This window comes from Erigeron canadensis, chromosome 3 (genome assembly GCF_010389155.1).
Source record: "Erigeron canadensis isolate Cc75 chromosome 3, C_canadensis_v1, whole genome shotgun sequence".
Taxonomy (NCBI): Eukaryota; Viridiplantae; Streptophyta; class Magnoliopsida; order Asterales; family Asteraceae; genus Erigeron; species Erigeron canadensis.
Genome location: NC_057763.1, coordinates 6,684,638 through 6,750,167, shown reverse-complemented (window position 1 = coordinate 6,750,167; position 65,530 = coordinate 6,684,638). Strand labels below are relative to the sequence as shown.

General features: G+C 34.2%; 4 protein-coding genes and 2 pseudogenes across 4 annotated transcripts; 2 read left to right on the top strand and 4 right to left on the bottom strand.

The window, feature by feature from the left end:
- Window positions 1-22,704: 22,704 nt before the first annotated feature.
- On the top strand, window positions 22,705-28,835 carry LOC122592876 (probable receptor-like serine/threonine-protein kinase At5g57670). Its single transcript, XM_043765196.1, has 7 exons — window positions 22,705-23,059; window positions 23,332-23,586; window positions 24,762-24,919; window positions 25,087-25,166; window positions 25,276-25,411; window positions 25,560-25,709; window positions 28,428-28,835. The coding sequence occupies exons 1-7, from the start codon at window positions 22,858-22,860 to the stop codon at window positions 28,602-28,604; spliced, it is 1,158 nt and encodes a 385-aa protein (XP_043621131.1). The 5' UTR covers window positions 22,705-22,857; the 3' UTR covers window positions 28,605-28,835.
- Window positions 28,836-31,276: 2,441 nt separating this feature from the next.
- Window positions 31,277-32,390, bottom strand: LOC122590640 (annotated as a pseudogene).
- Window positions 32,391-33,841: 1,451 nt separating this feature from the next.
- LOC122594193 lies at window positions 33,842-35,579 on the bottom strand (annotated as a pseudogene).
- Window positions 35,580-38,901: 3,322 nt separating this feature from the next.
- LOC122594579 (G-type lectin S-receptor-like serine/threonine-protein kinase At1g34300) lies at window positions 38,902-40,173 on the bottom strand. The gene has a single exon (XM_043767016.1). It carries the CDS (start codon window positions 40,158-40,160, stop codon window positions 38,997-38,999), a length of 1,164 nt encoding a protein of 387 aa, XP_043622951.1. The 5' UTR covers window positions 40,161-40,173; the 3' UTR covers window positions 38,902-38,996.
- A 987-nt stretch (window positions 40,174-41,160) lies between these two features.
- Window positions 41,161-43,968, bottom strand: LOC122594152. The gene is made up of 2 exons (XM_043766624.1): window positions 43,882-43,968; window positions 41,161-43,754 (listed from the first exon to the last, which is right to left on the bottom strand). Exons 1-2 carry the CDS (start codon window positions 43,925-43,927, stop codon window positions 41,467-41,469), a joined length of 2,334 nt encoding a protein of 777 aa, XP_043622559.1. The 5' UTR covers window positions 43,928-43,968; the 3' UTR covers window positions 41,161-41,466.
- A 13,410-nt stretch (window positions 43,969-57,378) lies between these two features.
- LOC122591440 lies at window positions 57,379-59,454 on the top strand. The gene has a single exon (XM_043763709.1). The coding sequence runs from the start codon at window positions 57,379-57,381 to the stop codon at window positions 59,452-59,454; it is 2,076 nt and encodes a 691-aa protein (XP_043619644.1).
- The last annotated feature ends 6,076 nt before the right edge of the window (window positions 59,455-65,530 follow it).

Here is a 65,530-nt window from a genome sequence, read left to right as displayed (position 1 = left end):
GCTCTCAATGTTTTTGCTTAATTTAAGCTATTCTTACCCAAAAAAATCTGTATAACTGTCATGTATCGTTTATTCGTTTACTTATCGACATGATTAAATTTGTTTGTGTTTTAGTCTAAGGTAGATTATATGGGAAAAATGGGTATAATAGGTTCATAGTTTATGTTTTGATTGATGATCAATTTCTTCTTATAATGAGTTTGCATTTAATTAAAGTGAAGTATGTTTGTGTTGTTATACGAAAATAGATTTTTTTTTATCGACATGTTTACATTGGTTAAAAATTTATTTATTTGTATTTTGTTGAATTCTATATTATCATGTTTATGAAAGACAAATAGCCAAATATGGCAAATGACCACTTTTGAATAATACTATGTATTTATGTGTTTATATTGTCATCCTTTGCTTCCTCTCACCATTTTTCATTTAGCAAAAGCATAGCGGTTTAGTTTAATATTTATAACCATTATCTATCTTCTATTGTGTACATTGAGGAGGTGTTTATTTTAGTATAAGATTGATAATATATATTGGCTTTGGTAATGAATTGTGTGATTGGGATTAGATACAGGATTGAAAGATAATATTAAAAAATATATATAAATAGAGAGATTAAAAGTAATTATATTAAGGTTTAACGTTATACGAGTAGTTTATATCTAGCTTTGCGCCTCTGTTCTTGATCTGCTTAGTTTTTTACCATGTGTATGTCAAATTTTATTCATAGAGCCATAGAGGTATAAGCTAAACGGATGATATAGTATTGGTGAATGAGGAAATTCTAATATGAGAATGTTGGTAGCAAATTATGAATCGCATGTAGTTAAGTTATTATCATAGATAAGTTTTGTTTTAATCATATATCATCATATATTTTGGCTTAGACTTTAGCTTTCAGTGACATTTACTTTTTCAGGTTTTGGATTTTGACTTTGAAAATTATGTTTAGTCTCTTTATCATATATGAATTCTTCACTCGATAATATTCGACATACTTTGATCCAAGGTTATGTATTGCTCAATCAAATGCTTTTTAGGATAGCCCGTTCTTTTTATTTGTTCCATTACACTTTACACCATCCACCCATTTGTGATTAGTCGGCCTCACATGGACTACATGGATAGTGTGTCAAATGAGTTTGGATCAAAACAAGCCGGTGCTATTCAATGTTGTTTTTAATTTTCTATTTTTATATAGTGATTAAGTTTTCGGATATACGTGATAGTATATTACTATACTATATTTTTGTTAAAGTTATATGTGCAAGGTTATATATATATATATTATATATATTTCATTCTATTTTTCTAAATTATATTTTTTGACTTTTAAGGCTATACCTTTTACATGTTGAACTCTATTTTTTAGAAACATCCCGAACTCCCGAAGGGCATATGGTTGAATGACAAAAAACAGTCTTTCAAGAAAACTATGTTTGCTTTTAATTGTCAAGATGCTAAATATCAAAACATATTCAACAATAGTTACCTGATATATTATTTAACTTTCTTATTTGTAATAACTTCATATTTCTAAACTATATCAAATGAATGACGATTTCAGTGTTGTACTTAAAATAGTATTTCAACATATTGTAACTATGGTTTTACTATATGTTTGTTTCAAGTCAAGATGCAATTTTCGTTTTATTGGGTCATGGACATGAAAACGTTGATATTTGGTGTCACAAGGTGAATTTATTTTTTTTACCCCCTTCGTTATCTTACTGGAAATTAACCTAGGATAACTATATTTTCAAATTGATAAAATAATTTTACTTATATAGATTTCTACAAAATGATAATCAACCGGTTGTTTCTGGATCATATCCGTTTTAATATTGAACGATGATAGCAACTCTATAAATATCATAAAAAAATTATTGTTTTCAAGGAGTTTAAGTCATCTATAATTCATTTGCTTAGTCTCAATTTTACAATTTTTTAAAAATAAATTTTAAATATCTTCCTTTAGTGTACATTTTATTGTCAGATAACAAAATAGATCGTGGAATGGACGAGTTTCACTTGACATTATAATATATTTTTTATTGCATGTCATATACGATAAATTAGTTAGATAACAAAATAGGTCATTGAATGCACGCGTTTCACATTCTATCACCAAGATGATTCTCAAAGGATTATTTTTTTTAGTATATAAAATAGTATATATATGTCAATTTCCATCTTCAACTACTTATTGATGCTTAATTACTTGATAGTTATGTATTTTATCGGTCCATGCAACACATGAGTATAACTTGAAGTAAATAGTTCTACAAGGAAGATGATATCCTATGACATAGATACTAGCGAGTCGTGGAATATATGAGTACTGACCTTGCTATGTTGAAGGACACACCAAACAAAGGGTCTTTTTTTCTGGATGGTGTTATTATTGAATCTATATTATTGTTCAATCCATATGAACATCTATATTATTGTATATTCACTTTTCATGATAACATTATTTTTTTTATGTCATTTACAATGAATTACGTAGAAATAAATTAGACCGGTGTAACGCACGGGTTTCACCTAGTGAATAAATATTTAGCTTGAAAAGTAAACTATTGTCTACCCTTCATATTCATTTACCCAAAAATAAACCTGTAAATAAATTGTTGATACTATAAACAAATTTGCATAAAGACCTGTTATCTCTGGCCAATTATCCATTTCAATGATCAAAGTTCTTTTTAAATTATTTTAACTCAAAAATAATTAAAAAACACTTTTTAAGTAGGATGTTAAAGTAACCATTCATCAACGTTACTAGCAAGTAGCAACCAATGTTTTTATAGACCTAGACACCTAGTGGATTCTTTTTTGTTTCGCCTTGGATTTTTTGTGGGCTAATGTGGGTTGGGCTGGGTCCATTCCCCCTCACTTTAACAATGGATCCGTCGATGACTACTTTGAAATCTGAAACCCACCTCCCCTGGTAGATTTTGTATATGCTTAAACATTTAAACCAAATACATCCAATGGGAATGAAAATGATTCCCTTCTTCCCATTTCTTAAGAACCAAACATATCCCAAGTTGTTTATCTTGTCGATCTTGAACCCATGATTCTTCTTGCTCAGGCTCAGTCTGGGGATCGGGCTATCTAGTACTCTTAAAAGATGAATCGGTCATTGTATATAGGCCATGATGATTGGTCATTGTATATTTGTAACAGTAGTGTGATATGAAGCAATAAGTTGAATTATTTTACAAAGCCCCAAGCTAACAATTTTATTGTGTTATTTCAACTATTTCATTACTTCTTAAAATTTCGTACTTGCTTATCTATCTACAAGGCTGGCAAATCGTGTCTTAACAGGTTTTAACAGGTTCGGTGCGCATAAAATTCTCAACTTTAAAACATGAAAATGACTCATCTAACACTTGTCTTTGATGATTTGAATTTGACAGTTATTCATTTTATGTATCAAAAAAGTTAAATGTTGAACTTTAAAATATTAAAAACAATTATTTTTAAAAATAGAAAAAGTTGCATAGTACATTTTTTGCTTAACAGGTACTTTAACAGGTCTTAACAGGTACCCAATTGCCAGCCTTATCTATCTAAGATACAGATATAAACACACCAGAAAACTTTATAGAGAGTTTAGGCTAGCCTTTTAGCATTTAAGAAAATTAAGTGAGAAAGTAGAAACATGAACAAAGCCCAATGCACCCATTGATTTCGAATGTAGAGGATTTGGCAATTTTAGTGATTTAATGATACATTCATTTACTCTTTACGGCCCCCCTTGCCCAATAAAGCTCACAAGCCCATTACTCCATCCGAAAGCAACCTTCATGCACGCAATTTGCTCATATTTAATGGCATTATCCGTTTCTCTATAAATGACAATAATCATCCGTAGTTTTTTTTTTCACGACAAATTTGCATCTACTCTTAAATATCTCAAATAACTTTACACGCGTGCCAAAAATAAAATACCAAAAAAAAAAAAAAGGAAAAAAACTATGCCATTATGTGTGATGTCGCTTCTATGTTTTCAAAGCAACCACCACCATATGAACATAATTGCTTCCAAAATCCTACAATAACTATTTGGTACCTCGAGTGAGCCAAGCCAATTAATGAGATACGGGGGGCTACCAGAATCCTAACAAATGTAGTTTTTTTTTTAAAGGTGTGGATCATTTGTTTGCAACAAGGGATCTATCTAGCTTACGTTGTCTTAACCGAGTCCGCGCTAGAGAACTCCCTCGCCCTCAAGAGCTAGTACGAAGGAAAAACCTAACAAATGTAGCTGATATGTAAAACTTTCTGTTAATTCTCTAGTTTATGAAAAGTAGAAATAAACATAAACATGCATAATATTAATACTTAGCTTTTTTTAACTTTGATATTTTGAGATGTTATTTGGGTCTTTAAAATTTAGTTTAAGAGTTCTTAAACTTTCTTGTTTGGGCCATTCTTATGCAAATGGCAAATTTGCAACAGTTTTTAATGCATCTTGTATAATTTATAATTTTCGGATTTTAAGTTAATTATTTATCACCCTTATTCCATATTGTTTTTCAGATATGCCATCTATCGAACCACATGAACCATAGCTAACCTAACCCAATCATCTATTGAGATTTTTGTTTGACTGTGAAAGTAAAGTTTGTTGACCCCCTTGAAGCAAAAACATGGATCCTCATCCTCCACTGGTTGAGTCTAGCTAGCAAGGCTCAGGTACGGAATCTTCCACTATCACTGTGGAACGATACTACGCAAAAATGGAACATCATAGAAATTTTGCTGACTTTCTCGCAAAAGTTACCATGTAACTTAACTCTCTACATACCTCTTTAAACATTATCCGCATTGTATTTTCTGTAAAAAGGTATGATGTTTGAATTCTAACATGTCTAAACAAATTCAATGGTATTCAAAGAGAACTATAAAAGTAGTTAGTCAAAAAGAAAATAAAGAAAGATAAAAGAAAGAAGATTAGTCTTTGCATATCGAATCTCGAATATATTAGTCTATTTCAAATCTGAATTTGATATAAAGCAACCCTTTAAGTTAAACGAAAACTCAAATCTGCTAGCCTGCTAATTTAAAGTTTGCATTTAAACAATTTGGAGGCATGAATATGTGATTGTTTTGTCGAAAAAGGAAGTGAATAACTGAATATTACTTAAAACCAATAGTGCTATGGCTATTAAACTTGTTACAATCAAACAAATTAAAATAATCAGTATAATCTACAAAATGATACCAAATACTTATAAAAAGAGAGAAATACAAATTTTAAAGTTCACAAATAACTATGAAAAATACATAGTATACACATCATAATATAAAAATTTAATTTTATATTCTTTTTTTCCAAAGAAACCAGTTAACAGGAAAAAAAAAAACATAAAATCAGAAAATCGGCCGGTTCGAAACACGGAAGATCCATTAAACCCTAAGGCACCCGTAGAAACCCGGTCCATCCGACCAGTTTAAATCGGTTTTTTAAAACATTGGTTAATATTGTTAGATGTTATTGTTGTTAGAACCTAGGAAATAAGTTATAACTTTAACGAAAATATATACATAATTTAGGTATTTCAATTAAGCGATTTGAAACAAAGGTCGAAGGCATTTGGGAGAAGGAATAATAGCTTTCACGTGTAACAAGAAAGACGTGTTTCCTTTAGAACAGGGGATGGCTAACTTTATATGTTGTTTCTCGTGTAATTTTGGGGGGACCTCCTTTTGAACCATACCAATACTCTCCCCAACTCTGCTACTCTCTGTACATGGGTCAAAATCCTACATTTCCTACATTCAAAAGCTTTCATACAAATTAGATATTTATTTTTATGGTCATTATGAGTTGATTTCTCGAGCAACAAAGCATCTAAAATCAATTATTGGTACCCAGATAATATGACATCCAATTAATGATTTGACACAATCAAGTTTGTAGCCGTATATACCAATTCTATATGCTCTAACGGGCAGCCTTACGACTCATCCTCAGGAAGACTAGTCCTAATCACTGCCACATCAGCAAAAAACCATCTAAGGACTAATCCCCTTAAAATTAATCTTATACCAGGACTAGTGTTGGACCCACAATTTATTTTAATATACACTCGCAAACCAAAAAAAAAGCTTTAAACTACTCATCCATGAGGGGACGAGTGACTAAGGATGAGTCCAGCCCTATGGTGTTTCACGTAGGACGAGTCGAGGACTAGTTGATGACGAGTGTATAAGGGAGTCCAGCCCTATGGTGTTTCACGCAGGACGAGTCGAGGACTAGTTGATGACGAGTGTATAAGGCAGCTCCTAAAGTCTAGATACCACAATAGAATTCAATGCATGATATGTCATGCAAAATGATTAATCTTCCTAAAAATCATCTTAAAAATCTTTTTAAAACCTTTAAAATTTGACATGTAGATTTTAATAATTATCCTATCTAATCTTATCTCTTCATCATGCCACATGTCATGATCTTGTAATTAGGAGAATTTTTATATTGATTAGTTAGGAGGATTAATTATTTCCCGTCATATATATATGTTCCGCTCTCTCTTAATTCGATAATAAATTAATTGAAGTAATACCTATTTTTTTAAAAAAAAATCTTTATGGGCAGCTATTCTAATTTAGTTTGTCACAAGAATACGTGCATTTTTACGAGTTTGTGGACTTTGCAAGCAGATTAATCTAAAACATTTTGTTTTCCAAGCCTGGATTCATATCGGGTGAATCGGGGTTTATGTCAAAGATAAAACTTGTCACTTGTAATCTTGGTACGGCTCTCTAATTTAACAACAAATTATTGGCACCGTATGGCGTCATAGTTAAGATTTTATAAAAGAAGATGAAACAGAAAACACTATAGAATCTTAGCTAATTAAACACACAAGTGAATAAGTGAGAAATGAATTGACTTAAACATATTTTTTTTTGCCTTCACTCATTAATTAATTAAGCTGGAAAGGGTTACATGTAGCTAAAAGAGTGGAGATGTTAGAAAGGGACATAATAATTGGAAAATTGTTAACCTACCCCTAAACCTGCTCAACATCGATCACATGGTTGTCAAGTAGTCTAACCCAACTCACCCTCCCTAAGCCTAATTTTATCCAACCTTTTACCAACCAATCCCAATTTATTATAGTAAATTAACCTCTAGCTTTTTCTTGTATCTTTTTTATTTTTAGTTAATATAAATGTGGCAAGTCATGTTTTGGTAAAAGATGCATGCATGAACACACCAACTTGGTTTTTTAAAGATATTCAATAATTAATAAATATATATTTTTTTTATTCTTTTTTTCTTTAGCAAAATGGACGATTTGATGGTAATCTCTTCATCCTAATTTATGAGTCAGGAAATGTAAATAAAAACAAAATCATTTATGTGACACATGTGAGTTATTATTGTCATATATAGCAATAAAAACGTTACATAAAAATGCACATGTTTTGTTGGCCTCACGTACATATACGTGCAATGGTAACACGATGGTTGTATCAATGTCGACGATACTAATTAAATCCTATCATGAACACAATATGACCGGCCCAGAGGCATAAACAATCTTACTCTTAAGTCTTACCTGTGGTAGAGATATCGGTTTCTGGTAATCATGGTCATGAATTTTACACAAATGAATAACAAAGATCTTATACTTATATTGAAAGAAAACTTAATTATCAGTGAGAAATACTGCTCTATCTAATAGAAAATAGATATCGACAGATGCAAACTTATTTTTGGATTGAGATACTCTAAAGTTATTCATAACTTTATTGGTAAAATTGTTAATCCTAACCCTTGAATTAAAATCAAGGGTCAAAATTCAAAAATGATCTTTAAATCTTGATCTTTAATTTCAATCCAAAGATCAAAATAACTTTGAATGATCTTCATCCTTTCAAAAAACCACACGATATTAAGCTTCATGACTTATATACTTGGTAAAATGCCAACATTCATCATATGTCAGTGAAAACGAGTGGGCACGTTCGACAACATTCTGAAATTGCTTGTGAAAAATTGTGTCAACAAATTTCAGTTATACGAGGTATGTAGTTTATGTGATGTAATTACACAGCAGGGCCATTTAGGGGTAGTCCGAAGTCCAAACTACGGATCCGTTAAATCATTCATGTAGTTCAAATATTTCAAAAAACGACGTATTTTTTTTGTACTAAGCGTTAAACAAATATGATATACCGATCAATGTAACGAACTTAAAATTTTTAAAACATTTTTCTATAAATAAAACTTATATGTATGTATCTGTACAAATAAACGATATATAAAAACTACTAGAAGTGCCAAAAATTCTTAAAATCCATTAAAAATTTGCCAAAATCATTAAAAAAATGCTAAAAGTTGTAACAATTTTGTCGTTATTGTTGTTATCGCTACTTTATACCGATACAAGGCTAGTAGAAAAAAAATTATAATACGGGTCACCTTCGATTCTAGTACCGCCGCTGCATGTGATTTGAATTATTCTCATGACCTAAACCCGCATTCTATATATCACTATATATATGTAATAGCCTGTTTAGCTGGGAAAAACACCATTTGTTTTTCATTTTTGTTTTTTATAAAACAAAAAAAAACAGAAAACGCGATTAAATCATATTTTTCGAGAAAATAAAATTATAAGAAAACAGAAGACATTTTTTGTACTTTTAATGGAAAAATAGAAATATTTTTTATTATTATTATTATTTTGCACTTTTCATTTTTCAGTTTTCCAAATTTTAAAACCTCAAACTATTTAACTTTTCACCTACGTCTTTGTCAATCTCTGGTCACCCTTAGTTTCCGCCCACCCTAGCTCATCACTCCATAAATATATTAAAACATATTTTTTAATATGAAATATATATATATATATATATATATATATATAGGGAGTAACAAGTATGCTGCTAGAAACACCATACTTTCATGATTTTGTGAGGGGAGCAAAATTTTGTATGTATACATGTGATTTTCATGGGAGGAGTTTGTAAGGGAGAAATATGTTTCTTCCCTACTGCTAGAAGCATATTGGTTTTCCCCATATATATATACTATTTGTTTTGTTTTGAATGCATTTTTTAAATGTTCATTTGTTTCTTAATTAGAAATTGAAAACTAAAAACAACTTATACAACTAAAGGCGCATAACTATGTTTTTTTTCTTTGACGAAAAACTTAAACGTAATACAGTAGTTAAAGTAGGTTGTTACCATTTCATTCAAATGTGACATAAAAGATTCTTATAGAATTGATAAGAAGGTTATTCTTGGTAGGTATACAAATTCCAATGTCTCAAATATAGTCATCTAAATTTTAGAAAACTTGTGTTAAAGTTTCGAGATTGAGTGGGTAAGACTAGTAGGAGGATGGGGTCTTGAAAGAGTTAATACCTAAAATGGTGTAGTTAGAAAATATATTTATCAAAATAGTATAGTTTCAAAAATATTAATTAAATTGGTGTTTTTTATAATAATATTTATCAAAATGGTGTTTTTATCAAATTTGTAGCATTTTGACTAAAAACTAGATTGTATTGGTTTTATCTATTCTGCTAAACTATTAAAACTTAAAAACTTAAAACCAAAGTTTGAATTATGTAGAGTTTATGTTCCGTATCCTGATCTTCTATTAGGCACCTGTGTTTGTACAAATTTGTACAGATTCTTAAGAGCATGCAATATATCATTAGTACAAATTGGTGTTTAAGGGGATGGTTATTTGCAATGATACCTTTTTTAGTTATCTATCTATTGCTGTATATAATAATTTATAGTCTAATGTAAAAATAATATTATGTAAATGGATAACTTTACAGTTTTAGGAGCGTTTATCAATGGAATGAGGCGACATGACTTTGCTTCTATGTTAACCTTTCTTTTTATGTAGTATTTTGCATTAAAGATTGGGAAAGCTAACAAATGCCCCACGACATCATTTTACAAATATTTATTATCTACAAATTTCCATGTTTCTATCTCGCATTTGCATTTAGTATATATTATCTTTATTTTTAGTTCCCATTTTAACCTTTCCTTAATCAAAAGAATAAATTACAGATTCTAAAACGTTAATTGTTCTTTGATCTTCGTCATGTCCAACTAGTTTTCATTTTGTTTAGTTTGTTCAAATAAGTGTTATTTTGGCACCTTTCATGGTATACTTTTTCAATTAAAGTTTTCCGGGTCTTTTATTAATTGTTTTTGCAAATGCAAGATACAAATTATTATTTTAAAGTATATACTAACTTGAATAAGATTAATTTTTTTTTATATATTTTAAAAGTTATCTATATTACAACAGCACTTTATTTTAAAAATGTTGAAAATATGTAATAATTTTCACTCAACACCTTTTAAAATATTTTCACCTACATTATCTCTTAACATTAATGATTAAATTACATTATCAATCGATTATCTTTTAAAATATTTTTATATTAACTTTTTACATCAATTTTTTACATCAATTATTTACACCAATCGACGTCTCATCTACCACCAACTGTCGCCCCACCACCACATTATTCCCGCTAAGACCACTGACGCATTGCGCGGATAACGTGCTAGTTTTATAATAAGATATAAGACATTTATTATTAAAATATTTCGTTTAGTACAAGGAAGAAACGAAGTTAGAAAAAAAACATTATATGAAATGGAAATAACAAAACAAATTCTATATAAATGAAACAAATATTTGGGAAGTATAAAATGGGAATAATAAAATAAATTTAATATAATTAATACAAGTGAGATATAAATATGGAATATTTAAAATAATAAATGTTGGTAAAATGATGCCCTTAGGGCATTTGTTAGCATTTCCCTTAAAGATTTATGTTCCTCTTTATGGATCAAGCTTCCAATCATTTATCGTATCTTATATTTGATAGATTTGAGTATTTTTGTTTTCAATTTTCTAAACTAATAAAATCTATTTTCTCCGAATAACACATATTGTGTTTTAGTTGTACCTAAATTAATTTAGTTTTTAAGTTTTAATAGTTTAGTAGAGTTGATAAAACAAATACAATCTACTTTTAAGTCAAAATGCTACAAAATTGATAACAACACCATTTTAGTAAATATTATTATAAAAAATACCATTTTGGTAAATACTTTTTAAATTACACCATTTTGATAAATATATTTTTCAACTACACCATTTTGGGTAAAAACTCTTCTTGAAATGGCATTTGTATCCTAAGATAGGGGGACCTTTTCCGATCCTTGGAGCAATGAGTTCTTTTGGAATGAGTTTTTTAATTTTAATTTATTTGTTTTTCTAGTTTGACTTTTATTTCTTTTTTTAATCAAAATTTATAATTATAAATACATGTAAAAACATACAACAACTTAATAAAAACTAAATAATACATACTAAATTAAGTTATTACATAAATAAAGTTCTTAATTAATAATAACATACTAACTTAAGTTCTTAAAAATAACATATTACAACATTATTTAATCAAAAAAACAAACAAGCTATCCATCGTCGGAATTAACGTACTCGTTGAGATCCGGGAGGACCTCGTTATCAGGATCAAAGTCATGTGGTTGGGTTGACCAAAGATGATCAACCAAGTCCGCCGTAAGCATGTTGTGTGTTTCTCGATTTTTAATGGCATGGCGGTTTTAAATTCGTTGTTCGAGTGGAGTAATTTGTTCCCAATAACCCGGTACTAGAGAAGGTTCATCCGGATTGTAGTCTTGACATATGGCCTTGTCCTCGTCCTCCAATATCATGTTATACAAGATGATACAAGCATCAATCACGTCTTGCGTGAGCCTTTTGTCCTAATACTGTGCCGGATGATTAAGAACCTTCCACATCTTTTTTAACACACCAAAAGCTCTTTCTATACCCTTTCGTGCCGACTCTTGTTTTTTTTAAAAAAACCTTTCTCTTTTCGTCAACCAAATCGGTAAAAGTCTTGATGAATGTAGCATACTCGGGGTATATCCCATCGCCCAAGTAGTACCCTCTCTCATAAAAGTTACTGTTTGAATAAAAGGAACCTACATATTAGTAAATAACCATATAAAGATATACATATTAGTAAATAACCATATAAAATTACACATATTAGTAAATAACCATATAAATTAAACATATGCCTGAGGGCGCCAAACCAGATATATAAGATCTCCAGGAACAGGAGACGACTTGAATACGTTGATGTTATTATAAGACCCCTGTGGCCTGAAGAAAGCATTCAAAATCCATAGATCATTTGATGCAACCGCCTGAAGAATCAACGAAGGTCTACCTATGTCACCCCGTGTGTGGGTGCCTCGCCACGCCGTGTGAAACATCTCTCACGGCCAATGCATACAATCAATACCACTAATCATACCGGGAAAACCATGATCTCTTTTATGCACATCATATATACGCTGAAGATCAGTCCATGTTGGTCTATGTAGGTACGTAGGTCCATACAATTGAATACACCTAAAAATATATATAGTTTTTATTGTCTTGTTCCATCAAGGCATATATATATATATATATAAATAAAAGGGGTCTAAATGTATACAAACTAATAATGTAACACATATATAATAACATATACATAAACTAACCTACAAACATATATATATATATATATATATATATATATGTACGTAGGTATGTACGCTGAAGATCAGTCCATGTTGGTCTATGTAGGTATGTAGGTCCATACAATTGAATTACACCTAAAAATATATATAGTTTTTATTGTCTTGTTCCATCAAGGCATATATATATATATATATGGAAAAGTTATTTTGAGTCCATCTTATTTTGAGTCTAAAAAGGGTCCATTGATTTTCTTCATCTCCTCAAATCCCAACCACCTCCTACCACCACCATGATTTTCCGGCGACGGTGACCACCGCCACCACGACTTACACATGCGTAAGTTAACTTACACATGTGTAAGCACCACCACCACCATGATTTTCTGACGACGACGACAACCGCCACCACGACTTACACATGATGTGTAAGTTATATGGACCCTTTTTGGAGTCAAAATAAGCTAGACTCTAAATATATACAAACTAATAATATAACATATACATAAAATGTAACGTAGATAAAAAATGTAAGAAAAATATTTATAAATGAACATATATAAAAATGTGTATAAGGCAACGTACCACTACAAAAATGTCCAAGAGCCTCTCGTGAGGTCCTCTCCGCCATTTGCAAATACTCGTCTAACAACTCGTCTAGCAAGTCGCTCGTCACACCGTATGCTAGTTGCCGAATTGCGGCCGTACACTTTTGAAGTGCGGTAAAACCTAACTTTCCCGCGACGTTCACTCTTTGTTGAAAATATCTATACTCCCTTTCCATGCCGCGCACAATCTTCAAAAACAAACCCTTATGCAGTCTAAACCGACGTCTAAATTGTCTCGGGGTTTAAGTCGGTTGATCCGTGAATTAGTCGCGCATCAAGTTCTCTTGTGCCTTTGCGCGACGACGTACAAGAACCACCCTTCTTGTAAAACGCGGCCGCGATTGGTCTTCTTCTTCCTCCTCCTCTTGCACAACCCTCATGGCCAAAGTAACGGCGACAACAACCGCACTTTCAACGGCATCATCGTAATCGTCCGAACCAAATGAATCAAAAGACGACGTTGATGACGAAGACGACATTATAGTGTTGGAGATGTTAATATGGTTATATTTGGTTTAGTATGAGTATACATGTTGTATGTTGTGTGCGTGTTTTATAAAATGAAAAGGTAGTATACATAGAGAAATAAAGGTAGAAAAAAAAATCTGGTCAAACATTTATGTTGGGGTGGGGTCCAAAAGGATCCGTTGTCTCTTTTTCATAAGAAATTTCATCCTATCTCTTTTCGGCCGGGGTCACCATTGTTTTAACCGAGAACGCCTGCCGTGGCAGTTTGCTTGGCGTCTCTCAGGCGTTCTCATGCGTTTTTTGCCCAAGTAACGCCTTGCTCCTACAGTCTAAGTGACCAATAAAACAAAGAGCAGTGTCATATGTGATTATATTTGTGATTATATTTACTTGCGACAAAAATGCATAATCATTTTGCAAACTACTGTAGTAAGATCATCCATAATAATAATAATAAATAGATGAAAACACCCTAGTCCCATATAATCATATATTATTTTGGTATTTAAAGCACAATAATTGTTCTTAGACAAATCCCCTTAGTCCCAAGAAATTAGCCGTAAGCGTTCTAGGGCAAAGCCTGGTCATACAACTCCAATGAATCAAAATTAGCTTGTCCTTTGAAGATATTTAACCGAAGAAAAACAAATTTTAGAGAAATATACATATACAATATGTTTTAATTAATTACTTGTCAGTGTTTAACTGTTATGGATCTTTAAAAAAAACCAATAACAGATGACTAAGTCGACTCTTTTTTCTTTTGCCTATAAGTGACTCATTGATCCTTATGTGGTTCGCCTTTTGTAATAAGTAGCACTTGACTTCCTTTTCTCCTCCTTGAAATAAAACCTTTAGCTCGATCAATAGAGATAGATGACTCTCTTCGAGCTGCTCCGCCTATCTGTTGCAGATTACCGAAGATTATATTTGGTAAATATTAAAGTTTGTTGCATTAAGACATCTATAATATAACTAAAAGAGGAGGTTGGGGGTACACTTCACAACCCTAATCCCCCTCCTTTAGCCTAATACTCTCTCCTTATTAATCCTCTATTTTTTTAATATTTATTTAATAAAAATGACCGACCTTTAATAAAAAAAACTTATAAAATAACACATGTTAACCATCATCTACGACTCCGTGTTGTGCATGTATGGACTGTTTCAGAGTGGAACAACCCGAAGAAAATCAAAACGTTCAAGATGGTCTTTGTTGAATTGGTATGTATTTTTCAAATTATATACTCTACACTTTTTGTTTCTCTTTTTATTTAACTAAAGTTGAAAAAAAAAAGTAAACTGGAATGAATATTTATATGAAGTTAATTTTCATATCTTTCTTCTTTAGCTTTTGTATTGATTAAGTTGTGATATTGGTTATACACTTTTTGTTTCTCTTTTTATTTAACTAAAGTTGAAAAAAAGGGGGTAAACTGGAATTAATATTTATATAGAGTTAATTTTCATATGTTTCTTCTTTACATTTCGTATTCATTAAGTTGTGATATTGGTCATACACTTTTTGTTTTACAATTGTTATAAGATTTTTATATCTTGAGATTACTCGTCCAATGAACGGGTCTGAATATTAAAATATGCTTAAACAAACATGACATAAACATCTTTTTTCTTTTTTTACTTCAGGAACATTTGATTTTTTTTTAACAACCAAACTATATCAATTATATACCATCTAACAAGTAACTATGTTAAGTAGAGGTTAAACTCATTTGAAACTAGGCATAATATTTTTTACACTATAAGGTTATGCCGTATAATATATATGCGAGTTAATTACAAAAATCGTCCATGTGGTTTGTTAAAAATTGCATGTTTTATCTCTACCTTTCATAAATTACGGTTTTGGTCCCTCACTTTGGAGACCCATCAACAGTTTTGGTCTAAAAATGTTGACTTTTTGACCAATATTTTTTACTTTTGGACCAAAAGTGTGGATGATGGTCAAAAATTTGGGATCGAAATCATAATTTATAAAAAGTAGGAATGCTACCTGTTAATATTAATAAACCACAGGGATGATTCTTATAATTTACTCTATATATCCTCATGTCAGTTTTCAAACCAATGGGCAAATGAGATTCAGTTTGCTTCTATTGTACTTTCAGTTTGTTTTCTCAGTTTATAAGGTGAATTTCTGTAAAGGCAAATCGATAGCAGATTGTAATATGGATCATTTTTAATTTGTTTTTAGTTAATATATTGTGTTTTTCAATTAATATGAATGATGATATAATAAGGTTGCAGATGCTGGTTTGCTTCAACAAATTGATAATACCATTGGCATGGTCTAAGCATGTACCACGTAAGCAAAAAGATCAACGTTACATGCCCAGTCATATTTAAATTACTACGTTAGAAAGCAAAATGTTTTTAATAGTTACGAGTACAATTTTTCAAAATACCTAAAGAAAAGTAAACACCAACTTTCTAATGTCTCTCAAGTGAAAAGAAAAAAAAATGCAAACATCCAGAGACATTTGAAAAAATAAATTGTTAAGCAGGTGATCAATTTTTTTCCTTTCCAATTCTAATTTTAACTCTCACTGTCCACGTTTGACTAACAATTAGTAATCTTTTGAAACCAATTAATGACTCACATATTTCAAATTTTCAAGTATCTATACTCTCTTAATAAGTAAACTACCCCACCCCTTTTAACACCTCTACCTTTAAAATGTCTTTTATGCCCTCCTAATTTACACTACCCTATTTTTTCTCCATCACGCTCATTACACACACATACATTCATCCGATTTCCGATTTTTCTCTCCCTCCCCCCTTCTTTGATTTTCTCCCCCCATAAACACCATCCACCATCGCCCCAAATACCACCATCCACCGCCGCAATCTACCTTTTATGTACGCTATCCCCCATTAACACCATCCACCACCGCCCAAAAAACCACCATCAAAACACCATCCACCGCCGCCGGCTTTTTTTTTTTTTTCTTTTTCATCACCGCCACCCCACAAACCACCATCCCCGCCGCCGCCCCACAAACCACCATCAAACCACCGGTGTTTTTTTCTTATTTCCTGCCGCATCACGCGAGTACAACGCTAGTTTATAACTGAACTGGTCCACTATGAAACGATTGAATAATGCGTCGATATCTCGTTTATGAATATTGCTAGACCAAACATGATAACACATAGTACGATTGTCCCTTATTTATTTTCCTCAGAATATTGGGGAAATAAACTTTATTTACACATACATCATTTATGTGTAACTTTTATCTAAGGGGATGTCACTAAACCAAAATTCACATGTTAAGAACATGATTATTAATTTATGTCAATGATTTATGGCCGGACGTGATATGTTTTGATAGACAATACGAAAGAGTGAATTGATTGTATTATTGATTTTAAGTCATCATTTGCAATGATAATCAAGCCACTATTTATACATAAACTCGTAATCTAAATATAGAAGCTATGGGCTATCTCTTAATCTTAATATGCTGGATGATATGATCAAATTTATGACAACAATCGTTTATTTTGGGAGATGATGATATTTCTGATCCCATGTATCGTTTCCTTTTAACACTCCCCCTCAAGTTGATTGGCGGGATCACCAATATTCAACTTGTTCAGGCACTCATGAAAGGTAGTCGTTCCTACGTCTTTGGTTAGTATATTTGCCAGTTTATCTGATGACTTCACAAATGGGATACGGACAATTCTAGCTTCTAGTTTTTCTTTGATAAAATGTCTGTCAAGTTCAACATGTTTTGTACCATCATGTTGAACAAGATTCTCTGAAATGTGGATAACTGCTTCATTATCACATAGAATCTGGGTGCTTTCTTTTAGTGGAAATCCTACTTCGGACATATGTTTTCTAATCCATATTGCTTCTGTTAATCCTTTGGCTATACTTATGAACTCTGCTTCAGCACTTGATAATGACACCACTTTCTGCTTTTTACTCCTCCAGGTCACCAGATTTCCTCCTACCAGGGAAAAATATCCGGAAGTTGATCGCCTATTTCTTTTGTCCTCAGCCCAATCTGCATCTGTATATACCTGTATTTTGAGATGTCCATTTGATCTAAATAGGACTCCATGACCAGATGTTCTTTTGAGAAATCGGATGATCCTTAAGACTGCATTCATGTGTGCCTCCTGAGGTTGATGCATGAATTGACTGACTACCCCAACAGCATACGCTATATCAGGGCGAGTATGTGAGAGGTAAATCAGTTTTCCTACTATTCGTTGATACCTTTCTTTGTCAGCTGATTTGGCTCCGTCTTCTTTGAACAACTTTTGGTTCATCATCATAGGTGTTTTAGACGGTTTGCAGTCAATCATTCCTGTTTCTGCTATGAGATCTAGTATATATCTCTTTTGACAAATGAAGATTCCTTGCTGTGACCTCATTACTTCAATCCCTAGGAAATATTAATTTCAGGTTTCCCAGGATTTTCATCTCGAATTTTGTAAATAACCCTTCTGTCAGCTTCTTGATTTCATTTTCATCATTTCCTATAATGATCATGGCATCAACATAAATAATTAGACATGTCACACGATCACAATTGTGTTTTAGAAACAATGTATGGTCTGAGTTGCTTTGTCTGAATCCATATTTCTTCATCGCTAGTGTGAACCTGCCAAGCCATGCTTTGGGATACTGTTTCAAGCCATATAATGACTTCTTCAACCGACATACTTCTCCTGGTTTAAGACTGAGTGAAACCAGGTGGTGCTTCCATATATACCTCTTCTTTTAATTCTCCATGTAAAAATGCATTTTTTACATCGAACTGGTGAAGTGGCCAATTCCGATTCGCAGCTATGGAAAAAATCACTCTTATGGTATCAATTTTTGCAACTGGAGAAAAGGTTTCAAAGTAGTCGATACCATAAGTTTGAGTGTATCCTTTTGCTAACCGGGGCTTATATCTTTCAATTTCTCCGTCTGGCTTATACTTTATCGTGAAAATCCAACAACATCCTACTGGTTTCTTTCCTTGTAGTAGGATACATTTGTCCCATATTTCATTTTTCCTTAATGCCTCCATTTCACTCTTCATAGCTTCCTCCCAACAGCTGGCTCTAGGGCTTTCTCTACACTTGAGGGAATTTCTTCTGAATAGAGACTTGCAGTGAATGCTTTTGCTTCTTGGGAAAGGGTTCCCTCAGCCATGTTAGCCATAGGGTATTTCGAGCTTCTACTGGGTTTTCCTGGAGAATATCTCTTGGTTGGGACTCCTGTGGTCGATCTTTCTGAAAGTATATACTTTCCCGGTATTTCCTCGGAAATAGGTTCTTCTTGTTCCTGTCTATTCTCATCAGCAGGTTCTACCACATGTTCATTAGTGATATTACCTTAGTTTTCACCCACGGAATTCATAGGTTGAGAATTACTTACCTCGGAATTGGAGACCAGGTTCGGGACAGAATCTTCAGTGGCAGTGGTATTCAAGGTGGAATTTGCAGGAACTGTGGTACTGTGATTAGTGGGCTTTTCTTCGGTGACACTGGTAGTGCCATGACTCAACCAACACAGTGTGTCATCTTGTTCCTCCCCCTGACCACTGTGTTAGGTGGAGTAGTAATATTTGGTTTCAAGAAAGTCACAATTCATGGTGGTGAAAATCCGACGAGTGCTAGGATGATAGCATCTGTACCCTTTTTGTTGATGCCATACCCCACAAAGACACATTTCTCGCACACGGATCGAGTTTATCCTGGTAAGTTTCGGGAATATAGACAAAAACTGTACATCCAAACACCCAAGGTTGAAGTGTAAGGGGTTCAGGGATTGTGGTGTATTGTTTCAATGTGCCCAACGGTGTTTTCATTTTCAAAATTTTTGTTGGAAGACGGTTGATCAGGTATGTGGAGGTAGGAAGGGCCTCTGGCCAAAAAATTTTTGGAACTTTTGATTCAAGGATAAGTGCCCTAGTCATTTCCAAAAGAAGTCAATTTTTTCGTTCAACAACACCATTCTGTTCCGGGGTATGAAGGAATGAGGTTTGATGAATTATTCCTTTAGCTTGAAAGAATACTTTCATTTGTGAATTTACATATTCCCCTCTATTATCTGAACGGAGAATCTGTATGGTTTTTTGAAACTGGTTCTGGATAAAGGTATAAAAGGTAAAAAAATTTTCACACACTTCACTTTTATTTTTCAAAAAATCAATCCATGTCATTCTAGTACAATCATCAACAAAGGTAACTTAATATTGAAAACCTTGACCCCCTAAAACAAGAGCCGGACCCCATACGTCAGAATCAACTAAAAAGAAAGGTACCTTAACTCTAGTATGTCTGGGTCTAAAGTTTTGTCTATGACTCTTAGCTAGAATGCAAGTTTCACAGGGAACAGATTTATTGGAAGCAAATAATTCAGGAAACAGAGTATGTAAATAACTAACGGATGGATGTCCCAATCTTCTATGCCATAACCATGCTTCCCTCTCAATTGATCCATGAGCCAGCATCACAGTACCATTTTGAGCCACCTCATCAACATAATATAGTCCATGTCTTTCAGTGCCATGCCCAATTATCTGTCCCGTCCTGAAATACTGTAACAAACAAAACGTTGGATGCATAAGTACTGAACAGTTCAGTTCTTTAATCACATGACTTATTGATAGAAGTTTATGTGATAAAGAAAGAACATAAAGGCAATTAGATAATTTAATTATTGGAGAAATTTCGATTGTTCCCCCGGTTTTTACATCCATTTTTCACCTATTTGCTACATGGATATGAGTTTTTCTGGGATTTGATAATTTTATAGAATCAGAATATTCGTATGTCATTGTGTCGGCAGCTTCACAATCGAATATCCAAGATCTGTCCAGATTTTTGGAGTTCTTTCGGGTTGTACTAGTGTTCTGGTCCATGTGGAAATTCTGTTAGGCCATAAAAACTGACCCATTTTGTTGGGCCACTAAATTTTCATTTTGATGGGCCACTAAAGCCGAACCCCCTCCCATCTGTTTATATTGAGGATAAAATAAAAAAACATTGAGAAGATTTAGGGTAAAAATGAGAAGGATTTTTGTGATATTTGTGAGAAATACTCTCACCTTCTCTCTTCCCTTTACCTTCTACCACCAACCGGTCGCCGCACCCCTCTTCTCCATTTATGGCCGCCGCTATGCCAACAAAACCCCCATCTGACTTCAAATCATTATTTCTTTTTATGGGATTACTTGAATCGACAGTGGGGAGTTTCTTGACACCCGACTTGCTCGCCGTTTTATGACCATCGGTCCACCAATCCGGATAGCCGATGATTTCGAAGCACCCGTCTTTGGTGTGTCGACTCATGCCACATTTTTCACATTTAAGATGTGATTTATCATCTTTTGTTGGATATTTCTTCGCATCGTATCTCCCGCGATATCCCTTGGTTATGAAACCAGATCCCTCAATATCTCCAGCGATTAAACCGGATGCTATGCCCGGTAAAATCATTTTTAGTTGCTCCCAGAATACTCTGGTGAGCGGCTTCTTTGCGAACCGTGGCGTATGCTGCTTCTACGGATGGAAGTGGGTCCACTCGGAGGATCTCCCTTTTAATGGTGTCGAAATTCTGATCTAACCCGTGTAAAAATTAAAAGAGCTTTTGCTCTGTTCTGATTTTTGCATATGTTTTGATATCATCAGAACATTTCATTGGGTTCGGATCCATTCGATCTATTTCGCCCCATACACCTTGTAAAGCAATCCAAAATTCTTCAAGTGACTTGTCACTTTGTTTGAGTTCATTGGCTTTAATGTGAAGATTTAAAGTTTGCAGCTTGTCTTTCCCACTGCTATATGTGACGGTTAAGGCGTCCCATAACTCTTTTGTAGTGGAATATTCAGTAAGGTTGCCGGCAAGAACGGGTTCGATATTTTGAATGAGCCACGAGAACACGGTCAGGTCCTCTTGTTCCCATATCTCATATTTATCCGATGATGCTTTTTCTTGTGGGTTGTCGGTTAAATGTGTTAACAAATTTTTGGATCGACCTCCTATGGCTACTTGGATCATCCGAGTCCAGAGGGCATAATTTTGATTGTTTAATTTAAGGTTGATTTGAAGGTTGTCTGATAATTTTGGATTTTGTTTTTGCGGGTTTGTATGGGTTTGTAACTGATTTGCTATTTGCATTGCTAAGTCAGAGCCGCCGACATCACTTGCCATGGTGGCTCGAGCTATTTTGTGGGTTGAATTGATATATGATGAGATCAAAACCAAAGCTCTGATGCCATGATAGATAATACGAAAGAGTGAATTGATTGTATTCTTGATTTTAAGTGATGATTTACAATGATAATCAAGCCACTATTTATACATAAACTCGTAATCTAAATATAAAAGCTATGGGCTGTCTCTTAGTCTTAATATGCTGGATGATATGATCAAATTTATGACGACAATCTTTTATTTTGGATGATGATATTTCTGATCCCGTGTATCGTTTCCTTTTAACATGTTCTTATGACTTTATCCCCAAAGAAAGGTCATATGAAATCCAGACTCGATCCGACATAATTAATTTATGTTAGTGATCAGTGCCTTGGTCGTATGAAATTCACATGTTAAGAACATGATAAATAACTTATAGGTTTAGCCTGATGCTATTGACCGAGCCTGGATTTCGTACAACCGGATAGGGACAAAATGTGATGATATTTTGCCATTGGATTAACCTTAATGGTGTTCTAGACTTCACGTTTGTGAGCTCTTAAGAAAACAATTATATTCCAAGATGTATTGATTAGATGATCAAAATGAGTTTGCTTTTGTCCTTATTTGTACTGGGTACAATCCACATAGTACAAACAAACCACACCTTATAATTAATTCAAAGAGGAATAAAGATTAAGCAAATAATTGATGGGTCCTGCCATGACCCGAATAGACAATGATTTGGATTTGCCAACACTAGTTTGAATTCACTACTCATGGGTCCAAAGATTTGACCCATTGACCCGACATTTGAGACAGATTTCATGTTAATAATACAACTACTCTTACTACTACCCACCTCAAATTCCACAAAGCATTTAAAACCCACATCCACCCTTACCTTCTTTCTTCTAATTCTAAATCAACTTTTGTATTCTCTTAACAAAACATTTCAAACAATCTCTGAACAATGTCCCCTTAATTCTCACCCTAGAGAGAGGTTATCAAGAATTTTAGAAGGAAAAAAAAATGAGGTATATTAGAACAGGAAGTTTCAAGAGGCTTTTCTCTATGAAGAGAAATAGCTTAGAAGATTTGCCAAAAGAATGCATTTTCATGAAACAAGAATCTTTCAACAATAATGCTGATCAAACAGATTCTTTCAAGAAACCTACTTGGAAATGCTTCTCTTTTGAAGAGATTTATGTTGCTACTAATGGTTTTTGCTCAGGTAATAATAATTCCGTACAAAAGTCCAATCATTTCAAGTTTTTTTTTTTTTTTTGGAACGGCAGAAATTTTATTAAAACGTAACTGGTTGAAACGGGTTCGACCCAAAGATATAAAATTTTAAGCTTCTTTTAACACAAATTAAACACCAGGTAGGCAATGGATAATTAAATGACAAATTTCTTTCTGGGCATCTATAAAAACTTTCTTTTTGTGGATTTTAATCTTTTTTTAGTGTCACGTACTAACTTTTTGTTACATGATATATTGTAGAGAATATGGTTGGCAAAGGAGGATATGCAGAGGTTTACAAAGGGGTATTAGAAGATGGACAAACAATTGCTGTGAAAAGACTAACACAAATATCTTGTGATGAAAGGAAGGAGAAAGAGTTTTTGACAGAAATAGGAACACTTGGTCATGTAAATCATCCAAATGTTTCATCACTTTTGGGTTGTTGTATGGACAATGGTCTTTATCTCATCTTTGAGTTCTCTTCTAAAGGTTCTGTAGCATCTCTTCTTCATGGTACTATTTCTCAACCTTTTCTTGTTTTTAAACTCACATGTACATAACAATATTTCACCATACACAACTCTTAAAAGTAGTAAAATGTACAACTAATTATTAAACATAAACTTGTACATTTTGTGTCGCAATTTGTTGTTGTGAAAATATCACCACCCTTTTTGTTTTTGTTACCTTTTTTTTTACAAACACATCTTTTATCTTTTTCGTGTTAGGATATGAAAAAATAACTATTTGGTTGATGGGTCATTTTTCAAATGCCTAAAGGTGAAATGCATATTTTTTACTTGGATATCATCTGTAATTATTGATGTTGTTGTAATTAGCTAATTTTACTTTTTGTTGCAAACCAATCATTATTTTTTGCTAAAATACAAGAGGAATAGAATATGTCAAAAATGGGACGTAAAGCTATTTCTAATGGTTATATCGCCAAAATATATAGATATAATTGCAAACTTGCAATTATTTGAATAGTGCATAGTTGCAATATTTTGAATAGTGCATAGTCACACATTTGATTAGCCTTTCTTTTCGTTTTTTTTTTTTTATTGAGAATTATTATTAGTTTGCAACAAAATTACATTTACATATTAGTCATTGGTAAAAAAAAAAAATACTCTCTTATTTAAGAAAGATTTTATTTTGTTAAATATAATTTTAATAACTATAATTAAGCTGCATTAAATAGTTATATACTTATTATAAAAAAAAATACAATTTTTAACTTTAAAGGCTGTATTTATCATTTTTTATAAAAAAAAATTATGAAGTACTTTAATGGACAATCACAATCATAACTTATCATAATTTTATGTAGAGAGACAGTAGACAATCTCTGTATCAATTAAACTTAATTACTTTAATTAATAGTAGAACGTACAATAGATATAAAGTCGTTATATAAATGTCCAACAGCAGTTTATATGCATTCGATGCTAGTACTATATATGTACGATTTTTAGATGACTTTTACTTTCTTATAACAATCGATTATATATCTAATATTTTTACTTAAGGTTATTTCTTTTAAGCCCGGCCCAACGATGTGGAAAAACGTATATATATCTATTATGTGTTCCAATGTCAATATGTCATGTAGATATCATATATGATATTTGTTGAAAAAACAGTACTCAAAATATTCTTTTTGTCTTATATTGATTTTTGGGTAGATGAGAATTTACCAGTAATGGATTGGAACACGAGGTACAAGATAGCAATCGGGACCGCTAGAGGGCTTCATTACTTGCACAAAGTATGTCCAAGAAGAATAATTCATCGAGACATTAAAGCATCCAATGTTTTGGTCACCAAAGATTTCGAACCACAAGTATGCAATCATTTCATTTTCGTTTTAACTTCGTGATTAATTGAAAATTTTCTACTTTGTCACTAGTTTGCTAATACTCTGTCTTTGACGGGATTGGATATTATTATTGCTTTCACGAATTAGTTTTAAGTAGTATTTAATTTGTCAATATATATGATCATTGGTAGATATCAGATTTTGGACTTGCAAAATGGCTACCTTCACAATGGACACATCATTCAATCGCTCCAATTGAAGGGACATTTGGGTAACTTCACTAATTGTTTGATTAACTATTAATTAATTGTATTGTATTAATTAATAACTTTATATGCCTTTGTTAAATATTATTTTCTAATTTGTCGACATCTATATAGGCATTTGGCTCCAGAGTATTTTATGCACGGCGTGGTGGATGAAAAAACAGATGTTTTCGCTTTTGGTGTTTTCTTACTAGAAATTATATCCGGCAAGAAATCTGTGGATGGGTCCCATCAAAGCTTGCATGGCTGGGTAATGCAAACATTTAACTTAATTAATTAGATTAATCAATTTAATTAACTCAAGTTATTGTAATTCTTTTAAACAAGTTGCGTATTACAGTAATAATTCATGCATAATTTTACTTACAATTACTACTTTTGGTTTTCTAATTTTAAAGGCAAAGCCAATACTTGATCAAGGAGAGGTTAAAAAGATTGTGGATTCAAGACTCGAAGGGGAATATGATTTGTCACAACTTAGTAAACTTGGATTCGCAGCATCACTTTGTATCCGAGCCTCGTCTACTTGGCGTCCTACGATGAGCGAGGTATATAGTTAATTTTTAATATTCGAAAGATTTTCTATGCTAAGTATTTTTAATATAAATACATGTACGTTACATGTTTTTACAATATATACTGTAATTTAAATGACTATTGAGGAAAAAAAAAATTTACTCTTGACAACATACTACTTTTTGCAATCGAATGAGCAAGATATTAAAAATAACCCATTTGAATAAGAGATAATGTTGGAATATATAAAAAATAAAAGTGATTGTAAATTTTTTTTATATCAAGTTGTAATAACTTTTTACAAGGGTTGTCATTTTCGAAATTTGCTCATTCCCGGACGCTTATAACCATGCGTAGGGGACCATGTCGGAGCATATAAAAATATAAAGTATTTACCTTTATTTTTATAGTGAATCGTGTAGTATATGCTTGAAGAATTTTGACAAACTTAAATATGAATTTTCAATTATCATTTAACTAATTAAATATAGATAGATGAATTGAATGTAATTAAGGTAGATTAAATAAGTCGACTTAGCTATCAAATATCGATCTATCACCATATAAAATGTCCTTGTCCCTTCATGATTCCAATTAACACCCTAGCACAATATTTCACTTGTCTTTTCTATAAATGTATCTTCATGACAATCATTTCATATATTATGAATAGCGTAATCATTATGTCTACAGAGGTAATACATAAATTTGTATTGTATGAGCAATTAACATTGAATTATAATTGATACATAAAAATAATATCAGATAGTGTTTATAAATAATTTTGGATGGAAAATGAAACCGTAAATCAGTCGATGTGTAGCTCCATCATTATGGGTACGATTGGTATAAAAATTTCCAGCTGTGGCTATGGCTGTGGCTGGGGGCTTGGAGTTGAAGTTGAAAAATGAAGCTAGGAGTTAGAGATTTTTATTTCAACCCTTCTCATATAATATTATATTTTAAAGATCTTTCGGACCTTCTAAGACTTTTTTTGGGGCTGAGACTTTATACTTCAAATATGTATCCAAACAGGAATACTATTTTAGTCGGGGCTTACTTTTAAAAGGTCGGGGCTTACAAGCTCCTAAAAGCCCCTTGTCAAACATATATTTGGACATGCAGTTGAGATCAAAAGTCCTAACCTCAAAAAATTTCTAAAACCCCCGAAAGATTTTTAAGATAAAAATAAATTTATGTAAGAAAGGTTGAAATAGAAGCTCAATTTCTTGCCTCATTTTCAAGTCCCAACTCCAAATTCCTAACCACAACTTCAGCTCAAAAATTTTGTGCCAACTATATATGTAACTTATTAAAACCGGGCGAGGATTTTCTCAAAATTTTCAACTTGACTAACTCCTAACCTATTAAAATCAAATGTTAAAATTAAAAAATTAACTTTAAATTTTAACCATTAATTTTAGTCTAAATGTTGAAATTGTGTTAATTTGACCTATTAAGTTATTTCAACCGTCTCTACCTATTAAAACTTATCATTATTAAGGGATTACCTTATGTTTGTGGCCCTAGGAGCTGCCCCACATACATTAATGAATAATGAGGGTTAAACTGTTATTTCTTTGTTTAAGGACAATTTTTCTAAATATAGGGTCTTTGTGTACATGTGATATTATACAAAAGCAATAATTAATTTTTTTTTAGCAAAATTGTTCATATACTCGTTGTCATCTTCTCAATCCAACGTAGTATGTATGATTGCGTGTATATGTTTTTCTTGACTTTAGTTTTCGTCTTTTAATGATCAACATAATAATGATTAATTAACTAAAATCATAAAAGAGACATTTACTTAATTATAATCTTGTGGTTCTTATTTAAATTATGTTATGAATGTTCTATTTCACCAACTTCCCAATTGTCATTTGCATTCAGCACACTCAACAGTGTACAACTGTACATATATGTCATGTATACAATTTGACAATTATGCAACCACAAAATAGTTATATCATTAATTATGTAAACATAGACAGGGTTTTAACATTTTGAATAAAAGCTAGTTTTATCTCAGAATTCACATGCCTAAAAGATCACCAAAAGTTCGAATTTTAAATCCTATCTAGCATATATAGTCTTTTATAACCTTTTGATATGGGTAAGGATTTTCTGAAGTTCTTATCACTATGAAAATCTCTTGATTTGACGAGAACATAAAGGGAACCCCACCCGTTGGATATATACAAGAATATCCACAAAAAAGATAAATATTTTCTTAAGTTGGAACAACTTGAAAGATCAAGTTAAAAAGATATTAACCCTTAAATTAAAATAATTAAGGTTCTAACTTTAAATATGATATTTAAATTTTCACCTTAGATTTTTATTTAAGGTTGAGATTTTTCCAACTAAACTAACCAAGTTAGAAGAACTTGTCCTTATACATATATAATTATATATATGAATGATCAGCCTCCTATATCTCTCGCTCATACTTCATTTCTTACTGGATTTGATATTAGAATTATTGTTGAAGTGTATACAATTCTACTAATCAGCAACAAAATGTACATTTTTCTATCCATTTCGTGAATAGATGAACTTTGATAGTGAAAGATCACCATAAATCTCCATAATGTGTTGATATTGTCAAATATCATAGCTTTGATAGTGAATAGATTAACTTTGTGTGTATTACATGATTAATATAGTAATTAACTATATCCGTTACATACCTAATAATTGCTATTGTTATGAAATATGGCGTAATAATTCTTAATCTTGGTTTGTAGGTACTCGATGTAATGTCCAAGGAAGAAATCGACAAAAATAGATGGAAAATGCCCGACGAAGTAACAGAAGAACACGATGAGTTTTGGGGTTTTGAGGATCTGGAGTTTGAATTTTGTGATAGTAGTAGTACATCCTCGCCGTGTCATGAAGATTCGGTATCAACCAAAAGCAGTTAGCTAGAAAGGACACAACGTCGTATCATTAGATGGTTCACATACGTGTATATATATGCTCTTTATCTCACACGGATATATATAACATAGTTATTTTGCAAACCATTCGATGGTATAGCATTGTTATTTTGTGAGAAGAGTATATAAACGCATTGGAACCGCAACAAACTTTATTATGTACATAACGAGTTTTCTCATATCGATATGATACATATATGCAAAACTATTTAGATATTTCACTTCATATTTAAGGAGTGACAGAGCCATATGGAAGCGAAGGATGGTCAGGACTCACTGATCATAATGATTATAAAACTCTATTGTTTCTAAATACCTTAGACCTCAATTTCTGACTACGTTATTAAATTTAAGATTTCAAAAGAAAACAACAATGATAGTTGTGCAAATTAGTTGTACTTTAGTTGTGTGAACTAGATATGATGGCCCACTGATCTCTCTATGCACATGGAGGACTTGCTCACAAAAATGCACAATCATAGAAACTCATGGTGGCTAGTGACCAACTGATAATAAGCCTTTTCATGTCCAGCCCATTGTAATAATTCCATCTGGCCGGGACAACACCAGCGAGCATGTAGGACTTCTGTAGGACATGACACACAGAAACTATATCCTATCACTTTCTGATAATTATAGACGGAATATGATCGTTCTTGAATTATACAAGTAGTTTTGTGTAAATTAGTAAATATCTAAGTATGGTGGAATTTTTAGCCCAAGTCTAGCTATGTTCTGAAGCCCAGCCCAATACCTATTCCGACCCATTTACCTCCAAGTACCAAAAGCATTACAATAAGAAATCATAAATCTGTTACCATTGTGGAAGGTAACAATAAGTGTATAACATTTCACTTTATCGTAGGTAGTTTTAAACGGGTTGAAGGGTTGTAACCAGTATCTTTGACCAAACCAAATCCAGCCCTTGTTATTAAACCAGTTAATCGCGTTGACTCTTGTGTCACAAACCCATTTTTCCTCAACCCATTAGAAATTGCCACCCCTAATCTGGTGATGATAAATTGATAAGGATGTCTCAACAAATACTAAGATGAGTGAGATTTATTTATGTTCATAACTTATAAATAAATTATGTACCAATTAAGTACCAAGTAGTTGGTTCAAATAATTACATTCCCAAATCCACAACATTCAGTGTCTTATCCTTAATTATATGATGTGTAAGTGACCAATTTAAAACAATTCGAAAGTACCTACCCTAACACAATAGCTAGACCCTCCACAATCTAAAATTCTTGTGGGGATTTATAATCAATTGTAACATGAATGAATGGCAGTTGAGAAACAGTTGGACCAACTTCTGTTATAAAATACACCGCCTTTTCGATTCTCAATTATATCATAAAAAGACTAATTAATGACTTAATCTTAACAACCACATGGCTGTTAGTTCAACTCTTGATGATGTATTGTATAGCAGGTGTGAGTAGAAAATTCTAATCAACCTAGCTTTTCATCATGACTTGGAAGTTTTGGTTGCACAACCAATATGCTACTTCTCAAATACAAAAACCAGAGTTTGACTTTTTTAGGTCAGATTTGATGAGATCATTAGATTAGACTAAAATATCATGTCACACCAGTCTAGACTTTTATAAGTCAGATAGCATGGATTTGACTTGAAAATTGACATGTTAGATATGGATCAAAGACTTTTTAGTATCTAAACAAACAACAAGTGTACTGCAAATTTGCAAAGTAGTAGATTACATATTGAAAACACATACATCAAATAAACATAAAATCATACTAAATTTACTTGTTTGACAAACACACACACACACACTGGGTTACTCAATAATTCTCTCATAATCTCCATTTTTTGTTTTTATAAATTGTGTCATCGTCTTGTTAGTTGTTACTAGCAGAAAATTAGGATGATGAGTTAGAAAGATATATCATATTAAGAGGGCTTAGAGCTTACTATCTCAGTGTAAGTAAGAAACTTTGCCCGAATTGTATTAATGGGTATGAAACTTCAATCATGTAATTTTTTTTTCTCAAATCATGTAACGTTTTAGGGGCTAGAAAATTAGGCTGTTAATTTTTAGTGTTTGTTAAAAGAGACACTTACCTAGCTTTGATGTGGAATGTGAACAATAATTCAATAAATTAAACTTAATATGACTTAACTTGCACCAAGTCACCAAGTCTAAATGTCTTGCCAGATTATTGATGAGACCGAACACAAATGCGGACACAGAAGATGCTCTGTTTGATGCTTCTCCTTCCTCGTACAAACAACATGTACGTGTTCTTCCCGCAAAACAATTTCGCCCACTAAGAGTTGCAATTGTCGGAATTCGATCCATAGCTGACCTCCAAACGAAGATTGTATACTTTTTTGGCACTCATGTATTTCTTGAATTACTTTCTTGTCAGTTTTGATTGAAGACAATATGCAACATACACATTACATGTAATTATGTAATTAATTATATTTTAAGATGCTTATAAAAGCAAATAAGATTTTTTTAGTGATAGAAACTTTTTAAAGGTTAATCATCATTTCATACAACATCTTACAAATTATCACTAAAACAATAATTATTTTTTGAGCCCGTTTGTTAACACGGTTCATAATATAGTACAGTACTTTATTATGACACTTATTCATACTTCATCTCTCAATGTGATTACATCGATGCAGTTGTGATCTCATATTTCTTCATGATTGATGTTTACTATAGTAGATTTGGTTAGTGCTTTTGATGATGGCCATTCGGAACCACCGACATTCCATGCCATTTGAGCCAAGGAATCACTTGCCTGACTAACCCCCATTGATAACAGATGCGTGAAAGGATTTAGAGGCTCCGGTACCACTAAAGCCCCTTCCAACATTTTTACAACGATGCTCATCGCAGGCCTAGTCTCGGGGTTATATTGAACACAACAAAGAGCCACTTTAAGCATCATCTCTACAACTTTTTCATCCTTCTCCGTGATCCTACAAGCGATCATCAAATCTTTTAGTTGTTTCTTTTCATATTTTCCCCATGCCCATACCGGAAACCATTCTTGGCTTTCAACAAGACTTGCATCCATGTTTCTTCTCCTTCCGATGATCTCAAAAAGTAGCATCCCAAAACTATATACATCACATTTTTGTGTAACTGATAGACCCATCCAAAGCTCGGGTGCTGCGTAGCCAGGGGTACCCCGTCCTCCGGTCATCGTTATGCAAGAACTATCCCTGTCACAAAGTTTGGCTAAACCAAAATCGGCTACTTTTGCACAAAAGTTCGAATCCAACAAGATATTTCCTGGTTTAATATCATAGTGGACTATTCTTTGATGACAGTCTTCATGCAAGTATGTGATACCTCTTGCCGTCCCCAGTGCAATCTCATGAAGCTTTTCAAACCCTATAATATTTTTTTTGTCGGCTTTAAACAAGTAGTGATCTAAAGAGCCATTTACCATAAACTCGTATACAAGAGCTATTAAACTTGACTCAAAGCAAAACCCGTATAGCCTAACCAGATTGAAGTGATGGGTTCTTCCCATTGTGCTCATTTCAGCCATAAATTGTTGCTCAATTCTCTTGTCAGAAGTCCCATCTAATACTTTGACTGCTACAGGTGTGTTGTTACTCATGATACCCTTGTAAACTGTCCCAAACCCACCTGAACCAAGTTTGATGGTAAAGTTGTCCGTGGCTATTCTTAGTTGCTGAGAGGTGAACTGAATGGGTTTTTCCCTTTCCATGTCATCCAGGAACTGGACCATGGCCAAGGGAATAAACCGAGAGTCGTTTACTAATGGCTCCTCCTTTTTTTCCTTGAAAGATCTTTCAAACCAATAGTCGTTTACTAATGGCTCCTCCTTTTTTACCATAAAAGATCTTTCAAACCGAAAGTTGTTTCCTAATGGCTCCTTTTTTTCCTTGAAAAATCTTTCAAACCAATAGTCGTTTACTAATGGCTCCTCCTTTTTTACCATAAAAGATCTTTCATACCCAAAGTTGTTTCCTAATGGTACCTCCTTTTTTTGCATAACAGATCTTTCAAACCGAAAGTTGTTTACTACTGGCTCCTCCTTTTTCTTCTTAAAACATCTTAGAATAATCCAATATAGTGTGTACCAGATCACACACACTACAAAGTAACCTGCAGAAGAGCAACCACATACATTAAGATTAAAATATGCTAGCATGTTAAGGCATCCTACTGTTTTGAGTAGAGACGCGGGATCGAATCTCATTAGGTAAAAATCATGGGTTAGTTGGGAAAAATCATGGGATAGTTGGGAAAAAGTCTAGTAAATGGCCATGGAATATCGGTTAGGCTATTTACAGCAGACCAAAAGGCTTGTTTCTCCCCAGGAAGCCTGAACAAGGATCCCTATGAAAAACATTCCTAAAAGTGTGCAATAGAACTTACCGATGAAAAAAAGAAGAATGACAATACCAGTTGGCATAATGTTAGAAAGAGAAGATCATTATTTATAAAGAGACTAATTTATAGCTGTTTGTGGAACTTATGCTCTGTTATGATAGTAAGTTGTATTTAACAGCTTGTTTGTTGCAGAGTCATTATTCATTAAAATCTATGGCATAAGCTATAGCCGTTGTGGACAAATATAATAATATGACGTCTGGTTAAATTTGTTGTTATTTAATCATACATTCAACCGCGTTTGACTCTGTGAGATGTTGCCATTGTCGTGAGCAAGTTTCATGAGCTAAAAGGTAGCTCTGAGATAGGAAACTCCATAGAAAATTAGGAACATTTGTAAGTTAGACTTTTCGTTAGCTATCACATAATATTTTTGTTACGGATTGAAAACCATTTCAAGGTATTGAACTTGTCCCACATCAAAACCAAACGAAACCAGCCCTTCTAAGTTCTAATAGAAACCTAGCTTCTGATTTCCTACCAGCTTTCACACGTCCAAACCCTGATCGCTTTATGTCCTTCCTGGGATCACTTTTCTGTTCCAAGATTCAATTTTTGTGAACAGATCGTTAAGAACTGTTCTGATCAAGATCAAAGATTCATGAACAGAAATTATAGTCTTAATCATGTAGGTTTCGATTTAACACGGGTTACATAGTCAACATGACTAACCTGATTATTAAGTGACTTGGGTTTGGGTTCAAAGTTTCGACACAGTTCTTAAATTGGAGAACCCATATAAATTAAAGTAACACTCAATACTATTTTTTTTTAATAATTAAAGCATAAAACTATCAGGGTATCACCCGGATTATTATTTAACCATTACAACTTCAAGATGCAACCCACACACTATGAAATCAAATACACAATCAATATTCGAAATTTATAACTAAATATTGTTATAGGCCAATGTGATTACACCGATGCAAATGTGATCTCATGTTTCTTCATAATTGGTGTTTGATTTACTGATGTAGATTTGGATGCCAATTCGGATGAAGACCAATCTGAGTTTTCAAAATTCAATGCCATTTGCGTAAAAGAATCGCCTGCCTCACTATCACCTGAAATGATATGTGTAAAAGGATTTGGAGGCTCAGGAATCACTAAAGCCCCTTCCAACATTTGCACAACGATGCTCATCAACGGCCTAGCCTCGGGCTTATACTGAACACAACAAAGAGCCACCTTAATCATCCTCTCCGCAACTTCTTCGTCCTCTTTTGCAATCTGACAAGCTATCATCAAATCCCTTAATTGTTTCTTTTCATATTTGCCCCATGCCCATACAGGAAACCAATTTTTGATATCATCAGGAGTCATGTCCATGTTCTTTCTCCACCTACCAATGATCTCAAAGAGTAGTATTCCGAAACTATAAACATCACATTTTTGTGTAACTGGGAAAGGCATCCAGATCTCCGGTGCAGCATAGCCTAGAGTACCCCGATTTGCTGTCATAGCTATGCTAGAACTATCCCTATCACAAAGTTTAGCTAAACCAAAATCGGCTACTTTTGCACAAAAGTTGGAATCCAGCAGGATGTTTCCAGGTTTGATATCATAGTGGACTATTTTTTGATGACATTGTTCGTGCATGTATGTGATACCTCTTGCTGAACCCAGTGCAATCTCATAGAGCTTCTCGAACCCTATGATACTTTTTTTGTCCGCTTTTAACAAATAGTGATCCAAAGACCCATTTACCAAAAACTCGTACACAAGAGCTCTTAAAGTTGAGTCAAAGCAAAATCCGTATAGCCTAACCAAATTGAAGTGATGGGTTCTTCCCAATGTGCTCATTTCCGCCTTGAATTGTTGCTCGATGCTCTTGTCGGAAGTCTCATTTAGTACTTTGACTGCTACAGGTATGTTGTTACTGATGATACCTTGTAAACAGTCCCAAACCCACCCGAACCCAGTTTGATGGTAAAGTTGTCGGTGGCTATTCTTAGTTGCCGAGAGGTGAACTGGATGGGCTTTTCCTTTTCCATGTCATCCAGGAACTGGACCATGTCCAAGGGAATAAACCGGGAGTCGTTTACTAATGGCTTCTCAACAGATCTTCCTTCGCATACTAATCTGCAGCACACCACCGTTCCTAAAACAACTGCAAAAGAGAAAGCAAGTACACTAAGATTTAAAAAATATGTTAGAATGTTAGGCATGTTTAGGCATCCTAATATTCAGATAATTAAAAGAGCCGGGTTCAAAAATCATTGGATAAAAATATTAAGATGTTTGGAGAAAAAAAGCTACTAAATGGCCATGGAATATCCGTTAGGCTGCTTATATTAGAGCGAAAGGCTCGATTCTCCCTATCTATTTATCAGGTGTTAGGATGTTAAATTACAAGTGTTATGGTGCACTCAAGATTAAAATCCTAAGCTTGTGCAATTGAAGTTACCTGCGAGAAAAACAACAACGCCAATAACGGGGCCAACAACACTTGACATAATGTTAGAAAGACAAGAATATCATCTATAAAGAGACTTGTTTATGAAGAGATCTGTACTTAGTCATTAGGCTTTGTGGAACTAACAAGTGTTTTTTTGTATCTAACAAATTTTTCTGTAGTCTTCATTATTTATAGAAATCTATGGCATAATGTAGGGCAGTGGACTAATAGACTTGATAGACTTTTGGTAGACTAATAGACTTTTGGTTTTGTTGGTATTCAATCATTTATTAAAACGAGTTATATATATGTAGGGCAGTGATGAGCAAGCTTCGACAGACTCACATGGTAAAATGTTAATGAAATAGTGAAATACGTTGGCAAATTACAACCATGTCTACCGTAAACAGTTTTTATAATACCAACAAGTTTAAAATTAAACTACAAAATTAGATCACACCAGTTTAGGGTTGTCAATTACCATTAAAACTTAGTTTTATAGATATTGTGAGTTTGACATAATCACCCTTGGCCACCACATAGCTCCGAATGTCCATGAGCTAAAAGGTGATGCTTTTTTGGCTCTAATGTAAATAACTTTTAGAGTCCACAAAGTCTTTCAAGAGATAGTGACCACATACAGAAAACTTGTTTGTACTCATGAATTGCAAAATTGTCGTGATTTAGAATTTAACAGTAGAATTGGAGTCATGAATAATTCAAAATCAGCCGTTTTTAAAAATTTTGAGATTCATTCTGGCCATCACTTGACATTTATCGAGTAAGATTCAAATCAAGGTATAATCCGAATATCTTCCCCGCAGACTATTTGGAGATGGTTTTTGTACCAAAATGATGTGGTATCAAATAGTTTTGTCCGCATATACATCATGGAGAAAGAATTATAATATGTTAATTAATATAAATTGCTATGCATATGTTTGAACATAAATTTAATCATGTTAAATGCTAAGATGGTCATTATTGGATAGATTAATTACTTGCTCCAAACACAATTTAGAACGTTAGTCGACGGAGATCTATAGACCAGTGAGTAATAGCAGCTAAAACAACATTGATACAAACCAAATTCATTTAGGCATGAAAGAGCAATTCTCCATGGTTAAGGCCATATGTGCTCTATGATACCTGATGAAAAAAACCCTACTGGCTTAGTCCTTTAACACTTACTTTTATGTGGTATGTTCTTGACTAGATACTCACAGCAAGTAATGTACCATATTTTGAGATAATCACCTTAACTTACAAATTAATAAATTGAACTAAATAAGCAGCTATTTAAGCATAAAATTTAGACCAGTATATATACTAATCTATTTACGTAATCTTACATACAAGCATATTAATCTATCTACGTACTAATTAAGCAAGCAGTATGTGATACCTAGCGCAATCTCATTGAACTTCTCAAGCTCTATAATAGACCTTTTATTGGCTTTTAACTAGTGCTTATCCGAAGATTCATTGACAATGAACTTGTATACAAGAGCTCTTAAACTTGATTCAAAGCAAAACCCATAAAGCCTAACAAGGTTTAAGTGGTGAGTTCGTCCCATAGTGCCAATCATTTCAGCCATGAATGCTCTTATCAGAGGTATCTTTCAGTACCTTTAGCCCAAGTCTAGCTGTTATCTTAAGCCCAGCCCAAAACCTGTTACAACCCAAACAGAATGTTTCTTGGTTTGATATCATAGACTGATAGTGCACTATTCTTTGATGACAATCTTCATTCAAGTATGTGAGACCTCTTCCCGTGCCCAGTGCAATCTCATGGAGCTTTTCGAACCCTATACTAGTTTTCTTGTCGGGTTTGAACAAATAGTGATCTAAAGAGCCATTTACCATAAACTCGTATACAAGAGCTCTTAAACTTGACTCAAAGCAAAATCCGTATAGCCTAACCAGATTGATGGGTTCTCCCCATTGTGCTCATTTCAGCCACGAATTGTTGCTCAATGCTCTTGGCGTAAGTCCCATCTAATACATTAACTGCTACAGGGGTGTTGTTACTGATGATACCCTTGTAAACAGTCCCAAACGCAACCGAACCCAGTTTGATGGTAAAGTTGTCTGTGGCTATTCTTAGTTGCTGAGAGGTGAACTGAAGGGGCTTTTCTCTTTTCATGTTATCCAGAAACTGGACCATGTCCAGAGGAATAACCCGAGAGTCGTTTACTAATGGCTCCTCCTTTTGTCTCTCAAAAGATGTTTCAACCCGAGAGTTCTTTACTAATGGCTCTGTTTCCTTTTTCTTCTAAAAAAATCTTCCAATAATCCAATATAATATTTACCAGATCTGGCACCACTACAAAGTACCCTGCAGAAGTGAAACCACATACGTTAAGATTAAAAATATGTTAGGCATGGTAAGGCATTCTGATGGTCTGAGAAGACACCTGGGTTCAAACCTCATCGGTTAAAAATCATGGGATAGTTAAGAAAAAAGTCTAGTAATGCGAGTCTGTTTTGTCCACTTTCTCCGTTAAACGGCCATAGAATATCGGTTAGGCTATTTACAGTAGAGCAAAAGGTTTGATTCTCCCTGGGAAGCCTGAACAAGGATCCCTATACACTTGCCAGTTTTTTGGATGCTAAATTACTGGTGGTATGGTTCCTCAAAATTAGATTTCTAGTAATGTGCAATAGAACGTACCTATGAAAAAAATAACAATGACAACAGGAGTTGGCATAATGTTAGAAAGACAAGAACATTACGAGTATTTATTAAGAGATCTTTAGTTATTAGGCTGTTTAGGGAGTTTATGCTCTGTTATGATAGTAATTTGTATTTAACAGCTTGTTTGATTTGTGGACCATAATATAATATGACGTTTGGTTTAATCTGTTGTTATCTAATCCTTTTTTTAAAAGGCGTTTGATTCCGCTATTATATATGCATAGTCATGACCAAGTTTCATGAGCTAAAAGATAGCTCTCAGATAGGAAACTTCATAGAAAATTAGGAACATTTGTAATTTCCTTTAGCAAATTAGAACCGTTTATAATTTCATGGAAAAGGTTTGAATGAAGGTCTTTTGTTAAGGATAGAAACCATTTCAAGGTATTTAACTTGTCCCACATCAAAACCAAGCGAAACCAGCCCATCTAATCGCAACCTTCTGATTTCCTAACAGCTTTCACACGTCCAAATCCTGATCACTTTATGTTCTTCCTGCGATCACTTTTTATGTTTCAAGATTCAATTTTCGTGAACACATCAACAAGATCCTGATTGCTCTGATATCGAAGATTCACGAACAAATAACAAATTGATAATTAACCTTGCCAAAACTTCATTATATATAACTAAATCACCATATCAATGCTGCAAAGAGTCACAACGTACCTCAACATGGCATCCATTTAAGAATTACAGAAAAGAATGTTTGAACTAATGACATAAAATATTAATATATACACTAATTATTCATACGGGTACTTTACAACTTCAAGCAATCCCCACACTATATTTCATCAAATTTACTAAAAATGCGAAAAATACACACCCACTTATTTTGTTATCACTCAATGTGATTAGACCGATGCAATTGTAATCTCATATTTCTTCAGAACGGGTGTTTCCATTACCATTGTAGATTTAGATACTGCTTCAGATGAAGACCAATCTAAGCCACCAACATTCCATGCCAATTGAGCCAATGAATCACATGCCTGACTAACCCCAGAAAACAGATGGGTAAAAGGATTTAAAAGTTCCGGGACCTCTAAAGCCCCTTCCAACATTTTCACAACGATGCTCATCACAGGCCTAGTCTCCGGCTTATACTGAACACAACAAAGAGCCACCTTAAGCATCCTCTCCACAATTTCTTCGTCCTTATTTTCAATCCCACAAGCTATCATCAAATCTTTCAGTTGTTTCTTTTCATATTTGCCTGATGCCCATACCGGAAACCATTGTTGGCTATCACCAAGAGTCATATCCATGTTGTTTCTCCTACCAATGATTTCAAAAAGTAGCATCCCGAAACTATAAACATCACATTTATGCGTAACTGGGAAAGGCATCCAGAGCTCTGGCGCAGCATAGCCTGGGGTACCCCGTCTTGCTGTCATTGTTATATGAGAGTTATCCCTATTGCAAAGTTTAGCTAAACCAAAATCAGCTACTTTTGCACAAAAGTTGGAATCCAACAGGATATTTCCTGGTTTGATATCGTAGTGGACTATTCTTTGTGAACATTCTTCATGCAGGTAAGTGATTCCCCTAGCAGTCCCTACCGCAATCTCGTGGAGCTTATCAAACCCAAGAATATCTTCTTTGTTCTCTTTAAACAAGTGGCTATCTAAAGATCCATTTACCATGAACTCGTATACAAGAGCCCTTAACTTTGACTCGAAGCAAAACCCGTAAAGCCTAACGAGATTTAAGTGGTGTGTTCTTCCCATAGTGCTCACTTCAGCTATAAATTGTTCCTCGATGCTTTTGTCTGACGTCCCTGTAAGTACCTTAACCGCTATAGGCAAACCGTTGGTGGATATTCCTTTGTAAACTGTCCCAAAGCCACCTGAACCCAATATGAAGCTAAAATTGTCAGTCGCTCTCTTGAGCTGTTGAGCTGTAAACCGAATGGGCTTTTCCCTTTCCATGTCTTCTATAACTTTGACCACGTTGAGAGGAATAAAGGGAGATCTCTTCAAAAGCTCCTTTTGCAAGTTTTCCCATAGAGAAAACATGATCCATACTGCTAGCATAACGACTGTAAAAAGGAAAAAAGAAACGTTAACATCAACAATCCGCTGGAATTAAAATCAATACACTATCTGATTAATTACTAGATCGCATAGTATGACTTACTGATGATAAAAATGATAACCCCAAAAATGTTGAGAGCAGCTTTGTTTACCATAGCTTTAGGTAGTTTAGATCAGGAGCACACTTTTTTTGTTTGCGCTCAGGTGGATTCCTGAGATATGTATATCTATGTTGCAGTGATATTAAATTAGTTCGGTATATGGAGCTGTCAGGTAATTCAAACAAAACGCTACAATTATCTAATGAAAACGACTACAATAATTATATACATTCTTGATTCTTGATTGGGACGACTTTCATTTGAAGATCAAGATGAATAGCCCGGCCATAAGTTTATATACTTGTTTAGAGTCTGTTCAACTTAAGTTATCATCAAATTTACCATTTTACATGAGACTTATATATATATTTTTTTGAAATTTACATGAGACTTGTATGATTTAATCCTATAAGGAAACACATACCAATTATATGTCACTTATATGAGACGTGTGACTTAATCAAATTGAGTTTTAACCTTTTCTGATACATCCAAAGAATTGTAAGTAAGACAACCCGCAAGTAGCTCTCAAATAGGAACTTTCCCAGGAAACTAGCTAGTCTTGTAGAAGCAAGATCGTCATTTAATTAAGATTTTTCTTATTTGAAAAGTAGCACAAAACATTAAATTAAGATTCAAGACGGCAAACTTTGTTTACCAAGTCCAAATTAGAAAATCATATGACAAATAAAATCCATTGTCCTCAGATGATTGATATATACAGTAGTATGCTGTATATTTGTAAAAAAAAGTGATAAATTCACGCAATAAAAATTGGACAGCCATGTAATGCACAAAAAAGCAGGTAATCGGTTTTGATCAGGAATAAAACAAACAGCTAATCACCAATTAATATGAAAAAAATAAAGAGAAGCGCCAAGTAATGTATATATATAAATTTTGATTTGAAAAGAGTAAGCTAAATTTACATTTAGCAACAGAAGCAGATATATATCGTTCCTACTGTTCTAAATACAAGACGTTAGAAGGCAAAACTTAGAGTTAGCCATAAGCTCCTGCATACATCAAAATAAACTCGCCTTTCATTCTGTACGACTATTCAGAGGCCACTTGGATCTTATATGTTTTCATAAGGGGTGTCTCGTTAACTACAGTCGATTTGTGAACTGCTTCGGATGAAGACCAATCTAGGCCACCAACATTCCATGCCATTTGAGCCAATGTGATTACACCGATGCAAATGTGATCTCATGTTTCTTCATAATTGGTGTTTGCTCTACTGATGTAGATTTGGATGCCACTTCGGATGAAGACCAATCTGAGTTTTCAATATTCAATGCCATTTGCGTAAGAGAATCGCCTGCCTCACTATCACCTGAAATTATATGTGTAAAAGGATTTGGAGGCTCCGGAACCTGTAAAGCCCCTTCCAACATTTGCACAACGATGCTCATCAGAGGCCTAGCCTCGGGCTTATACTGAACACAACAAAGAGCCACCTTAATCATCCTCTCCGCAACTTCTTCGTCCTCTTTTGCAATCTGACAAGCTATCATCAAATCCCTTAATTGTTTCTTTTCATATTTGCCCCATGCCCATACAGGAAACCAATTTTTGATATCATCAGGAGTCATGTCCATGTTCTTTCTCCACCTACCAATGATCTCAAAGAGTAGTATTCCGAAACTATATACATCAGATTTGTGTGTGACGGGGAGAGCCATCCATAGCTCGGGTGCTGCATAGCCAGGGGTACCCCTTCCTCCGGTCATAGTTATGTAAGAACTATCCCTGTTGCATAGTTTGGCTAAACCAAAATCGGCTACTTTAGCACAAAAATTTGAATCCAAGAGTATGTTCCCTGGTTTGATATCATAGTGGACTATTCTTTGAGGACATTCTTCGTGCAAGTATGCTAGACCTCTTGCCGTCCCCAATGCAATTTCATGGAGCTTCTCAAACCCTATAACTGTTTTTTTGTCCGGTTTAAGCAAATAGTGATCCAAAGAGCCATTTACCATAAACTCGTATACAAGAGCTCTTAAATTTGACTCAAAGCAAAATCCATATAGCCTAACCAGATTAAAGTGATAGGTTCTTCCCATTGTGCTCATTTCAGCTATGAATTGTTGCTCAATAATGCTCTCGTCGGAAGTTCCATTTAGTACTTTCACTGCTACAAGTGTGTTGTTACCAATGATACCCTTGTAAACAGCCCCAAACCCACCTGAACCTAGTTTGATTGTAAAGTTGTCTGTTGCTATTTTTAGCTGCTGAGAGGTAAACTGAGTGGGCTTTTCTCTTTCCATGTCATGCAGGAACTGGGCCATGGCTAGGGGAATAAACGGAGAGTCACCTGCCTCATTGACCCCTGTAAACAGATGTGTAAAAGGATCTAGAGGCTCCGGAATCTGTGAAGTTCCTTCCAACATTTTCACAACGATGCTCATCACTGGCCTATTCTCTGGCTTATACTGAACACAACAAAGAGCCACCTTAAGCATCCTCTGCACAACTTGTTCGTCTGTTTTTGCAAACCCACAAGCAATCATCAAATCCTTCAACTGTTTGTTTTCATATTTGCTCCATGCCCATACCGGGAACCAATATTGTTGGCTTTCAACAACACCCATGTCCATGTTTCTTCTCCTCCCAATGATCTCAAAAAGTAGCATCCCGAAACTATAAACATCACATTTGTGTGTAACTGGGAAAGGCATCCATAGCTCGGGCGCAGCATAGCCTGGGGTTCCCCGTCTTGCTGTCATCATTATATGAGAGTTATCACTGTTGCAAAGTTTGGCTAAACCAAAATCGGCTACTTTTGCACAAAAGTTGGAATCCAACAGGATGTTTCCTGGTTTGATATCATAGTGAACTATTCTTGGATGACATTCTTCGTGCAAATATGTGATACCTCTTGCCGTCCCCAGTGCAATCTCATGGAGCTTCTCGGACCGCATATTGGTTTTTTTGTTGGCTTTAAACAAATAGTGATCCAAGGAGCCATTTACCATAAACTCGTATACAAGAGCTCTTAAGCTTGACTCAAAGCAAAACCCGTATAGCCTAACCAGATTAAAGTGATGGGTTCTTCCCAATATAATCATTTCAGCCATAAATTGTTGCTCACTACTTTTTTCAGAACTCCCATTTAGCACTTTCACTGCTACAGGTGTCTTGTTACCGATGATACCCTTGTAAACAGTCCCAAACCCACCCGAACCCAGTTTGATGTTAAAGTTGTCTGTGGCTATTCTTAGTTGTTCAGAGGTGAATCGAACGGGCTTTTTCCTTTTCATGTCATCCATTTTTTTCTTAGAAGATTTTCGACCACATAAAAATCCACAGAATCGGCAAAAAAGTAGAATTAATTTGTAGAATAATAGGCTGATGTAGAAAAAAAATTTAATTAACCCGTAGAATAATTTGCAGATGCCGTAAAAACATTGAATTAATCCACGGAATAATCCCCAGATGCGGTTTCTGCATATGATCAGTGTCACAATAAAACCTGCAAAAAAAAAAAAAACAACTACATGAAGATTTATTAAATATATGTTTCTAACATTGTGGAATTGAAGTTATCAGTTTTCAGGTGAAGTTAAGATTTGTTTCTAATATTGTGGAATAGAAGTTACCTATGGTAAAAACAGCGCCGATCACTACAACAGCAGCAGTTGGCATGTTAGACCAAAAGATTATTTATGAAGAGATTTTTAGTTAGTACTAGGTTGTTTGGAACTTATGCTCTGTTCTGTTATGGTAGAATTTTTTATTCAACTAGTTTGTTGCAGTGTCATTTATTAAAATCTATGGCATTGGGTGGACTTTTGGTTTGTCTTTATTTAATTATATATATTACTTGTACAAGTTTAAAACTCGTTTGAAAATGATAGTAGATGACAATCCTTTCATTATTCTAATCCACCCGTAGTTGAACGTTGAATGAAAAATTATACTACTAATCTTGGGGAGTCAACGGAGAAAGTGATCAAGCCTTTTGGCTCTAACATACATAGACTAATCAAATGTATACCGAGTGAGGTGAGATTCTAATCAAGGTCTTTAATAAAGGCTTCGGAACCTCTAAACGCGTTTGATTCTGTAATATGCACTACTACATAATGGCAAATTTGTTACTGCTAATATTACACGGTTGTGAAAACAAACGAAAATCATGAAAATTTAACATTTTATACGGTTCTTCTGAATCAGCCGTGTAAAATTTTGAACACGGAGATTCTTACACGGTTGTTTTTAAAAACCGTGTAAAAATGTCCGCACATTTAGAACCCCACAGATACCAGATCAGATCAGATCTGGAAAATTCTCATCTTTTTTTCTTTCATCATTTCTCCATATCTTTCAATCATAAATACTCTTTATTTTATTTAAGGTACATTCATATTCATATTCACATTTAATTCATGTCTTAATTTTATTTTTAAACTTATTTGAAAAATTTGGTATATATTTCTCTTTTACTCCTACAAATATGTGATTAATATGCATATTTGGGGAGTTTAGGGGAAATGCTGCCCAATTTTTCATAGATTATCGGTTCATTAATCTCATTCACATATGAGACAATGTATTTAAAAAGTGGGCTAGGATGACCACCCGCCTTTTACTATATATTCATACAATTAATGCATTTAGTTAATAATTAATCTTTAATATTACAGATGAATCATTATCATTGGATGTATGAAATACCTCATGCTACAAAGCAATATTTAGCCTCTCTCAACGAGTTTCTTGAAGTAGCTGAGACTTATCGCGTGGAAAGTGGAGATGTTGAAATTTGTTGTCCATGTAAAGATTGTAAAAATGAAAAGAAATTTAGTGATTGTGATGTACTTAAAGATCATCTAATACGTCGGGGGTTTACAGATATGTATACATGTTGGATATATCATGGAGAGTATTTGGATGATGATGATAACACGGTTGTTCGTGATTGTTAGAAATCCAAAATAGTGATAAATTGTAATTTAAGTTATAGGACTTACTTGTTGTTAAGTCATAGGCTTATGATTACTAAGGTTGAGGGGCTAATTGTGATAATTAGCATAATTGTTTAGATTAGCCTATAAATACCCTTCATCACCTTAGGAATCATAACGCTACACACATCCTTGATTCATTTTTCACAAACTTAATACCATTTCACCTCTAATTCTCTCTCAATACACACACAAACACCAAGAACACACACACTAACCAAACACCTTGATTCCGCCATTGTTGATGTGAATTCGGTGATATAAATCGTGTTATTACATGTGGTATCAGAGCATAATATCGTCTTGATATCGATCCATAACCGAATTCAATCACAATTTATCAAAAACTCAAAATTATTTCTGTTTTTTGTTCGTCATTTTTCATCACTGAAATTTCAAAATTCACCTCACAATTCACATAAAATCATAAATGTTTGTTCACCATTAGATTCGTGATAGTTGATAACATAATCCTTTCAAGTTTCAAGTTCTAATTCGATCTGGATCACGAGTTCGAATTTTGAGTTTTTTTTGGTGCTAAAATTTGGGATTTGATTATGTTATGTTTTGTGTTGATATTTGTTAATCGGATCGTAGCTAAAGTGATTTCAAACTGTTTGCAAGTGGTTTCATGTTCTAATTCCCAGAAAATCAAAAGATATTGAAGTTTTTCAAGTTCATCAATGGAGTTTTATGTTGAAACTGAACTGATGAAGAAGATGACTCAAGGACGATCTTGAGCTAGGACGATCTTGCAAAGATCGTTTCAGTCTTCATACTTGTTTTTCACATTTCAGTGTTGTGGCTTGTAGGACGATCCTCATAAGATCGTTCTAACAAGTGTGGTTGTGTTGTGAAGTATTGATTGTGGCTAATTAATCCTTTTGGATTGGTTTGGTCAATTCAATTACTTGGAAATAGCTGTGTTACTGAAAGTTTTGGAAAGAAAAACCAAGACGATCTCAATCAAGATCGTCTTAGCCTGTTGATACCAGGACGATCTCATTCAAGATCGTCCCAGTTTTCTTTGAAACAAGTTCTAGTTTGATTGATTTTGTGAAGTGTTGTGATTGGGAATCACACTCTTCTTGGGTAACTGATCTTCGTGATTGGTTTTGCTCAATTCATTTCATTCCATCTCACACCGTTACTCTGCCCAAATCGTCTCAGAATACTTAGAAATTTTTTCTCAAATTCAAGAAACCTAAAACGATCTCTTTTACAAGACCGTTTCATTTCATACCATTCAAGATCGTTTCATATCCAATCTAATCAAGATCGTTTCACTTCTTCAACCAAATTCAATTCAATTCAAATCTAATCAAGTTCAAATGGCTTCTCGTGAAGCATTGGCATTGGGTTTTGATACAAGACCTCCAGTTCTCTACCGTGGTTCTTATGGACTATGGAAGAAAAGATTCATGGACTATGTGGAATGTCAACCAAATGGTCATCTTCTTAAAGACTCCATCCTTAATGGACTTGCAGTTCATCGCCATCCCACTACCGATGCAATACTCACTCTTGATCTTTTAAATGCTGAACAAAAAGATCGAACAACTGCAGATAACAGAGCTAGATCATGCTTGTACAAAGCACTACCAGATGAAATCTATGGTTCTGTTGATTCTTATGATACAGCCAAGGAGATATGGGATGAGGTGGCAAGACAAATGGAAGGTGATGTGACTTCAACAATAAGATTGACAAATGTGTTGACTGAGTTTGACAACTTCAGCAAATTGCCAAATGAATTCTTAGAGGCTGTCTACTGTAGGTTCTGCAATGTCATAAATGAACTAAGGAAGAACAATGTCAAGAAATCAGAGATTGAGTTAAACATCAAATTCATCAAAGCTCTTGGTCCAAAATGGGAAGATTTTGGAACACATATTAAGCAAAATCAAAATCTGACCAAGTTCACCATCCATAATCTTCATGAATCTTTCAAACTCAATGAACATCAAGTTCTAAACAAAGCTTCATCAAACAAAAAGCCAGAAGTTGTATCTTCTGATCCTTTGGCATTGATTGTTGAAAAGAAGGTTTCTGAAGCTCTTAAAAGGCAAATGGTAGTTGTTTCTTCACCTGATGAGGAGGGAGATGATATGATGGCTACAAGAGATGGTGTCTCAGATGAACTATATCAAGCTCTTGCCGCGGTAACTAAGCATTTCAAAAGAAAGTATTACAAAGCAAGGCCAACCAACAACAATCTCCGTACTTCATTAACAAGTGCATTTCCAAAGAAGGAACACTATCATCACAAGAACTTTGAACAAGGTGAATCTAGTAGATCAAAGCATAAGGACAAGAAGGAAGGAAGTGAGAAACAAATTGTGGAGAAGGGTAATTCATTTGACAAAAAGTGTTATAACTGTGGAGTTCCTGGTCATTTTGCTGTGGATTGCAAACTACCTCGCAAGAAGAATTATGAATACTATAAGCAGAAGATGCTTTTGGCCAAGCAAGTGGAAGCCGGACAAGCCTTAATTGCTGAGGATGATAAGTGGCTATTGCTTTCTGATGATGAAAATGAAGATCTGTCTGCAAATGTGTATTTCATGGCGTGGTTGAGCAAGGACAAAGTGTTGGAAGCTTAAAGCATTGATGAGGAATATCCCGATGATGAGGTAAATCTCGACTCTACTTTTTCATTAATTAAAGATAAAGAGTCTTGTAGAATTGCCTTATCAAACTTGACAAAACATTTCAATTCTCTAGCCAACAAAAACAAAAAATTGAAAAATAGCATTTCATTTTCTAAAAGTGAGTAAACAAAACTTCTTGAAGAACATTCAAAAGTACTTTTTGAATATGATGCTATGAAACAAGATTTTCAAAATTATAAAGAAAAAATGTTGGTTAAAGAATGTGAGATGAATGTCTCTCCTGATTTTAAGTTATTAGAAAAGTGTCATAATCTTGAAAAGACCATTCTTGATCTTGAAAAGGCCAATCAAGATCTTGAAATTCAAAAGACTAATGAATGGCTTCGGGAAAATGCTAGACAAATGGATGTTGATATTCTGAATAAAAAGATCCAAGAAGCTAAACCAAAAATTGTTGAACTTGAAAGAAAAGTTTCTGAGTTAAATCACAATTGCTTTCTAAAAGACATTGAAATCGAAAATCTTGAAAAACAAGTTGAGGAACTTAAAAAGAATATATTTTTCTATCAAGAAAAGTTGTATAAAGTTGAACAAAATCCTCTCTTGGACTTCACTGCCTATTTCAATAAGTCAAAAATTGATAGGTCAGAACTTCTTCTCGGGTTGGGATTTGAGAATATCACTCCATTGCAAAAAGCCAAAGAAAAATTTGAACCTTTATATGATGAAAAATTTCTGAGACTTGGTATGGTACAACAATTCATTCGTCCATTGGATGACGAATTTGAGACTGATGAATTTGAGAAAATTCAAAACAATAAATTTTTGGTTAATTATGATGCTCTAAATACTTCTTACGAAACAAAAGAATCATCAATTTTTGAATTAGAAGAAATTGCATCTAATTTTTAAAACCAAGAATCTGTTAGGTCTCCACCTAAACCAACTAAATTGTATGTTACATCCACATTTTTGGAAAAACAAATAGAAGGTTTACAATAAAAGGTGGATTCTCAACAAAAACTCATTAATGACCTAAAGTCTCAAAGTCCGAATTCAGAGGATGAATCAGTTGTTGTTGATATCAAGAAAGTTTGTGTGAATGTTTCTACTCAAACTGACCTAAATTCCTTAGTAGACCATTCCACTCAGACTACCGGTGATTCTAATACAAATTCATCCACCCAAACCTTGACTGATTGTCTTGCATGTATTTGTCAAACTACTGCTACTTCAATAGCTGAAAATTATGTGCAATCTGATTTATCTGATGAAGATCTTGCGCATAGTTTAGTTTTGATATGGTACTTTTATAAGTTTTTCACATGCAATAGTGTTGATGAGCTAGTTGTTCACCGTGTTGAAACTTCTACTCAATTCTCCTGTGAAACCAAAGATGTGTTAGTCTAAGTTGACCTAATTTATGAAACTACCAGTGACGTGAAGTTGGACAACAAGATTCCTGATTTTTCTAAATTTTCAAAAGAATTCACCAAAGATGATTTTGATAAATTTATGGAGGGAGAATATTTTTTTGAATCAGATACTGAGAAAAAGATTGAATCTATCAAAATCAAAGTAGAAACAAAAGAGGAATCTCAAAAATCAAAATCCAAAGCCCCAACTTCATATTATTTTAAGGAACGAGTTAAACCCAAACTCGTCAAGACTGAACAAAAGAGTCCTACCCCTCCTACCCCTGTCAAACATGTCAAGAAGAAACAAGCTGAGACCTTACCAAGACCAAAGTATCAAAAAGTGAAACTTCCAAAAGACAATCCCAATGTTTCTTCGTCTAACTCTCAATCTAGTTCTTTACCTAAGGTGTCTAAGTCTAGCTTAGTGTTGCTAAATAAGGACACTTCGAATGGTTCAACTAGATATAGGGATAGATATGGATGGTTTTCTTATGAGAAACCTAAGAAAGAAGAAGTTTCCTCACCCCCAAAAGAGATCAAAAAGATGGAAGTGTTTAAAACCCCTCGTTCTAATCTTCTTAGTTTCAATTCAACAGGTGGAAAGACCAAATGGGTTCCTAAGTCATTAGAACCTAAGATCACTAGTAAGCATGTTGAGGAAAAGAAGAAGAGGAGGAGGAGAAAGAATGTTGGGAATAAAAAAAAGAAAGTTTCTGTTGGTTTAAACAATTCATCTTTGGAAAACAATGTTAATAATTCCAAGGCTATGCCTTGTGGTTCTGTAAACAATGTTAATTCTCGTGCTTGTTTGGATGATGTTAGACATGTTACTTTTGATTCGAATGTGAATGTGTTTACCTTTTATACAAATGTGCTTATTGATGGTATGCTCGTTAATGCTCATATTGATTATAAAGCATGTTTGTATGCATTTCCTAAGTTATACCCCCTGCATGTGTTAACTAACCACAAAGGACCCGTCTTTAAGTGGGTACCTAAAGTCGGTTAAAATTTTTGATTGCAGGAAATAACCATCTGTGTTTGGATACTCGATTCCGGGTGTTCGAAACACATGACTGGCAATAAAGCATTGCTCAAGAACTTTGTTGAACGATTCATGGGAATTGTTCATTTTGGAAACAACAACTTCGCTCCTATTATAGGTTATGGAGATATTGAACGTAACGGAATTGTCATCAAGAAATTTCATTATGTTGAAGGTCTAAGTCATAACTTGTTCAGCGTTGGACAATTCTGTGACAACAACCTTCAAGTTCTTTTTCGACAATCCCTGTGCAAAGTCCAAACTCTAGATGGGGTTGATATCCTCTGCGGAGATCGTGGTGATAATCTTTTTACCGTTAATCTCAATGATAACCAACCAACTGATAACATCTGTCTCATTTCAAAGGCTACTTCGAAGAATTCTTGGTTATGGCATAGAAGGCTTTCTCACTTGAATTTTCAAACCATCAATGCTTTGGTCAACAAGCAGCTTGTTGAAGGCTTGCCTGACTACAAGTATGAAAGTGAGCATGTTTGTCCTTCTTGTGCAGTTGGGAAGATCAAAAGAACTTCTCATAAACCAAAGAAAATTCCACACACTTTGGCACCTCTTCATTTGCTTCACATGGATCTTTGTGGGCCTATGAAAATACAAAGCCGAAACAAGAAGAGATATATCTTGTTATCGTTGATGATTTTTCAAGATATAATTGGGTCAAGTTTCTTGCATCCAAAGATGAAACAACTCAAATTTTGATCGATTTCATCACTTCGACTCAAGTAAAACTTCAACTTCCAGTCCGTTACATCCGATCAGATAACGGTACTGAGTTTAAGAATGTCGTTTTCAATGAATTTTGCAAATCAAAAGGCATTACTCACCAATTCTCTGCTGCCCGTACCCCACAACAAAACGGTGTCGTTGAAAGGAGAAATCGAACGCTGGTGGAAGTAGCAAGGACAATGCTTGCTTATTCCAAATTACCTTCGAATATGTGGGCTGAAGCTGTTGACACTGCTTGTCATACTCAAAATAGGTCTATCATTAATCAGCGTCATGAGAAGACTCCTTATAAGGTTATTAACAAATGCAAACCCAACATCAACTATTTTCACATTTTTGGGTGTGTTTGTTACACTTTGAATGATCGGGAAAATGTTGGAAAGTTTGAGAAGAAAGGTGACGAAGGTTACTTTGTTGGTTATTCTAAGACATCAATTGCCTATCGTATCTTCAATCGCCGAACAAATACAATTCAAGAAACAATGATGTTTGGTTTGATGAGATGTCTGGCATGATTTTTGAACAAGAAAGTTTGCTACCAACAATCAGTGATCCAAGTACTTCAAGTGCTCCTACAAGGACGTCTACCTTAGCTTCTAATTTCAAGAAGTATCCGAGTCCAACAAGTGAAGAATTAGATATTCTTTTCGAAGAATTCTACAATTCAAAACTAATTCATGAAAGGGAACCTCGAGTCATCAATGAACCTATTCCAATCAATGAACCAATTCAGACCAATGATTCAGTTCCTGACAACAATCATGAACCATCATCAAGTTCTTCAGAGCAAGAAGAATCACCTTCAATTGATATTTATTCTCAAAAGAATGTTCAAGAACAACCTTCTCAGATAACTCAGACAACAAACTCATCAAATACTCCAAATGTGTATGTGTCACTGGACTTTGATCATCCAGATTTTGAGGAAAGAGTTCTTCCAAGTTATGATTCCATCTCTCAACAAAACTCCAGTTTTAATGATGATGATGTTGACATTCATCAACAAGATCTTCTTCCTCATGACAACAAATGGGCACGTATGCGGAAAGATCATCCTACAGAGTAGATAATTGGAAATCCACAAGCTGGAGTAACTACTCGTACTTCCGTCAATGAGTGTCTTGTTGCGCTTTCTCTTAGCAATATCGAACCCAAAACAGTCTCTGAAGCTCTTAGTGATCCAAAGTGGGTTAAGGTGATGCAAGATGAAATCGCACAGTTTGAAAGACTGAAGGTATGAAGATTAGTTCCAAATCCGAAGAAAGAAGAACCAACTGGTACCAAGTGGACTTTCAAGAACAAGAAGGATGAAAATGGAGTCGTAGTAAGGAACAAAGCTCGACTAGTTGCGAAGGGTTATTGCCAACAACCTGGTGTTGACTTCGACGAAACTTTTGCTCCAGTTTCAAGAATGGAGGCCATTCGCATATTCTTAGCCTATGCCGCATTCAGAAACTTCACTGTGTTTCAAATGGATGTGAAGACTGCGTTCTTGAATGGTGATCTCAAAGAAGAAGTTTACGTGGAGCAACCAGAAGGTTTTGTTGATCCTGAGAGGTCGAACCATGTCTACAGGTTAGACAAGGCTCTTTACGGTCTGAAGCAAGCACCCCGAGCATGGTATGATTCCTTGACTACTTTCTTACTCAAAGGTGGCTTTACCAAAGGCACGATAGACCCTACCTTGTTTATTCTCAAGCAAGGTAAGCATGTTTTACTTGTCCAAATATATGTTGATGACATTATCTTTGGGTCGACCAGTCAAACTTTTTGCCGAAACTTTTCATCTCTAATGGTCAATCATTTTGAAATGAGCATGATTGGGGAAATGAACTACTTTTTGGGTCTTCAAATCAAACAATTACCAAATGGTATTTTTATATCACAAGGTAAGTACATTCAAGATATGTTGAAAAAGTTTGACATGACTTCCAGTTCTTCAATTTCTACCCCAATGGCTGCTCGAACAAACATTAATGCTGATAAAAATGGGAAACCATTTGACCAAAAGAGATATAGAAGCATGATTGGTTCGTTGTTGTATCTTACAGCATCTCGCCCAGATATAATGTTTGCAACATGTATGTGTGCTAGGTATCAAGCTGCTCCAACTGATTTACATTACCAAGTTGTGAAACGAATCTTTCGTTATCTGAAGGGTACATCCAATCTAGGTCTCTGGTATCCAAGGGATACTGGATTCAATTTAACTGCCTATTCAGATGCAGATCATGCAGGTTGTAAGCTTGATCGCAAGAGCACATCTGGTACTTTACAATTCTTAGGTGATAAAATTGTGAGTTGGTCATCCAAGAAGCAAAATTGTGTGTCACTATCAACGGCTAAAGCTGAATATGTGGCTGCGGCTAGTTGTTGTGCTCAAGTGTTATGGATGAAGACACAACTTACTGATTATGGTCTGAAATATGATCGTGTCCCTATCTATTGTGATTCTCAAAGTGCCACTGCAATTGTAGTCAACTCGGTAAACCACTCTCGCTCAAAGCATATTGATGTTAGATATCATTTTCTCAAGGATCATACTGAGAAATGTGACATCGAGCTCTACTTCGTGAGAACTGACTATCAACTTGCTGATTTGTTCACAAAACCACTAGATGAGAAAAGGTTTAACTTTCTAATCTCTAAACTTGGTATGCTAAATCTTAATCCTTAAATCACTTTATCCTTGAAGGAATTCTTGATACATTTTCGAATATTAAAAAAAAAAAATTTGAAAAGATAAAATCAAATACAAAAGTATAAATTTTCAAAAGGAACAACAAGATTTTTTTTTAAAAAAAATGGCTTGCATATACTCTGTATGCAACCTGTTCTTCATTGTGCTATTTATTTCAAAATGGCTTATGCATACTCAGTGCGTAACCCGTTCTTAATTGAAATTATTTATATTTCAAAGTTGGTATAAATTCATGTTGTTATACATATAGATTGATATAAGATAACGAGGAATTGAACGCCTTTGTGTACTTCCAAGTGGTCTTATATGAATATGTATGTGTAATAGCAATTTTGACAGTTTGTTGAGCAAAGGTGTGACTTGAAATGAAACAATTCATGAAATTTTTCCGACAATAAATTATCAAACTCTCAATTGTTGATATGAGAAGCGAAGGATCGAACGCCTTTGTGTACTCCCGAGTTGTCTCATCTTGAATAATTGATTGAGTTAACATGAGTAAAATCATTATGGTCTTTGTGAAATTCATTTTTGCTCCGCCTTTATATCTTTGCATAGATTAAGGGGGAGTTTGTGATTTCAAACCTCTTTCAAACTTCAAATGTGTTTTTAAAACAATTTTTTTTTTCACATTTGATGATTTTCCAATGATTTTTATCCAATGGGAGTTCGGTGATTAGTTTGCACATGAGCGACTAGGTTTTCTCAAAATTCACTCCATGAACTTCATCATCACCGATGAGTTCTAACCCCGTAGTATTCACTTCTTTCATTAGATAGTGAGGGTATTTAGAGTGATGATGATTTCGTGCAAATAGGATGGAGGGAGTTAAGTCGAAAAGTGAGAGGTTATGATGATATGTTGTGAGAAAAAAGGTTAAAAGAAATGATACCCTTCCCTAAAATTCTCAAATCGCCGGGTTAAACACGTTTCTATCGGATATCATTTGTTGATATCTCGATATTGAAGAAGTCTTCATGGACCCAGTGAAGCAATGCACATCTTTATCTAACCACTCAAGTGTTTATTAACAAGTGCTTGTTTTATTTCTCACGGAGATTTTCTTATTTCTATTGACTCTTCATTTGGAAGATGTTGATATTGAAAAAGGGCGACACTCTGCTCCAGTCCCTGACTTCATTTGATCACATTGTGTCTAGAGCTATATTGTTTGATCAGTCCTTTGATCATTATTCATTCTTTAGGACACAATCGAGTCATATCTTTGTGATATAACTGCTTATCTTTGTGATATAGCCGGAACATTTGTAGTGATATCTTAATTGATATTTCACGACGATCAAATGGAAATCCTACCATTGTTAACGTCTTTGCCAACTTTGAATGTAGGTCTCATAATTACATTAGTGTGATTATAGAGTTAACAAGAAGTCTATTGTGACCTTGGTTTTTTCTTAAAAAGTCTTTAAGGATAATAGAACATGGTTATCGAACGCTTCGGTGACACTGACCATGGTATACATTCTTTGAAGCAATCTTGAGGTTGAAAAGCCAAAAGACCGAACTATGTTAGAGTTTGCTTTGTGCATTTCTCAATGATACATAGGAAATCCGATAAATGGTATTCATTTCTTTCGGTCATTTCATTAATCCTTTCGATTTTTGCAAATGTTAACGGATTATTATTATCCGGTTTTATTTCTCTTCACCCCAACATAGAAAACACCAACACCATGCTAAAACGTTTGTACCAACAACTTCAATCTTATATTTTAGTCACCCATAGGATTATTTGGGTTGGCTTAATGGTCCAGGTTGTAGTTTTGATGGTTGATAATTCTTCGTGTGCATAATATCTAACTTTTGGTCATATTATTTCTTTTAACATTTAATCAATCAATGTGTGCATAATGACATTGGTTCCCAACTTTGTCATTATGAGGGGGAGAAAATATTATGATTGATTAGGGGAAGAAATTAGAATGATTGATAAGGACAGCAAGGAGAAAAATTTGTGTTTGGTTGTTTTAAAAGTATTAAGGGGAGAAAAGAAAAACACCTCATCATTGAAAAATTGCAACAAATCATGCTTTGGATCGTTAACGTATAGTTATTTTGAAAAGGTTCCAAATTCAACTTGAAGTTCTTTCATCTCGAAAGTAGATCATTTGTTCTTTCAATTTATAATATTTCAGCCAATTGAGCTCAAATTTTCACTAGATCTTAGTTGAAATGAGATCTTGACTTGAAAAAGAAAATCCGAATTGAGTTCAGAAATAAGAATGAGATCAGAGATGCTCCAATCAAAGACTGTGATTACTCATGAATTGAGGGAGAGCATGATTACTTTCATAAGAGACTTTTCAAAATCTCATTCAAATGTATACTCTCCAAAGTGTTCAAAATGATGTGACTAAGATCAAAGCTTCAAAAGTCAAAAGATTGAAGATTCAAGTCAAAGAAGTAATGCTTCAAAAGAGTCTTCATCAACATATATCATTCAAGATCCTCAAGTCATACAATAACATTTTACCAAGAAGCTCCAATGCATACATCAAGGGGGAGAGTACATATTTCTGAAAAATTCATTCCAAGACATCAAAATTCAAGAAAGCATAAAGACTTGTTCAAATTCATTGTTCTCCTTGTAGAATCAAGAAGCTGGATTTCATTCAAGAATCAAAGATTGAAGAATCCAAGACAAGTTTATACCTTCCGTATTTCAAAAGACAACTCTGATTCATGATTCAACAATCCTTTAAGATTCAAGACACACACACTCATCATTCTCTGTTCAAAAAGAACATTGAGAATCAATAAATGATTTAACTTCAAGAAGTCCAAGACCAAGACTGAATCAAGTTCTCCAAAGACAATGAGAAAGCTTTGAAGACTTGTTTCAACACACCAATTGTCTTCACCACCGGGCTCATCAAATTCATTCCTACAAGACAAAATAACACGTACTTCATTCCTTACAATATATCACTAGGGGGGAGAATGTTAGAAATCCAAAATAGTGATAAATTGTAATTTAAGTTATAGGACTTACTTGTTGTTAAGTCATAGGCTTATGATTACTAAGGTTGAGGGGCTAATTGTGATAATTAGCATAATTGTTTAGATTAGCCTATAAATACCCCTTATCACCTTAGGAATCATAACGCTACACACATCCTTGATTCATTTTTCACAAACTTAATACCATTTCACCTCTAATTCTTTCTCAATACACACACAAACACCAAGAACACACACACTAACCAAACACCTTGATTCCGCCATTGTTGATGTGAATTCGATGATATAAATCGTGTTATTACAGTGATTCTAATGAAAATGATAATATTTTTATAGAAAATGATAACCGTGATAATATAAATGGCATGTTACAAGATTTACAAGATGAGGTAGCTAATGCAAATCATGAAAAATTTCAAAAATTATTTGATGACTCTGAGGAATCATTATATAATGAATGTAAGTATACCAAATTCTCGACTGTTTTGAAATTGTATAACATAAAAGCAAAATATGGTTGGAGTGATAGAAGTTTCACGGAGTTACTAAAATTTTTGCGTTTATTGCTTCCAAACGATAACAAGTTACCCGTTTCAACGTATAAAGCAAAAAGATTGATGTGTCCGATGGGGTTGAAAATTGAAAGAATAAATGCATGTCCCAATGACTGTATATTATATAGAAATGAGTATGCCGATCTACATCAATGTGTTAGGTGTGGTACATCGCGTTATAAGGGTAAAACTAATGGAATGGTGGAAGATAGAGTTGTCATAAAAGATGGAATTCCAGCTAAAATATTGTGGTACTTACCTATCATACCTAGATTGAAAAGATTATTTGCTAATGCTAAGGATGCAAAGTTGTTACGCTGGCATGCTAAAGAGCGTAAAATAGACGGAAAGATTAGACATGTGGCCGATTCTCCTCAATGGAGGAACATTGATAGCACTTTTGAAAAATCTGGGGAGGAGATTAGAAATATTAGGTTTGGGCTTAGTTCAGATGGAATAAACCCATTCGGAAATATGAGTAGTCGTCATAGCACTTGGCCGGTTCTTTTGTGTATTTACAATCTTCCACCATGGCTATGTATGAAACGTAGATACATCATGATGTCATTGCTCATTCAAGGTCCCAAGCAACCTGGGAACAACATCGACGTGTATTTAGCTCCGTTACTTGATGACTTGAAACAATTATGGAGTACAGGTGTTGAAGTGTTTGATGCATACAAGGAGCAACGTTTCCAACTACGAGCTTTACTTTATTGCACAATCAATGATTTCCCAGCATATGGCAATTTATCAGGCTATAGTACAAAAGGGAAAAAAGCTTGTCCAGTATGTCAAGATGACACATATGCTTTAAGGTTGAATCATTGTAGAAAGCATGTATTTATGGGCCATCGATGGTATCTTACAAGATACCATCCATACCGCAAGTTAGATGCAAAATTATTTGATGGGCAAACCGCGCCTATGAATGCACCGAAACCACTCAAGGGTAAGGCTGTATATTCTCAGGTCAAAGATATAAACATTGTATTTGGGAAAGGTCAAAAGAGTCTCGACGGTATATGGAAAAAGAAATCAATCTTTTGGGAATTACCGTACTGGGAGCATTTGCAAGTTCGACATTGTCTTGATGTAATGCATATTGAGAAAAATGTTTGTGATAGTTTGATAGGTTTATTGTTAAACATTCAGGGGAAAACAAAAGATGGAATCAATGTTCGAAAAGACATGGTCGACCTGGGAATTCGTCCAGAGCTTGCTCCTGTTGAAAAAGGCAAGCACATTTGGCTACCAACCGCTTGTTATACCATGTCAAAGAAAGAGAAAATGAGTTTTTGTAAATGTTTGCATGGTGTGAAGGTTCCATCAGGGTATTCTGCCAACATTAAGAAGTTGGTTTCACTAAAAGACTTGAAACTGATTGGTATGAAGTCTCATGATTGTCATATTTTAATGACACAATTGATTCCCGTTGCAATCCGTGGAATACTGCCAAACCATATCCGACACACAATCACAAAGCTATGCTTATTTTTTAACATGATTCATTCAAAAGTGATTGATCCTGAGGTGTTGGATACATGGCAACAAGAAATTGTGGTCACTCTTTGTCAACTTAAGATGTACTTCCCGCCTTCTTTTTTTGATGTAATGGTTCACCTAATATCTCATATTGTCGAAGAAATTAAAGCATGTTGTCCTGTGTTTCTACGATACATGTATCCATTTGAGAGATATATGGGGTTTTTAAAAGGGTGTGTAAGAAACCGTTCACGACCCGAAGGTAGTATTGTTGAAGGATATGTTGCGGAAGAAGTGATTGATTTTTGCACAGACTATCTTGCCGATGCTAAAAGTATTGGAATCCCGCAAGCTCGACATGAGGGTAGACTTTCTGGTGCTGGGACAATTGGATTGAAATATTTTGACCCGGATTACATTGACTTACAGAAGGCACATTTATATGTCTTAGAGAACATGACAGCGGTTGCTCCGTACGTACATGAGCACATGGCAGTGTTGCGAGACTTAAACCAGTCAATGAGCGATTTCGCTTTGGCTACCGAGCATAATAAAATATTTGCGAATTGGTTAAAAGAAAGAGTGAAAGAAAGTTATGGTGGAGAAAGGGTTGATCAATTAGTGGAGCGTTTGGCGTATGGTCCTCGACATAGTTTTTGCTGATGTATAACTTGTTAGTTATTTCTGGGAGTCTCTTTTTGTTTGTATATTTGCTTGTTTGGTGTCTTTGTCTTGTCTTGGATGGTTGGATTTGGGTTTTGTTGATTTTTTTCAGGACTTTGGCTTTGTTGCTGTTGTAATGGTAGTTTTTCTGCACTAGAACATGCTTTTCTAACGACTATAATGCTGATGTATAACTTATTACTTGCTGCTGGTTAATAATTTCTGATTTTTGTTGCATGAGTTTGTTAGTTTTTCTTAATAATAGCTCGAGTTGCTACATGCCTCTTTGATTGATTGGTTCACAAAGTTGCTAAAATAGATTCTTCACTTTTGTCTTAGTGTTCTCTGGTTTGTAACCTTACTGGTAGTTTGTTAGTTGCAGCTGATGTATAACTGGTTAGTTGCTGTCGATATATAACTGGTTAGTTGCTAAATTTTGTTTCTCAATTGGCTAGACTACAAGAGTTTGTTAGTTTCTCTTCTTAGTAACTCGAGTTGCAACCGCTAGTATTCGGTTCTTGCTAATTTACTATTGATTTGAATTAGTTTTTTTGTTTGCCTAATAATCTGATTGTCACATTTTCTCGGTTTGCTACATTATTATTGCTACATAATCACTTCTTTCATGCTTTTTGTAGTTTCACACATGGATTCAAACTTGGATCAGTTGTTGGATGAAGACGAAGGTTAGTATATTGTATCGGAATCTAATCTAATTGGTTATCTTTTTATCATTATTTTTGGATCTATTGTAATCTGAATTATGTTTAACATGTCAGAAGTCATAGCGGAAACCGCACTTCATACTCGGCGAGTGACATCACTAGATAATATCAGGAAAGCTGTAGATCTTTCCGTTGAATTACACCCTGTTACTTTTCTGCCACTCGGAAAACCTGGAAATAAGTTTACTAGCTGGGTAGGACTCGAGACAAGATCAAAGATTTCAATCCTTGTAAGCGATTGGAAGAAAGTTGACAAATCGTTGAAGGATCACTTGTGGTTGTCTATTCAGGTAAATTTATATGTATTATGAGTAATTTCATTAATATATAAACTGCACATTATTAGCATTTTCACTCATTTCTCTTTTAAAAAATAGAAGCACTGGAATGTACCTAATGACAAGAACACGGCAAATATCAAGAATTCCACATTGAAGATTGCCAATACATCATGGAGGAACTTTAAGAAAAACCTTATTGGAAATTATCTGAAGAAGCGGAAAAGTCCCATAAATAAATATACTTACATCAATGCTGAAACATGGAAAAGTTTTTGTCGTTTGAAGTCGTCTCGAGAATTTTTAGTAAGCGGAATTTTTTTACACTTGTTATGTTAATGTAACTTTTTATATCTTACTTTAAGTTAAATCAAACATAGTAATGTACTCTTTTTTTTGATCAGGCAAAAAGTCAAAAAGGGAAGGATCTTGTCAAGCTGAACAAGAATCCACATTGTTTAGGATCACGGGGGTATCTCGGGAAGGGACCTCAGTGGGAGAAGGAGAAGGAACAAGGCAAGTGTCCTGAGTTATTTAGTATCTCGACTAAACGAGCACGTGATTTTCTATTAGCGAGGCGGGTTAAAGCAGACAATAATGATTATGTACTACCCGAGAACATGCAACAATTAGCTCATCAGATTGTAAGTTATACATATATATATATATATATGCACACAAATGTACAAACACTTACACATGTAGTTTTGTTTAACATAATTATCATTACCCATTCGATGATCTTTAACATGACAGATTGAAAAAGAACAGACAACACCAGGTGAAGATTCCCTTGTAGGTGTGTTGGGAAACGAACACTTGGGTCGCACTAGGGGTGTGAGTCACATAGTTGGAATACGAACTACCCTTCCAAACCTTGCAAATAAGAAACGAAAACAGGAAGACATTGATAAGCTTAAAAAAGTGGTGGAGGACCAGAGAAGGGAATTTAATGAATCCAAGGCTTAAAATGAGGCTCGATAGAAAAAAACTGATGAGCAAATACAAATGCTTCTATCACAACAAATGATTCAGATCCAACCTCGTGGTAGTCCTGGGGCGCAACATAGCAGCGAAGGCTCAGCTGCTTGCTCAGATTAGGTCACCAATCTTGAGGTAACAGTATATTTATTTATTTTTATTAGACATTCCAATATCAATAAGATGTTGATATGTTACATGTTTGAATGTAGGAGCCTACGCCATGCCAGTTGATTCAGGGATCAACCAGATTAGCATGCGCTAAGGGCCTCGTTTACCCTATTGGCAATGGGATCCTTCATAATGTTCCCCTAATGGCTGGTCATATTAAGGTTCAAGTTGACATGATATTTAATGGATTCGGAGAGACTGACCTTCCCATTCCTAATGAGTTCATGGAGACGTTACAGGATGCAAATGGAGGCTTCGTTCAATGGCCACATAATGATGTAGTGTTGCTTAAAGTAATGTTTAATTTCTTTCTTGCTTAAGTATCATCACGACAATTACTTACCAATATTAACTAATTTCTAATTTGTGAACAGTCATCTAAAAGTAGAGAGGCTAAGGCTTCTGTGAAACCATCACATGTAGTGGAGAAAAGCCCTTCCCAAAAGTTGATGTCGCCTCCCCCTCAGGTATAACCTCTCTTTTTTTCCTTTTCACTATCTATCGGTGTTCATTAAAATAATTATTATCGTAGATTCGTAAAGAAGATGATGGGGCTCAATCAAAGATGAAGAGGCTGAATCAAAAGTCTTAATTGAAGCAACCAGTCAGTTCCATTATGCCTGCCAAAATGTTGACTCGGCCACGAGAGTTGCAGAACTTGTATAGTCGTTTAAACTCCAAAGATGAATGGCGACAAATGGGGGTTAGATTTGAAGCTAAGGAAGGGGTATTTGGAGCTGGAAAAGAAACAATTATAATATCATATGATATTATAATTGTCGCCGCATTTATGAGGTAACTTCATGTGCCGTCTCTAACTCTTTATTGTGTATATGTGTTGTTTACTGAATTTGTCCTGCTCTTAGTGCAATACATTCAGTGTTATCCCAAAAGGCTAGGAACAACAAATGTGCATTTGTACATCCAGACACAATTAGTGTTGTAACAACCGTCTTAGAAATATTCTAAATAATGTCTTGAAAACGTATATTTGCCATTAGAGCGGCCAGACAGTTCAATTTATCTAAGTTCTTGACGTGCTTTAGACCTAAGTTATGTGCTTATATGAAGGTCAATTTGATCTTAAATCTTGATTTATATGACGAGTTCATGATTATGTACAATGAAATATTGAAGTTCGGTTCATAAACGTTCGTGTTCATAAAAGTTCTAGTCCAAATTGTTCGCAAATGGTCCTTGCATTTATGGAGTTCATTTATTATGGAAATGTATATAAAGAAAGGATGGAGAACCCTAGGGAGAGAAAATCATACTATTCATCTTCGTCCTTCCATCCCTCTCTCTCTCTCTCTAAAACACATAGTTGCAGCCACATTCACACACACAAAAATCATCTTTTGATTTTGGGTTGTTAAACCAAAATCGTTTGTACTTTTAGCATCCTTGTGATAATCAAAACATATTTCTGGAATCAAATCTCAGGTAACAATAACAAATTATGAATTTTTGATCAAATTAAAAGTGTACTTTTTCAAGTTCATGTTCTTGATGATTTGGTCCAATTTTGATTGAAAATCGTGTTAATGATTAATGGGTTTGTGTCTAAATGTGTTTAATAACATTTGTTTGAACAAATTTGGGTCATAACATGCTTTAATTTACAAAACCCATTTTTGAAAGTGAAGGAAAACTTGTTCTTAATGTGCCACGCCTTGTTCATGTTATAGATGGTCTTGAAATCGTTAAAAGTGTTAAGGGTTAATGTTATTGTGCATATATGTACTAAGTTCTATGTTCCAACAAGTCCTGGAATCGATCTAGACCTTCGTATAGTGTTCTTGTTCTTGTTTTAGCCTGTTTGGGCAGTGGGACGATTCTGGAATGGGACGATCTTGTCCCAAGATCGTCCTAGGCATCCATTTGGTTCATCGTACTTGTTCATTCGATCTTGTGTGGTGTTGTGATGTTGTTGGTACGTTTAATGGGTAACTGATCCTTTGGATCGGTTTTGCTCAAACACTTATTCATGAAATGATCTTGTACCTTGGTTCTTGTTCATTAAACTTGAAACTGTTTTGGCCTATGTAACCTAGAACGATCTTGAGCCATTCCCCTAAGACGATCTTGACTGAAACGATCTTGAGCATTGGTCAATGGAACGATCTTGAACCCTAGAAAGTGAGATGATCTTGCATCATTGAACTATGAAACGATCTTGAACATGTATATGAGACGACCTTGAGCCTGATCACCAGAACGATCTTGGCTAGCCAGTGGGACGATCTTGGCTAGCCAGTGGGACGATCTTGCCTAGGCAGAGGGACGATCTTGAAGTTCCAAAACCCTAAACGATCTTGTACTCATCAGAAAACAACACGAACTTGTTCTATAACATACCATACTTGATCATTGATCACCAAACCAGTTCATAACATCATTATCACTCGATCAATCATACCAAAGGCTACTTATTAACATCAAAGCTAGTCCATAAATCGATCTAGAACAACGAACATTGTGCAAACCCTAATCGAGTACAATAAAGACATGTTCTATCTTGATTACTAAAGTACGAGTGTTATGAACAACTAAATTGAGTTCTTAAGGCTAAAGTTTATTATTAAAGGCATGTTCAACTCATTAACACGATAAGTACTTATGTGTGAGTTCTAAGACGTTCAGTTCGAGTCTAGTTCATGTACTTAAAGTTCATTTAAACTCTTTTGAGTCAAAATGTTCAAAGATCTTCAAAGGACCAAATCATCAGTTCATCAAGGGCAATTCAGTGATTAAATAATCCCATGAACTAATATATGTACTTATTTATGATCAATGATATGTACTTAGGCTTTCATCAAGACGTGCTTGGATTTTGATAGATATAACTTATCTATCTCTGTACTTGTTCTCTGTGCTTGTACCAGATCACTGTGAGTTCACTAATCCCCCTTTTGTACATTTTGTTCAAATTCTTTTATCAGGGACTGAAAAGCATGAAAACTATTTTGTACTTGTACATATGTTCTTGAACTATTTTACGTACTATATTATGATCTTGAACTACTTATGATATGATTCTTAAACTATTTAAAAGAGTATTTAAGTCTTGAATGGGCAGGATCTTAAATACATTTAAACTACTGTACTTGTTCATTATCATGTTCTAGTTCGTTTGTTCACTGCTATCAATTCATATCCCACAGTTCAGGGATGGATCTTAAATACATTTAAACTACTGTACTTGTTTATTATCATGTTCTAGTTCGTACTTGTACTTGTCCAGTTTTTGTTCACTGCTATCAATTCATATCCCACATTTCAAGGATTGAACCGTAGGTAATTATGGGCAGCGCTGTTTAGGGTAGGCCCACCCTCATTCTCCGCAGTTCTGGAGGATGCATATTACTTGTTCTTGTTCTGATCTAGACCTTATTTGACGTACTTGAGATATGTGAGCACATCATTACATTACAGTTCAGTTCTGGCCAATCGGGTTAGCAGTGACCACTTTTATCTAAAGTTCATTATATGTTCCTGTTCTGTTCTTACTATTATAAGGTACTTATTTTCAAAGTGTAGATTTCATGATCTAGTTCTTATTAATACAAAGTACATTGGTTCAACGTACAAAACTTGTGATCTTGTTTATATGATCTTGTTCTTATTATACATATATACTTATATGTAAACTAAAACGTACTTTATGTGAACCTCACCAACTACTTTTATACTTGACCTTTTGAACTTACATGCTTTTCAGGCTAGGCTAAGTAGACCTTGTTAGCATAGGGGTCTTCCTTTCTAAGCTCATCCTTTTGGCGATTGTTCGAGCGTACAAGACCAGGAGCAGTGAAGACATCCCTTGCTATATCAGTTCAAGTTCTAGTTCTTAAAAGACAATTGTTCTGTCTTATGATTATCGACTATTCTGAGTACATCTTATGTTCTGTAATAACTATC

Bases quoted from the DNA above. Each gene is read 5' to 3' on its own strand.
- LOC122594152 (XM_043766624.1), bottom strand. From the start codon at position 43,927: ATGCCAACTGCTGCTGTTGTAGTGATCGGCGCTGTTTTTACCATAG. The intron at 43,755-43,881 runs GTAACTTCTATT...TTTTTTTTGCAG, and splicing joins CGGCGCTGTTTTTACCATAG to GTTTTATTGTGACACTGATC.
- LOC122591440 (XM_043763709.1), top strand. From the start codon at position 57,379: ATGGGGTTGAAAATTGAAAGAATAAATGCATGTCCCAATGACTGTATA.
- LOC122594579 (XM_043767016.1), bottom strand. From the start codon at position 40,160: ATGTTTTCTCTATGGGAAAACTTGCAAAAGGAGCTTTTGAAGAGATCT.
- LOC122592876 (XM_043765196.1), top strand. From the start codon at position 22,858: ATGAGGTATATTAGAACAGGAAGTTTCAAGAGGCTTTTCTCTATGAAG. The intron at 25,167-25,275 runs GTAACTTCACTA...ACATCTATATAG, and splicing joins CCAATTGAAGGGACATTTGG to GCATTTGGCTCCAGAGTATT. The intron at 25,412-25,559 runs GTAATGCAAACA...CTAATTTTAAAG, and splicing joins ATCAAAGCTTGCATGGCTGG to GCAAAGCCAATACTTGATCA.